Below are 68,890 nucleotides of genomic sequence, written 5' to 3'. Positions count from 1 at the left end.
AGGTAAGTTCGGCAACTCCCCGTACCTGCTGCAGATGCTCCACACGGACGAGAACTGCACCGAGTTCTCCATGGCGTTCGGGTACCCGGCCATGGGCGCGTGTGTCGGCGCGTACAACGAATCGGACGGGCTTTATGCCATCTCGAGTCTCTACACGAACGGCTCAGCTTCACTGGCGCTGTACCTGGAGCGCACGTGCTTCTCCAACCAGAAGTACATGGCGACTTTCGTTGACAAGGAGACGTTGGCGGGTCATACTTGCACCATCGATTGGTTTCGGTGGTACAGCAGCAACGACGCCAAGCTCCCTGACGGTGGAGCCCCGATATCTACCGAGGGTCAGTCAAACTCGCTGAGCTCCAGCACAATCGTCGGCATTGGCTTGGGTGCATTTGGGTTCGCCATTGTATTCGTCGTGGCGATTGTGCTGCGCCGACGTCAGACCAAAGCTCGGGCATTGTTCAAGCACGACCAATTCGCCCGAAGTCTCACGCCTACGAACGTCGACTCACTGGAGGCTGTGCTGCGAGGCCAGACTGGACTTTGGGACGACGATGTCATCACTGCCAAGCGTATTCCGCGTGACAAGGTGGTGACGAAGGAGCGGATAAGTCGCGGCTCCTTTGGTGAGGTGTACGTCGGCGTCTACAACGACAAGAAAGTGGCGGTCAAGATGCTGCTGCCGCCAATGCAAGGCAACATCCGCCACGTCAACGACTTCCTTGCTGAGGCGAAGATGACGGCGAGCATGGACCACCCGCACATCGTGACGTTCCTCGGTGTTGCGTGGGACTCGCTGTCCGACATCTGCGTCGTCCTCGAGTTCATGGAAGGCGGGGAGCTGCGCAGTTTACTGGACAAGTACGAGAAGGAGAAGCACCCCGTTGGCTTCAACCGGCAGAAGGCGACTATGGCACTGGAGATTTGCCATGCGTTGACGTACCTGCACTCGCTGTCGCCCTCGGTGATCCACAGAGACCTCAAGTCCCGGAATATTCTACTGGGTGGCGACATGAAGGCCAAAATATCGGATTTTGGGATCTCCCGCGAACGTCTCGACCGGACCATGACTGCAGGAGTGGGGACGTCTCTGTGGATGGCGCCTGAGGTTCTGCTAGGGGAGCGGTACGATGAGAAGGCCGACGTGTACTCGTTCGGCGTCGTGTTGTCCGAGCTAGACGTCCACACCATGCCGTACTCGAAAGCGAAGAAGGAGAACTTGGACTCGACCGGCAACGAGATCCCGGACTCACTGTTGCTGTCGCGCGTGGCGCTGGGAATCGTCAAGGTCGAGTTCTCAGACGCCACTCCACGCGCAATGAAGAAGCTGGGACGCGCGTGTACTTCGGTGTATCCGACGGAGCGACCGACGGCGGCGCAGGCGCTGTACAAGCTGCAGAAGATTCTGGCGAGCAAGAAGCTGGACTGATGATGAGAAGAATAAGTTATAATCGATTGGAATGTACATGTACTACACGCGCGCCACTGTTTCTAAAGTTATGATTTCTATTCAAGGGTATGTGGTCACCTCAAGAGAACTCATCAACTTGAAGGCAAGTTGGCCAAGGTCACGTACATTTTGCAAGTTTGAATTTGATTGTACAAGGGATCTTTATCAAAAGGGGCCACAAATCCATCAGCACTTCATCATTTGGGGCCAAAGAGCTGGACTTAGCGCAGTACCGTAAGAAGTACCGTCGATAGCCGATTGCTGTCCAGGCGACCGGTACAGCGTTGCAGTGATCTTCCGCTTATGAGCTTTATGAAGCTCCTCCATGTAACAAAATATTCCTCGGATCCATTTCTACTTGCAGTATTATAATAAGTTTAGTTTATAGCTCAAACGCGCAATAAGTGACGCAAAGGCATCGAAGAGAGGAAGCTATTGAGCAGAATAAATGTCGTAGCGGAATTTGACACTTACATCAACTCTTTAGTGGGAGAGCTCTAAAAGGTCCTCTATTGTTTCCAAGAAGCACGTAACTAGAACTATAAAGTCCTGGTGTCGCTGTAGGCTGTTCCTAATTGAATGTCATTCCAGGAGTTCTCGTTCGCTGCCAAGTCTTCCCTTTCAGCTTCCTGAAAAGGGCCCTCTACCTAAGCAGCACTGAATTTTAGCTATACAACATTTTCTGTTGAGCACCTCTGGACACCGCTAGTGAAATACCTTGCACAAAATTTACGCCGGAACCTGTAGATATCTGTCAACCGGGTCTGCTTATTTGAGATGACTCGAACGCCAGACCGGTCTTAATTTTATTTCCTGAATCGATGGTGCCTTGCTCTGAGTACCAGCACAACACGGCTGAAGCTACACCCTTTGACAATGCTTGTCACTGGCAACTCGATCTACACTTGCGTGTATAGGGTGCATTTAGATTAATTACACAACGCTCGTAAGTGTTATCTACCGCGGAACTTTTACCGTAGACGAGTGCCTGGACGAGCACACCATCGACATGTTGGTTGAGCTGCGGGGGTACATAACGTTCTAAATCGCGACAAATTCTAACTTAGATTAACTACCGCGTCTAGAACTTGGCAGCGCCTTTTAATCTTGAAAAACAATTAGGACGGCACACAAGCAGCGCTAGTTTATTTTTTTCTGATCGCGAAGGCATGAGTATGCAACCAACTGGGTGTTGTCTTGTGGCGAACGTTTCACACCGGTAATTCAAGCCATTCTTCGGAGGCTGCACAAGTTTTGGCACGCTTAAGTCGTTTCGGATGCATTGCTGGTTTGCCATAGCTTATTTTTAATAATTAATTTACAATATGCATGCTCAACGTACCCCATATGCTGACTAAAGCCTCGAATCTAGCAAACTCGATGGCGAGCCTACCAGATATACATTAACGGGCTGTCATACCTGCAGCAGATATGACAGGGTTTAAAAAGATATATGTTGACATAGCGCTCAAAATCTCCACCGCAATTGTCGTACATGCGTCACTTGTGTCTGCTTGATATCGCCCTGAATCAGGCGGCTTGATAGACGTTTGCTGGGCTAGAAGAATGTACCCGTCATTTCGTTCCGGACACCGCCGACGCTGCATCCCTTCTCAATTTCACCAGTTTCGAATTTGGCGCGCGTCGGACACAAGCGCCGGAGCGATGGCCGCAGAGGACGTCGATGCGATGCTGGTGCTGGCTAGCGCCTTCGTCGAGCAGGAGGAGACGCTGCACGAGGTGCGCAGGGAGGTGTACGACAAGCTCGTGGAAGAGGCATGGAGGATCGCCATGCGGACCAGGCACTACCTGACCACCCAGTGCCTGGACACGCCCTGCGACTCCGCGTGGATGATGTTGTACACGCGCGGAAGCGACATCAACTTCCTAAACGCGACGAGCTTGACCAGGTGCGATCCTACTTACTATCTGAAGTTGCTGCGCTATATCTAATTCATGCATGCTTTCAGGTCGGCTTTCCACCAACTACTGCGGCGCTTCAGCCGCTTTTACTACATCCCACGCAGCACGGCACGCGGGCGGCCCCCGAAGCTCCGACACTACCACCAGATCCTGGGCCTGGTGCTGTGCTTCTACGTCGGGTCGATGGAGCAGAGCTCCCTGTGTATGATGTTTGGTGCTCCGCCGAGCACCATATCGAGGACGCTACGCCGCGCCGAGGAAGCGCTGTCGCTGGCGCTAAAAGGCTACGCTCCTGCCAGAATCTCTTGGCCCTCGCCTGCTCGCCAAGCCGAACTGGCAAAGCTTGTGGAAGCCCGCGAGCCGCTTCTCAAACACACATTCGGCTTCATTGATGGGAAGAACTTAAGGGTGAGTTGTAGTTTGCAAAATGTTACTTGCTATGATAGAATGCTAACATCAATGAAATTGTAGGTTCAGCAGCCGTCGAATGCGGACTTGCAGAACGCCATGTATAACGGGTGGTTGCACACCGTTTTCGTGACTGGCACAATCTGCTTCGCAGCCGACGGCTGCATCATTTGGTGTAAGCACAATTGCCCGGGTCGTGGAACGACTCCGACACCTCCTTGGGCTTCCGTTCCAAGTTCATCGACCCTACCCTCTGCCCGGACACACGTATGAACGTGGTGTCGGACTCAGCCTTCCCGTGTTCGACCAGCATGGTCGGTCGCATCCTGACTCCTCTCAAAGATGGCGATCTCGAGAGGATTCTCCAGTCGCTGAGAAGCTCCGCGCGGACGCTTCATAACGCCATCACGTCCGTGAGGCAGGCGGCGGAGTGGGGCATGGGGAGCATGCAAAAGGTGTACAGCCGCCTGAACCTCCCCCTGCCGTACGACCCCGAGCTTCGTGGGCACCGAAACAACAACATCTTCAGAATGGCTAACTATCGCGTCCGCACGGTCGGCATCTCGCAGATACGCACGACGTTTTCAGGCGAGATGGAGCTATGCAGCGAGTAGGGTGTCGAACTAGCCGTGTTTGTACTGCATGCAACAATACATTTTTCTTTGCCGTTGAATTGAGCTGCTTCATTATCTCGATGTTGCTGGCAGCAGCGTGCTGCAAACGTTTTGCGACGGAGAGCCGAACTCGATGCTCGTGCGTCTTGCACTTGACTTCACAGAGATGTGTACGCAGCACCAGAAGTACATGTGATGATGAAGGCGCTAGAAGATCACGTAATCCATGACGGACACGCTAGCGGATCATGAACAACATGTTTGATTTGAGGCTTAGTGGTAAGTGACAAGTATATAGTAACTAGAACGTGCATGATAGCCTCACTTCGACGAGCATGCGCGCCTTCCGCTCACGCCTTCTTAGTCAGTGCGCCGATCAATATGAGCAGCTCTTGAGTGCGGGCGCGCGCATCTTCGCGCTCACGGCGCGCACGGTCCTCTCTCTCCAGCTTCTCCTCACGGCGGCGCGCCTCAGCTTCAGCCTTGGCTTCCAGAAGGCGGGCCTCGTTGGCCGCCTTTTCGTCGCGGCGGCGCTGATCTTCCTCGGCGCGACGGGCGTCAGCCTTCCGCTCGCTCTCTTAGCGGAGCAGCCGAAGCGTCTCGAGGATGCCTCCTCGCTTGTTGCTGGCGTTGTTTTCAAGGCCATCCAGCTTTGTCTTGAGAGCTGTTGTTGCCTTCATGGCACGGATGCGCTTAGCTTCGGCGTAGCTAGCTTCCGCCGTGTCTTTGTCTTCTTCATGAGCGGCTGGAAGCCGTCGACTCGTCCTCGGCCGACTCGTCGGAGCCCGGCGACTCGCCGCAGTCGGACCTGCCCACAGTGGCGGCAGTGGGCACCCCCAAACCTTCGCCCTCGCCGTCGCCGCCCTCGTAGAAGCTGTCGTCCGGGTCGACTTCAAAGCAGAAGTCGGACTGGTCGTTGTCAGCCTCGTCGTCCATCTCCACGACGTTGGCCTTGTCGTCGATGGCACGCTTGACCTCCTTGACTTTCTTGATGAGCGGGGGAATCTCCTGCACGCCGGTCGGCTTCCGGGTGCTGTGAAGCACCTTGCACTTACGCCGTAAGCTCTCGAAGTCTCGCTCGGGCGAGCCTCGAGGCCTGTTGGCGTTGTACATCATAGCGAGGCGTTCCCACTCGTCCCTGCCGAGCGGCAGCATCTTCTCGACGGGCGAGGAGGCGGTCGACATCGGCCGTCGAGTAGTTGGTGGTTCCAGAGTGCTTGGGCATCTACACACACAGACGAATCTATAAAAAGTCAGCCACGCTGCTCATTGCCACGTTGGACCGTGTTGGCGCGGCGTACCGGGAGTGGTGGGCGGCGGCGAGGCGGCGGAGACGCGCTTGGGGGGGGGGGGAGAACTGCTTGGAACGTGGTAAAACCAGAAGTGAGAGACGACGATAGCTTCGCCGCGGCGGCAGCTTGCCAGGGCGATGCCTTCGCCGCCACCAGTTCGCATCGATCTTAAAAGGATGCTAGTAGCTCACAACTTTAACGCTGCGCGCGCAGATTTCGCGCGCAAATAGCAAGTCAGTGTACGTGAAAACTTCGAACGAAGATGAGCCCATCAACCCGTCGTTTGGCGCGAACCTTGGCGCCAGTTTTTCATGCTTCCCTGCTTGTTGCTAGCCTGCAGCTACTTTGCACTCACTGCAACCACCATCAACAACCGCACATCAATAGTTTATCTCAATGCAATTCATTTGTTCACAACACGCTTACCTACACAACTACACCTCCTTCACTTCGCTCCCTCCCCCTTCTCGCTGGGGTCTCTCTTCACGTTGCTTGCTCTCTCGTCCTGCTCATTCTTTGGCCCTCTCACGGGTCTTGGGCGTCTTGAATGTTGTGGTGGCGACAGCCATCCAGCCCACAGCGGTAAGCAAACCACAAGTCGTCGCCATAGTCGACTGTCACCTCCTCGCCGCGGTGGATGTCTTGCGTCGACGCCACGACCACGGTGGTACGGCGGCCGTTGGCCACTTCCACGAACTTCGCCACCGGTTGGCACGGGTGGTGTACGAAGCGCATCAGCCCTCCTATGTTCTCGGCGTTGATCGCCACGCAGACTGGGAACGCCGGTCGCTCTGGCCGCTGCCTCATCACCAAGCGGTAGCCGCTATTGCGCGGTCGGGTCGTGCGCGAAACACTCAAGTGCTCCATCTCGACGAGGTATTGCCCCAGCACTTCGCCCCCTTCGATGTCCTCGCTAGCGACCACGCCCAACGACCTCGTGCGCACGTTCCTCCCTAGATACACCTTGCTCGACTCGGCCAGCGCGTTGCCACAGAGCCCCCCGTACGGGCAGCAGTTGATATTGCAGTAAAGATGCATTAGCGAATTGCGGCAGGAGTCCACACGGCACGGCGATGGGTAGTCGCACCACCCAAAGTGATGCACCGACGGAAATACCGTCGCGAGCGGGTTGAACTGCTCGCGAAGCTGAATCACGCGGTGCGGCCACTGCGCTGGAATGAACCGATCCCGTGACCGCGGCCCCCGTAGTTGCGTCCGAGGCGATCTGTCCGCAGTGACTCGCATCGCCCCGCGTGGGTTGATGACGGGTCGGGCATCGCGCTGAGGCGCCGACCGCCGGCGAGCGTAAGGCGCGGCAGCTTCACGACGCGCACGACGGCCCTCGTGGAGAGGCTGAAGCGCACGCTGGGGATCTCGGCGGCGTCTCCAGGAGCACCGGTGACGACGTGGTGGGGCTGGGTACGGGCGGCTGGACACCGGCGGCGACACGGGCGCAGACATCGACTCCTGGCTTGGCGGCGGGTTCGTTGCCAACTTGGACTTGAGGCGGCTTCTCTCTGGCGGCAGCCACGGAGGCGTTGCTGTGCCCGTAGCGCTGGCGGACTCGCTGGCGTCTTCGATGCGGCGCTTGCTGTCGCGGTCGTACTGATGGCTGGGCTGGATGTTCGGCGGCGTGTTCTCTTCGTCCTCGCTGGACGTGTCATTGATGCACCGACGCCGCCAGTGAACGGCGGAGTGGATTAAGCGCACCATTGTCCCTGCAATCAAACACGAGGTGAGTCCTCTCATAGATAAGTGCATTCAAAGCCATCAACCACGCTCACCTTTCGAAGTGTTGGCTGCTGTCGACTTCGCGCCGCCGGCGGCAAATTCGCAACTGAGCGTCTTTTCGATTTGGCGGAAGATATATGATCATCGATATGCCCGTAGAGTGAAGGATGTATATTTTAGAATGATGGTCAGCAAAAAGTATACTAACAACAAGACAATACTTTATGATGGCTACACGGCATATATCTAGGGGTAGGGCAGTTTATCGAGACGATATCTGCGTCCCGCGAGATCTATGCGCGTATATGACGCGGCATATCAGCTGCAGGTATGACAGCCCGTTAATGTATATCTGGTAGGCGTCCAAAGGGTCGTGATATTTCTTTGAGGTCGTACGAAGTCCTGTAAGTACGTAATGGACTACTAGCCAATTGGTTTGATACATGTACGTATCTGCAGCAGCTCTGTAATGAAACCGCAAAACGTGCCTAGCTTAGACTTCGTTGCGACGCGTTCCGCTACTTGAGTTGCGTTGCAGTTTGACACTTGTGCTGCAACGTCCCGGTCGCTTGGCCAGCAATTGGCTATCGACGGTACTGCGCTAAGTCCAACTCTTTGACAGGTTTGTGGTCCCAAATGATAAAGTGCTGATGGATTTGTGGCCCCTTTTGATAAAGATCCTTGTACAAGTTTCGCTGCTGCGACTGAATTCCTGGCAAGTGGCAATTACATGGGCTCATTTAACGCTAGTGAAACGCAGAGCATATCTCCAGATCCGAGTCACTTCTCGAATTTAGCGTGCTCATCGGATTCGTAGTACACGTGGTAAGCTGACCGCCACTTTGGAGAATTCCCGCGTTGCTGCGTTTATTTTAATATTAAAATGTCACTGGGAATTCACTTTTCCGATTCATGTGTGGTGCTGGAATTCATGGAAGGTGGCGGAGACTTTTTTGCGTTGGTGGACAAGTATTTTGACGTTAATCGGCACTGGAAGTCATGTTACGACAAAAGCTCGGCGTGTTTTCCTTTGCGGTGCTACTGACGGAGTTGCAGAATACATGTATTGCAGCGGAGATTTTCTCAATCGGAGGGTCATACAGTACAGTGTACTCGTTGGCAGAGTTGGGCTTTGCTTGTGTATCGATCGACCTTCCGACTCGGAATCCGAGTCCACCTGAAGCTCTGTTGCAACCCAAGTCTGCTTTAACAACGATCTACTTTGTGGCACGCGAGTAAGCTTTTCTACTGATGGACGGGTGACTTGAAATGGTCGGCGGCGGCCGACGGAAGCGGCGCTGCTGCAGAGAAATAACACGGGGGAGGCGCGTGTGGAGTTTTCGGAAGCGAGCTTGGCAGTGCGTGTGTGTCGCTCGACCCGCATCAACGGCCTAGTGCTGCGGATGCTTTGTACAAGCTCCATGCATTTCTGGCGCAAATGTAGCGAGGGAGGACTTCAAGTCTCGAGACTTCTCCTTAGAGTTTTCATTGTGCTGGACGATCGCAAAACTACAACCGGTCCCGCGTCATGTTAACAGCCAGGATCAGAGCTTGCCAGTACTTTGACTGTATTAATACTAGTAGTGGAGCATCTCAATCGCGTTGCTCCGTTGAGTTGCTTAGGGGGCCGACGTCCCCGATCTCCCAATGGATCTAATGAATCTGTTTATTAGTCGGGTCTATACCATCACGTGTAGATCAGTGCAGCTCCCGTTCCGACAACACATCTTCAATAAGGAATACTATTATCATAGAACTGCATGAAGACGTCGCCATTGCATGTAAGAAGTGCATTGCGATCTTTACATGCTGGGGGTTGCACCCCCAGCAATAGAAAACTTACTCCGAGTTGGGGCAACGGGTCCGTTCGCTGGAATGCTCGTCGCTGGGCCCCCTGCTTCGCGGGCACCCCGCGCGGGTTTGCTGCGGCTACGCTCCTCGCAACCGCTCACTACCGCATCTAGTGCTGACTGCACTCGAGCAGGCCTGGTTGGTAGGCACGAACTTGAAGCGAGAGTCTGTCCAATCTTATTTTCTTAAATAAACTGTAGGAGACTGAGTCTGACGCTCCCGTATATAAGCTTGCTGACCGTGTTCCCTCCGCTCTAAATCAGGGTACGAACGTATGCGACGAGGCATTCAGTCACATCATCACAGCCGATAAACTGTAGTATTTTAGCTAAAGCTGCACCTGTCGTCCTGTTGCTGAGCCAAATTAGCATTTCTCTGTTTGGAAAGTGCCCTCTAAATCGTGTACCTCCGTTTTAATGACATACGGTCACAAAATCCACATCTTGATGCAGTGAAGTCTCAAATTCTATCCATGTCAGAATTCTGGAAATGTCAGTAAACACAGGATGTTTTGGTCAAAAATGGCAATCAGAATGTCAGCCCAACCCCGTTCCTCCTAAACTGATATCAGGTAAGTAAATGCGGGTATGGACCCTTGAAAAAGCTAAGTAAAAGTGAGTGCATCAATGTAAGGGGGGACTTCGTCCCCAATAACAGCATTACTATAGTACTAATTCTACACCCAGTACTTAGTAATTTTTGAATATCACTGAAATAAAATACTGATTAATATAGTAAGCTTGTCGATTTCAAAATATTACTTCTACTTATACTACAGTAAACTTTATGAAATTAGAGGTGAACAACCATAAGACAACTAAGAAGTGTCATTACAGTGTTTCCCTGCATATTCCAAGCGTGAGCCACCGAAAATGTGGCCATACGGTGCCATTTCCCACAATAAATAAACTAACAATTTGCATATCATTTGAGCATATGGTGTGCTGATAAAAATATTTGTGGTGATGTTTTTTTTTACTGGCGCGAAGGCTGTGGAGGTGGGCTTCGATTGTCTACCCGACGCACATCAGGCAAGGCATGTGTCGAAGATGGCCGTGCCATGATTAAGTTCTACGGCCGCAGCGAAAAGTGATATTTAGTATACCTGTACTGCGTTGACGATGATAGGCGAGCCTCACGGCATCCGTGCACAGTGGTCCCATTTGCATACTCAGGGGCAACCTTGCAGAGGATCCAAGAAGTAGGAGCGCGAAACTCCAACCAAGCACATGTCATATGAGGCTTTGGAGAAATAATTTGCAACTGGAGGTTAAATACGATTCTCATCAATTTTGGAAGACCGTCGCACCAGTGGAAGAAGTTCTTCTTTTCCCGTAAATATGAAACAAACCCTCAGTTTTAGTAACTTACGCTCTAATACTAGTTTATCACAGCGACACTCTCACTGAAGAATAGCAAAAAAAGAATAGCAACACTCTCCGAAAGGTATCCACATGCGTTGTGGAACTTGTTAGCGATGTTAATTTCAATATGAATATAATATATTATTCTTATGAATCAGGCAGCACTTAATAATCAAGGGACATCCACTGCATCGCAAAATAGGGAAAATGACTAAACCGGTATGAAATCGCATTTTTAAATGCTGAAGCGGTATGACCCCCCAATCACGCATACGGTCGGGTCACTGGGTGGTCGACACCCGAACTAAACACCTAGTTGTGAGCTTGTCTATTGTGGACTACTTGCTTGTTTTCATCATATCCTTACCTAATAGCAAGTACATATTCTCCGATGCTTCAGTTTTTCTTAGTATATGGTCATCCAATCTGCCAACCCGTTAAGAACGATCACATGACAGCGACGCCATATATCCTGAAGTGCCTAAGACGTTTAAAACCCTAGCAAACTTCTTAAAGCTGTGTCCAGCGTTCCTCCGCCCGACAGAACATCAATTTGGTGGCGGCATGCCAGGTTATATTGATTGTTGTGTTGCACTAGATAAGCACGAAAAGTAGTTCGTACTTATACCACAAGTACAGCAACCATGGCAGGAATGTTATGACACTTGTCTGGGAGTCTGCAAGAAGCGAGGGCGTCCGTGGCGTGGTAGTTCGCACCTAAATATTTAAAATTAACGCATACCGATTCAGTCACGAAATATACCGATTTGGCGTTTAAAATTGGTTTCATACCGATTTGGTCATTTTCCCTCACAAAATAAGCCTCTACGATACTGTGTTCTGGTTTATAATTGCACGGTATTATTTTTCAGCCCCTGTCTTCTCATTAATAGAATACCTAGCACACCACACAGCCGCTTTCATTCATGTCACGTACACTGGAGAAGGAAGCTGAAGGGTTGGAGTTCGCGCCGCCGGTCTGATCTTTCAATCCAACGACACAGTAGTACTGTGACAGTACTATTCGAAGTACTATATAAATATACTGATCAATTTGCATACGTGGATCAGAAGTTACTAAGTACTAATGTATAGTAGGCCCTCAAGCACAGTTCCCAGGGGGTATAGGGGAACTTCCCCCTATAGGTACATGTACTGTCAGCAACTAAGGAAAGTGCCAGTACAGGCAAGCTCTGGCCCGAGTGAGGGTTAGTAATTTGTGATTTGAGTGGTACAGTTTCCCCCTCGGTCGCGGGGTGCATCAATCAAGGTGACGTGATTCACGTCACGTGAACCGCCCCTCGAAGATACGGCAACTTGGTGCTTTATCCTGCAGCAATCACCGAATAGTACTCGCCGCACGACTCGCGTTAGCGTGCATGTATTTCGCGTTCCAGGATAAGTCCGCGTAGAGCTGCCCTCGACTCCGCCCGGGATCTCTTGCCTGGTTCTGAGGGGAGGCAAGTTCCTGCACGTATCGCCTCTGCGTTAGCTCGTCGAGGGCGGTGTGGCACCTGCAGTCTCCTCTGCAGAGCAACTGATCCATTGCCTGTTCTGCGTACACACGACCGTCCGCGAGGGCATTCTCCAATCTTGCCGGCCACCCACGCACTTTGTCTCCTTCTTGCCCGCCAGAATCATGCTCCGCCTGCAGCTAGCGTTAGTCTGTGTGCTCATGCTGTGGCGCGCTGCAGCGGCGACGACCTATTTTAATCGACATACTACTCGGGGACGTCCTGCGCAGGGACCCCGTACCTTGTCATCGCCTATGAAGACGCCGACTGCACCGCTGCAGCCTGCGCAACGAATTCGACCGTGGGGATGGTGTCCGTCGACTGCTCATCCGACTATTTGACCGCTCTACGGGACAAGTTCGGCAGCTTTCCGTACCTCATCCAAGTGAACTCTGTTGAGGATGACTGCTCTACTTTTGCCAAGGCGTGGGGCTTCCCCGCGTCGGGCAACTGCGAGGGCTCCTTCAACACGAACGACTCGATCGGCGTCCACCTTGTTGTTTCGTTTCGTTTCGCATTGAGGTACATTGATGTCACTTAACTTCTTTGGCTAACGACAGCTACGACCTTGTCGGCGGTTGTCTCTATCCTACCACCCTATGAAACTGCTCTAGCCGTAAACCAGAGCCACCTGCACACACTAATGCGTGAAGGTCGCGAACCCCGAGGAGTTCTCATCGCTGTTTTGCTTTATCCAGGGACTAACTTCGCCGGAAGCGTAGTTGTACACGTCGTCCCAAGTCGAGTCGGAGCCACATACTCGGTTGGGTTTTCCTTGAAAGCTGCGGCGTGAGTCCATCGTCATGTTTGCGAGGGCATCTGCCATGCTGTTGTGCGCACGGGGGTGGTGCTGCCAGGAGATGACCGCCAATTTGTCGGCCAACCTGCGACTTTGCCAATACAGCGGTCGTAAATGCTTGGCGCGTGGCGGTGTCCGCGTCTTCTGCTGATGAATGATGAGGTTACTGTCTCCTACCACATGAAGTGGGGTCCAGCCAAAACGAAGGCACGCCTTGAGCCCCGTCAGTAGCCCCATGTTCTCCACCACGTTATTGGTCGTGCTGGCGGCCGCGTAGGACATGCTAATGGCCCAACAGATTTCATGGCCACCCCGTCCGTTTCCCAATAAGTAATGGCCCAACAGATTTCATGGCCACCCCGCCAGGGCCTGGATTACCACGCGAGCCGCCATCGAAAAACAAAAGATAGCGGCTCCGTCCTAGAGGGGCCGCTTCGATCGTCGGCTCCCACGGTGATTTGAGCACACGACGCATCGTCCGTGCCGCCATCTCGAGAACGTCACGATGAATACCCCGGCCGAGATGTAGATGAACGGGTCATACCCGTGACGCAGTCTTGACGCCAACAGGGCCCGATGATAGTCCTCAGTCACGTTGTTGAGTGGATCAAAGTACGCCACACGCCACCGCCATACTGCATGAAAATAGAGCGCTACACCGACTCGCCAGCAACTTTCCACGACATTGGTTACCGCCACCGTTAAACGTTCAGCCACACCCAATTCCAGGTGAGGAAAGAGCTACTCGACCGCCTTCCACACGCCCGCCGGCACTTGAGAGAGAACCAAGCTAAAGAATGATTCTTCGAGGGGAGCCCGCGGTAGACCCAATGCCAACCACCGATGCACGAAGACTTTTCGGAGCGACGCTGCCGCTGGACAAGCCCAGAAAACATTATATGGATCCACGCGAGCAATCCGTACACAGGCTGCATGAGGACAGCCGAGTTGGTGGTGGCTACAGTCATAAAGAGAGAAAGCATGGTTCTTGAGTCGGTACAAGATCTGCTCCCCCCAGGGTCCGAGTCCAACAATGCGCCGGAGTCGTGACCATTCAAGCCGAGATAGTCCCTTCGCCGCCGTAGCACTTGCTTGCTCCCATCTACCCCGCCTGCGAACGACACTAACCTGAGCTTTTCGCCGTGACGCTGCAGCAATAAACTCACGATAATGACTCTGGGCTGTGTCCACCTCCGATTGCCCACCCAGAGACAGACCATCCGACTAACTCGCGGGTGAGGATGCACATCATGGACACGCACATCAGGCTGGAGGGAATCCAGTACAAACTTGGTCAATCGGGCCCGACTGGTTATCGCCGTCGCACCTGCCTCCGGCTGAGTCAACAGCCGGGCTGATGGAGGCAGCGCGGGGGACACCTCAACAATAGCCGGATGGTCCGAAGGCGTGGCGACGATGCGAAGCTCAGAGCTGCGGGGCCCGGGGTAGAGTAGCCGCGGAAAATTCGTGATTAGGATCAAAACAAGGATCTCGAGTTGGGATTTCGCAGCAGTAGTCCGTAGTTTCCGCGGGAGTAAAAGAGTGAAAGTAATCTCTCCTGCACCGTGGCACCGCCAATGTACAAAGTCCTTGAATCGTCTACCAGACCTGGTGAGTTTGCGAAAATCCTTCCGATGGGCGAGGCCTCCGGTGCGATCATCGTAAAGGGTAAGGTCATCCAAGCTGGCGTATGGTAGCCACTCCAAGCACTGCTGTCCGAGCTGTGCAGCATCATTGTGTAGAAACCTTCTGCAGGTAGCCGCACGCAGCGCCAGCCCTGCGACCTCAAGCTTTGGGCCGGCCCAGGTAAGGTCCACCAAATTAAAATGACACGCTAACTGGTAGAGAGATGACACCATGTTTGCCCGTCCCTCTGCGTCCGGAGTCCTCCCGACCGCAGTGATGAGCATCTTGCCCGTGGCCCACATGGCTGTACAGCGTCGAAAACCGGAAGCCGGTGCCGTACCCGCGTTAGGAGTCACGTAGACGGCAGGTGCGATGGCGCCTGGAGCAACCCATCGTGCAAGCAATATATCGCCCACAATATGAGCCGTGTGTGACCCAGATATCGCCCATTTTGAAACAGTGATCGCTGCCATGGTCATCAGCTCAACCCGTAGATCCGGCACAGCCAGCCCCCCGAGAGTTCGAGGTAATCCCGCGAGATCAGCATCGAGCCAAGCCCTTGTCCCTTGACGTTCACTCGTGCTCGTGGTCGGCCAGGCGTGTTGTCCGATGTACGTGAGTTTAGGAACGATAATAGACGACGCTATCAAGCTTCGCTGGTCAACCGTTGTGGTTTTTTGACTCGCCATGACGAGGCGTGTTGCGAGTTGTCTTTCCGCTACCGCCCACGTTTTTTCGGGATCACGAACGCTGCCAACGTAAATACCAAGATAGCGACCCTGCTGCTCCATGTCTTCGAACTTTAAACTTGATGGGAGCTGTGTGTCCGATGTCGACCCGGTCTTGCTTAACGCGACCACCATAGTCTTGTCATGGTTGAGACATAACCCTGAGACGGCCCCAAACGTATTGGTGACCTGCAGCAGTGACTCGACTCGATCCGCAGAGGCCAAGTATACCGCCGAGTCGTCTGCGTAGCCAGCCACCCTGACCTCCACTTCCCCGCCTTTGAGCGCAAAATTACGCCTTTGAGCTCCGGGTGTCGATCAAGCTCCTGGTACAGAGCGTCTAACGCCAAAAATGAAGAGGAGAGGCGCGAGCGGGTAGCCTTGCCTGATACCGCTGGACACCTCAACTTGACGAGACCGAAACCCGTTGGCGAGGAAACTAGCCTTGGTGCCGTCGTGGAGTAGTCTCACCGTCTCAATAAACTGCTCCGGGTACCCGTGTTGACGAAAGGCCTTGATCAAAAACATCCGTGAAAGCGAGTCATACGCCTTGATGAAGTCGAGAAATAGGACGATTGCCCCATCCTGTGCAGGATCATCGGAGATTGCTTGCTGCGCTGCTTCGAAGATGTGCAACGTCTCATGGATGGTCCTGCCAGGGACGAAACCATTTTGGTTGTCATGGATACGTTCGTCCAGCATGGCCCTCACCCTTGTCGCCAGGATACGCGAGAACACCTTGTAATCTGTGTTCAGAAGTGCGATCGGTCTGTAGTTCAGGACATTGTGCAGATCACCAGATTTTTTGAGGCAAAAAATGTTGGCCTCCAGGAAGGAACGAGGAAAACCCCCAGCTGGTTGAGCAGCACTTCAAAGATCGGCACTAGCTGAGTTGCGTAGGTACGGTACCAACTGTTGCCCAGTCGGTCGGGGCCCGCAGCTTTCCCGTCCTTGCACTCTGCAATGGGCTTCTCAATGTCCGCCGCGGTGATCGGCGCCACAGTTGCGTCTTGTTCTTTGCTGGGAGTCATTACTTTCTCGATCCACCCCGCCACCGTGTCCTGTAACTGTGGGTCTGCCGCAGACTGTTGCAGGATTGGCTGCCAGGCGTCCGCTAAAGTGTCCGCCTTGTCGTGTATGCCGCGGACGGGACCGTTAACAGCTGGATCAAGACGGTGGATCGTGTTGTCCGTAAATTTGCTGGACACACGCCGAAAGAACTCGCGTGTGGTCTTCCCCTCCCAGTATGTACTCGCCGAGTAATGACGGTGCTGGTGTAGCGAGGAGCGCGCCCTTTGGCACTCAGCAATCGCTCTTCTCAGTCGAAGTGCGGGCGATGATCCATGCATATCCTCCAGCGTAAGCACATCAAGCCCGTCCGTAATGGTGTCTACGGTAGCCTCTTGACCTCGCATTGTCTCCTGTAACTGAACTTGTTGCTGGCGAAGTCTGCGCAGTTTTTGGCTGAACGTATTACGGCATTTACGCCGCTGCGTCCTAGTAATGGCGAGCGTATCTCTGACAACACGAAGTTTCAATTCATCCCACCACTGTGCCGTATCGTGCACAGTTACTCCGTCCTCCCCAATACACCCCAAAAACACCTGCAGCAGGTGCCGCGTATGCTCCTGAACAGCGGCTTCTGCAAAAGTTGGAGCAGGGTGCACTGCTGGTGGTTTACGTACCCGGATCGGGTCATTCGGCCGCTGGAGATGCAGCTTAAGGCGTCCACCTTGTTGGCACGTTGGAAGATAACGGGTCCGCCACGATGGAGTATTACTCTGGGTCTCCTTGTCTGGCAAACCAGTGGGTGCTGACCGAGAGCGTCGACAAGGAGACGCTCGAGAGCCCCTCGTGTGATGCCGGCGGGTACACTTGGTACAGCAGCGACGGCGAGATCTCGACGGGGAGCAGCAGTCTCAGCACAGGAGCCATCATCGGAATCGCCATTGGCTGCCTCGTTGTGGTTGTTATTGCTGGCTTCGTCATCTTCCGCAGACAACAGGACAAGAAGCTTCAGAGTCAGAGGAGCCTCCCTTTAACCACAGCCATCCTCCAGTCCGACGAGACTGCGACTCCGGAATCCGACCGCGGCGGACCCTGGAACGACGAGGTCATAATTGCAAGGCGAGTTCCTCGAGATAAAGTCAAGGTCAAGACGCTTATCAATCGAGGGGCTTTTGGTGAGGTCTACGCGGGTGTTTACAACCGGAAACAAGTCACAGTCAAGATGTTGGTCCACACGACTCGAGGCAGTCTCCAACAATTAAACGACTTCCTCGCTGAAGCCAAGCTGACTGCTACGATGGACCACCCGCATATTATATCGTTCATTGGCGTTGCGTGGGATTCTCTGTCGGACTTGTGCGTACTGTTGGAGTTCATGGACGGCGGAGATTACTGGATAAGTACCTGGCTGCAAAGCACCCGGTTGGCATCGACCAACAGAAGGCCACGATAGCTCTCCACGTATGCCACGCGCTTACTTACCTCCACTCGCTGTCGCCGCCAGTGATCCACCGGGACCTCAAGTCGAGGAATATTCTTCTGAATCGAGCTATGAAGGCAAAGCTGACGGACTTTGGGGCCTCACGGGAGCGAATTGACCGAACCATGACGGCGGGAGTGGGCACGTCGCTCTGGATGGCGCCTGAAGTGATGTTGGGGGAAAAGTACGATGACAAGGCGGACATGTTCTCGTTTGGAGTGGTCTTGTCCGAATTGGACTTGCACTCGCTACCCTACGCAACCAGGGGCGGCTATCAGTCGATAGACGCAACGCTCCTGCAGAGAATCTCAACGGGAGAAGCGGGTGTTGAGTTCTCAGAGTCGACTCCGCAATTGATTCAGGAGCTTGGACGCTCGTGTGTGTCGCTCGACCCAAGACAGCGACCAAGTGCGGCTGAAGCTTTGTACAAGTTGCACATCTTTCTGGTGGAGACGCTGCCTTGACCAGCACCTAGAGATATACTGAAGCACTACAACTAATAAATGAATGCAGGTGCTGAATGTGTACTGATTGGAAGTTTTTTGGCATTTGCAGCTCTCTCGATCTCACGAAAAGCTTTTACCTCGCAATTGGTAGCTTTGGTCTCAAGCCAACTCCACTTTTCTTTTGCTCATGCATGCGGCCGTCAATTACAAGCTGTACAAACATACTACTACTAGTATTTGGTTCACGGAGAGCAGATACATAGCATGCTAGTGCCAAATACATGTAACGTATAATACCGAATAGTATGCCCTAAGGTATTAGAGTCCCCTGCGAATAGAGTGCCCTATGGTGAGGGTATACTATAACAATAGAGTGCCGTCAAATAGAGCGCCATTTATTATCCTCCGTGAACACGTTTGGGGCAAAAGGCAACGTCCTTAGATCACCGAAGGCATGCCTCGCAGCGGGTTCGCAGTGAATCCGTGCGAGGCAGCCCCGGGAGTGGTGTGGTGGGTCTTAAAGTCGGCCAACTAGTTGGCCTGCACGCAAGCTAGCTGAGGAACGCCGCCCCCTAAAACTAAAACTAAGCTGCCTACTGCTGGCCAGGCAGGCCTAGTGCAAAGCCGTGGACTGTCGTGGTGTCGAGTTCGGGCTTGAAAACGTGGCTCACTTCATCTCTCGAAAAATGGGTTTTCCACCGCTGCGCTTGTACAAAACACCTAGTGCCGTTCCGAATAGACTGCCGTCGAACTGACAGACTATACATGCACGTTAATATTATACATGTTGAATGCGTTTGGAAACTACTTACCGCGCTGTACTGCGATTCCATTCTGGCATGGATCGCGCTGCAAGACGACATCGTGCCATTTTTTTTGGAACACAGACAATCGTACGACTCGACATCAAATGCAATCTTTTGAGTGGATTGCCAGCGCGAAACTGGTTAATACTTACAGACTAGAGCGTGAGAACGAGACGGGTAACAGCTAATACCCGTTTTTACCGATCAGATCAGGTATTAGAGTCAATGTACAATACATAACGTGGTGTCTGCCACATATGATTCCCTTTTAAATCCAGATATATCAGGCGTCTCGTTCTCACGCTCTAGTCTGTAATCGGAAGTGTAGAGTATGTAGTTGGAGAGCTTGCATCCCGAGTGCATGTCCGAATTCGATGGGTTTGCGTTTCGGCCACCATCATTCGACAGCCATGACCACGTCGTGGTGGGGCGCTGTCAGCTTTTACGGGTTAGTGTGAGGATGTGGTCGTGAATAATGAATTGTATCCTGAAGTAGAAGATTGCATGTGAAAGCGAGACAATATGACCCCCCCCCCCCAAAATTACTTCTCAGCTTTTTCGATACGCGCGCGACACATCAGCTAGTGCAAGGTGTGTGTTGAATTCACCCTCGTATACATGTACCGAGTAGGAGCTCGTCGAGACCACTACCGTGCTTTGAACTTGTTGACGAGGTTTGGGTCAAAGAATACATGTAGGTGCTCTGCTAGAAGTACATGAAACATGCAACCACAACGTACCGTTTGCACGCTTTGACAATAATATAGACAGCATATTATGCTGTCTACACAGCTGTAGCAATATCGAATAGAGTACCCTAACAAATAGTATGCCATCAAATACAGTGCCCTACTCGGCTCCAGAGGGCACTACAAGAATAGTATGCCGCATACTAATTGATATTATACGTTAGTGGTGCAGACTTGGATGCAAGCCCTGGATGCAAGTAGGAGCATTAGCCAATGACAGGATGCGAACTTTGACTACGTTTCCAAGCTCGCTGGATCCAATCAGACAAAGGGTTAGGCGACCTTTCGCCTAACCAATCAAGTGACCCTCGCCTCATTCAAAAAGATGCCAACTCGTACTCGCTGGAGGCCCGTGCTTTAGCGCAGTTCGCACTGCAGCACTAGATGGTCGCTGCCCCGCCACTTGCTGTAATCTGCCTCCGTGGATAGCCAATCCAGGACGACCTGCAGAGATGACTTGCCGTCGGTGACCGCATCGTGGTCTTAGAAGACCGGCTTCTTCTTGGTCTTCGCGCTTAGTTCGCTTGCCGCGACGAGATCTTCGTGCTGTTATTTTGTGTGTCGCACACTCCTTGGACTCCAAGTTATCTCCTGGAAAGAAAAAGCTGGGGCAAGATCTCTTGTAATGCAGGGGAATTTTGTCCAATAAGATGATGAAATTCTTCTTGGAAAGCGGCTTGCATCCAACCCTGACAACCACTGTTATTAATAATCGCATCCTACAAACGGCACTTCCAGCAATCTGAAAATACAGATTCCCTTATTTAGGATCTGTTACACTACAGATTCATTCGGGTGATCTCATTGGCTAACGTTTGAAACATTCTGATTCTAGCCACCAGTACGACAAGCCAACCAGCGGCAATCAAACGGCGGCGACGATGGATTGCCGACGTTCCTCGTGGCGCTCGCCACCGCAAGTCACACGACCACGTATTATAATACTACACAGTGCACACATCTCGGTGAAGCCCAACAGTCCAAGATAGCACTGGAGCCATAGAGTATCGGATCATTGCTTCGACATTCGCGTCGAAGGCATCGTATGAAGCCACTTCGACTCAAATATGAGTTCGTGGTGGGCCTCAATCAGACCCCAACAACCCCGACACCTCGACACCTCGACGTCTTCACTTCCGCATTGCCACCGCTCTACTCAGATGCTCATGCGTCTATCGCTGCTGCTACTTGCCAACTTTTGGTCGCCTATAGCTGCGACCACGTACGCTATCGACAAGTTCTACCCGTCCACCGACGTCTGCGATGGCATCCCCAATGCAGTCAAGGTCGTCGAGAGCGCCGACTGCCCCAGTCCCACCTGCTCTATCGACCCCAACAACGACACGGTGACCACCGAGTGCCAGTCGGACTTCCTCCAGGCCATGAAGGACAGCTTTGGCTCGTCCCAGTACATTATCCAGGTGATCTACAAGGACGTAGACTGCTCTACCTTCCGCTACGCTGTCGGGTATCGCGTGACGGGCTCCTGTGAGCGCGGGTACAACGCGACGTATTACGTATCCCGACGTCGGACGGTTTAACGAGCTCGGAGTCGTCAAGCTCAATCAATATCGGAGGAGTCGTCGCACCTGAGAACGTCCTGGAGGATGCTACGTGCATCCCCCTCGACTACAATTCGGACATGTACGTGAACACGGGCTACTGCCGATGGTACAGCAGTAACACCTACGACGACGGGGGACTAAGCACTGAAGTTATCATTGGAATAGTCTCTGGCTATGTAGTATTCGTGTTGGTTGTAGCTAGCGGTGTCTTCTTCTACGTCCGACGCCGGTCGAACGGCAAGCGTGCGGGTCAATGGACGGTGACGATGGCGTCAGGTGACCTGACTTCACTTGAGACTGCTATGAACGGACAAGCTGGACTCTGGAACGACGACGTCATCACGGCCAAGAGGGTCCCGCGAGACAAGGTCAAGCTCAAGAAGCTCATCAGTCGAGGAGCTTACGGGGAGGTCTACAACGGCGTCTTCAATGGGCAACAAGTGGCGGTCAAGATGCTGCTGCCTTCCACGCGTGGGAATCTGCTGCACGTGACGGATTTCTTGACTGAAGCCAAGATGACGGCGTCCCTGGATCATCCGCACATCGTCACGTTCGTCGGAGTTGCCTGGGACTCGCTGTCGGATCTCTGTGTAATGCTGGAGTTCATGGACGGAGGGGACCTCAGGACGCTGCTGAGCAAGTACGAGGCAATCAAGTACCCAGTCGGAGTGGACAGAGAGAAGGCCATTATCGCTCTGCACGTCTGCCACGCTCTCACTTATCTCCACTCCCTGATGCCCCCAGTCATTCATCGAGATCTGAAGTCGCCCAATATTTTGTTGAATCAGTCGAGGGAGGCGACATTGACAGACTTTGGCGTCTCGAGAGAGCGGCTGGACCAGACCATGACGGCGGGGGTGGGGACGTCGCTGTGGATGGCATCCGAGGTGATGCTAGGCGAGAAATACGACGTGAAAGCCGATATCTTCTCCTTCGGAGTGGTGTTGTCGGAGTTGGATGTGCACACACTTCCGTATGCTCATGCGAAGCAGCGCAGTCTTGACACCAACGGTCGGAAGTTGGCGGACGCTACGCTGCTACAGAAGATCACTGCGGGCGAGGTTCGAGTGGAGTTTTCCGAGGCGAGTCCGCGCTCGCTGGTCGAGTTGATGTGCGCGTGTGTGGCGGTGGAGCCCGGAGACCGCCCTACCGCTGCTGAGGCACTGTACATGATCCAGGTTATTTTATCGCAGGAACTTGCGGTGTGACGCGGCTCGGGGCGTGAAGCAGAGTATGCAAAGTTTCCATACATGTTTGTATTGCAAACGTTTGTTGAATAAACAGGTATGTGCTGTGCACTGTCGTACATTATTTTGCCGTATCCACCTTCTGATCTCATAGATATGATATGCCGTATCCTAAGCCCAAGCTCTATCTCTGTCAAGTAGGGTCGCTCGTCCACCTGTCCGGTGTGTTGAAGCGCTCTATGTCTGGGATCGTGTGCTAGTATCTCAGGCGGGCACATGCCCAGAAAACTCTTGAATTATTTTGACCGAAGATCATCGACCACCGAGCACCGCAGGATTGGCGTCACTTTCGCTTTCGCTTCTTCTCCGCCATATTCGACCACGAAGGACGACTCCTCTAAGTCGCCTGGCGTTGCTGGTGCTGGCGGTCGTCCAGGTGTTTTGGGCTGCTGTTCAGGCGACGACGTACTCGATCATGGCCAGCTACGCCGGGACCGACTGCAGCGGCACTCCGTACTCTGTGAGCGCCAACGAAGAGGACACGGACGAGGATTGTACGGAACTGTCATGCTACGACTATGGAGTCGAGTCGGGCTCGGGCTCTGTGAGCGCTGACATGGTGACTTTTACCTGCACGTCGGACTACCTGTCGGCAATGCGGGATGTGTTGGCGAGTCTCCGTACATTATCCAAGTGCAGTACCTGGAAGAAGGCTGCGAGACCTTCGACTCCGCAGACGGCTATCCGGCATGGGGGAACTGTGCGGGCTCGTACTACAAGAACCAGAGCAACTACGTCATCGGCAAGTTGAACACGACCGACGGGTCGGCTTCGCTCCAAATATTCAACGAGACCAAGTGTCTTTTGACCTCGTTGTTCGACACCTTTACCGCCACCAAGGAGACGCTTGATAGCCACTCGTGTGGCGCGAATGACTTGAAATGGTATAGCAGCTTCGACGACCAGACCAGCTCCAACGGGTCCACTTCGGACGATGCTGGTAGCAGTGGAATCAGTACCGGGGCTATCGTTGGGATCATTTGCGGCTGTGTGGTGGTTCTGCTGGTACTTGTCGGCATCTTTATCTGCCCCACAGACGACGATCGAAGGGGAAGCGCGGGGGACAGTTGACGACCACGCTGTTGTCAGGAGATGGCACTACACTGGAAGCAGCTCTAAGCGGTCAAAAGGGGCTTTGGAATGACGACGTGATCACGGCCAAGCGAGTTCCTCGAGACAAGGTCAAGATCAAGAAGTTGATCAGTCGCGGAGCTTATGGTGAGGTTTACACGGGAGTCTTCAACGGGCAACAGGTTGCGGTGAAGATGCTGATTCCCGCCACGCGTTCCAGTATCCAGCACGTCAACGATTTCCTAGCGGAGGCCAGATGACAGCGACCATGGAGCACCCACACATCGTGAGCTTCGTTGCCGTCGCGTGGGACTCACTATCGGATCTTTGTGTTGTGCTTGAGTTCATGGATGGCGGAGACCTACGCGCTGTGCTGGACAAGTATCTTGCCTCGAAACAACAGGTTGGATTCGACAAGGAGAAGGCCACTATTGCCCTGCATGTGTGCCACGCGCTCACTTACCTGCACTCTCTTGCCCCGCCTGTGATTCACCGCGACCTCAAATCGCGCAACATTCTGTTGAATGAGGCCATGGAAGCTAAGGTGACCGACTTCGGTATCTCTAAAGAGCGTCTGGACCAAACTATGACTGCTGGAGTGGGGACGTCTCTTCGGATGGCGCCTGAGGTCATGGTGGGGGAGAAGTACGATGATAAGGCGGACATGTTCTCGTTCGGGGTGGTGCTGTCAGAGCTGGATGTGCACACGCTTCCTTACGCGCAGGCAAAGCAACGAAAGTTGGACACGACTGGGCGTCAGCTGACGGATGCAGAGTTGCTGCAAAAGATCACGACGGGTGTCGCGCGAGTGGAGTTTTCAGAGTTGAGTCCGTCTTCGATCGTGGAGCTGGGGCTTGCTTGTGTGGCGGTGGAGGCTAGTACACGCCCGAGTGCAGCTGAAGCGTTGTACAGGCTTCAAGTAACCATAGCGCAGGAACTGGTGTGAGTACATGTGTAGTGGCAATTCAATTTATCCCATATACTTCAGAAATAATAGCAAAGTATCGTGCATTGATCGTTATAAATTTTGAGCGTACAACATGTGCATGCGACTATGTTCGCGGCTGCGAGTGGCGCCTAAGCACCCCCACCGTTGTAAATCTTGGTAAACGCGCTGAGGATGGCATCCTTTGGACCGCGCTTCGTCGTCAAGGCCGTACTTTGTGGGGCGCCTAGCAGTCTTCGGATACTGGCTGGGCTTTCTTTCCTGTCGATCCACCGCTTGAACTGATACTTCTGCATGGTCTCGGCCAGGCTTTTCAGGTCCGGAATCTGCTTTAGCGATTCGAAAGTGATGGCCAGCTTGTCTTCAGGGACTTTGCTGCGTAACAGCGCGTAAATCTCATAGTCGGTGAAGCGACCGACCCCCCATTTCTCTCTGAACGCCTCGGTAAATCTGAACCACTGGATCGTGCGCTTGCTGTTGTCGATTTTCGACCAGGTGTTGTACAGGTTGAGATACTTGAACAGGTACTCCGGGTCCTTGCCGTAGTGGAGCCAGATTTTCTGAGAAAGTTTCATGTCAAACTTGCGCAGCCTCGACGTAATTCCGCAAGTCTCGACACCCACGCTCCATTGCCTCCCCGCCCTTCATCTTCGGCAGGGAAAGCATTGCCGACGTTTCCCACGTCCGCAGATTCTTGCGCTCGTAACAGCCTCGTCGGGATGCGCACACTATCGGCCGAGTCGAGAGTGGTCTGCAAACCAGTAGCGACATCGACGGCAGCGAAGTAGAGAGCGACAAACAACAGTACAATGTTTTGCCTACTCATTGTTGCTTTTTCTTGGGTTTCCTTCTAACTTCAGCGCGCTCTTGTTTGTCGACAGAAAATTGAGAAGTGGAGAGATGCCGGAGTATGTTTTATTCAAGGCTGGCTGGCTTCACGCATCTGTGAGCGAAGTTCAATGCCAACGTTATCGCTGGAATCCCATCCTACATGGAATCATCCCCCACGTTTTTGATACAAAGTCCGGACTGTAGGGACACGAATGCAGTTGATTCAGGTTTGTATTTAGAAAACCTGAATCAATTGTAGGAGTATATACAGTGTACGAACTGGTACCTGGGACCTTCCCTGAGTTGACGCGATTGAAACGTACACATTGTACGGCAGTTTACATTACATTACCATTGCGTGACAGCCCTACAGCTATGCAAAGAATATTCATCACTCTAGGAGCCAATTAAAAGTCTGGCGGATGATATGCCAGACTGGATTTAGCCTTAAAAAATGAGAGGAGCCCAAGTAACAGTTACTCGAGTTCAGGTAATAGCAGCAACAACCACATGTAAACAATTATGAGGTCAGCTCTCCAGGTGCGTGTGGACTATAAAGTCTGCCAAGCTTGCCCGATTCTAAGGTAATTTAAGGGACCTAGCTTGGGAATGCACCAACCTACAAACTGAGGTTCCGTTGGTGCTGGGAGCTCACAGCCTGGTCCGAGAGAGTGGTGGTCATTTTATTCACGTCCTATCCCAGATGGTATGCCTAAGTATAGGCGTTTCTGCTGCCCATCACCCTCTCATTACCTTTTTGACAAAGTTTTTTTTCAAGACTGTATGTATGCGTATCCACTTCTAACTGCAAGTGAGATGCAGCCCGAGTCCCTGCACGCTGGCGAGATGATAGAGTACTTCACCATGGCCCTCGTAAGTGGCGACCCGCGCGGTCATAGAGAAGCGAAAGTGCTCCGCGTGTCGGACGATGCTGACTTCCCTATCGACTTGGACACGGGCGAGAAGATCCCGCTCACGATGAAGATTCGACGGATCAAGACACGGGAAGGGCCGCGAATTGACAAGAACTGAGGTAAGGCCGACTAGCTCTACTGTTATTGTGTTGGAATGTGACGAGCGCCCGTGCTTTTTTGAAGGCTCAGGTTGCTAGACAGCTCGACCTTGGTCTTCGCTCAGCCGTCTCACTGATTAGCTCAGCCCCGCCGAGCGCTACAAGAGTTCCGCTCAGCTCCTCCCACTGAGCGAAAACTCCCACTCCACTTCGTTAGGATTAGCCGCTTGAACGCTTGGCTCAGCGCCGACTTGGGTCGGGCGAGGCGTGTATTCATCACTACGCCATCCCCGTGGCGGTTCTCTTGATCACGACTACGCGCGGGGGGGGGGGGGGGGGGGGCAGACTCGCGTCGGCCACACCAACTGCTGTCGCGCTTCTGGGATTCCGCTTCAGGTATACAAGCAGGGAACACAGTGTTTTCCCTTCCAGAACTTCACCATGCCGTCGCAACGAAGTCGGCGTCGGACCCATAGTCCAAGCACTCATGTCCTTCACGACGTCACCGAGAACTGGAATCACCGAGTCACACCCGGGATTGGCACTCGACACCACGTGGTCTCCATGTGACACACGCTACCACCGTGCAACCATACCACCACAAAGCCACTACGGGTCCATCAGGCAGGACCCACTCTTCGCAACCCACACTGGAACCAGGAAGCAACACTGGAGTCTTGAGCGACAGGTATAGACTTGACGTCCGGCCGCGAACCAGTTTGGCACCGCACCGATTGTGCTCTTGAACTTCGGTTTTGGACCGGGGTGTGAAGTCACTGGCAGTCGAGGGATGGGTTGGGACACAATTGTTTGGGCAACCTTATCGCAGTCTGTACGCATCGATTTGAGCCCAACATACCCTAGGTGTTCTTGAATATATGAACGTCAGTCTTCATGCACACTCTTGCCAACGTGGGTGGCGATTGCGCGTGAGGAACGGCCTCAGTAGCGTGAGTCGGTGTGTGTGAGGAACGGCCTCAGTGACGCGGTCGGAACGTACGAGGAACGGCCTCAGTGACGAAGGTTTCGACCGTATGAGGAACGGCCTCAGTGACGCGGACCGTAGCGTGTGAAGAGCGGCTTCAGTGACGCGGGTCGTACCGTGTGAAGAGCGGCTTCAGTGACGCGGGTCGTAGCTTATGAGGGACGGCCTCAGTGACGCGAGTCGTAGCGTGTGAGGAACGGCCTCAGTGATGCGGACCGTAGCGTGTGAAGAGCGGCTTCAATGACGCGAGTCGTAGCGTGTGAGGAACGGCCTCAGTGACGCAGGCGGGGCGCGTGAAGAACGGCTTCAGGGACGCAGGTTGAAACGTATGAGGAGCGGCCTCAGTGACGCAGATCTCGTCGTGTAGCGCAGTCTTCGCGATCCTTTTGACAGCGTAGCAGGATGTATCCTGGCTGGGGTAGCATTAGCCGTACATATCACGAGGACCGCAGCTCACGTCTTGAGCGGCCCAGCTTGGCCATGCACGACGTCGTCGCACGGGTGGTGTACGTGCCGCATGGAGAACGGCTCCAGAGGCAGCACGGCGAGGATCACGTGGAGCGGCCAGAGTGATAGCACGGCGCTGTATGAGGAACGGCCCCAGTGACAACGCAGCGCCCCTCCTGGCATCGGGCTCATCTTCTGAGGAGGCTCCAGTGGAGGCACTTCGAACGGGAGCAGGTCCACGCTGTCGTCTCGGGTCGCGTCGAACCTTGTGTAGACCGTCGCCTTGAACGTCGCGCCCTTGCCCGTCTTGAGCTTGCGCCCCACGGCTGGAACGTCGTGCCCATTATTAAAGAATTCTTTATACTGTTTTCCGGAATATTGGGTGATGAAATGAAGAACACTCAGGTGGCGAGCCTGCTGGAAGTTTTGAGCCGAGTGTATTGTTGTTGGTGCCGTACGAGGCAAGATGGAGAGTTGGTCTGTGCCCTACGAGGCAAATCGAAGACTGACTGGAATGTCTAGGCTAGGAGCTCCACGGCGGCGCTCCTTGTGCTGTGCATAGCGTAATACAACCCACGTTGAAGAAAGCTTCAAATCGAGCTGGCTTGAACCAATCACCATTTCCGACATCTTCTATCTCAACAACTACAGTGGTAACAGCAATAACTCTCCCTGCAGAATTACTAGTCGTATTATCCCCAAGTTAGTTGGTAACAGCAATAACTCACCCTGCAGAATTTCTAGTCGTATCATCCCCAAGTTCGTTCTGTCCGTTGTATAAGCCAGTTTATTCAACTTCGAATTCCTACAATAATAATCTACCTGTGGGTTAGAGCAAGGTTGGACGCGTGACGCTTGACTTACGCAAGAAAGTGGGGATTGGCTTGAGTAAATGTACCAGTCCAACAACAACCAAAGGCCAAAGCAACTCTTGAAATTACAGGCGTGACCCCACAGCGAGCACTCCAGCCATAATAAGTATTGCACGCATTAAGAGTGTGAACTGGGCTTTAGCACAACATGAACACGTTAAACTGAATTGGTGGATTGATAATATCCAAACAAAATCAAGTTAGATAAATACAAACGGAATATACTAGTTCAATTCACCGTGACGAGCGCCAGGATGATGAGCAGCCGCCACGAGGCCCGACTGCCAGCCGAAGAAGTCGCCGCTCACGACGGCGCCCACGCCCAGCGCCCACAGGTGCGGCGCCTTGGCGTAGCGCGCAGAGTCCGATGCGTCGGCCATCAGAACTGTTCGGGGGTTCTGTTGTGGAGGCGCTGTTCGAACTTCGGGCTCGTAGCCACGAGGAGAGACGATGCCTGATGGTCACAACTTGTGACCTTGTGACACAAGGTCATGGCGTTGCAGAGCTGTTTGTTCACAAAGTGCGTGGCATCCAGTTATTGGCACGAAGTGGCAACACAGCTGCAACTTAAGCCTTTTTGTGTGGACTATTTCGGTGGGGTTGTGAGCAGGCACCAGATTAAAGTGCTGTAAAGTTGCACGTCACAAAAAGTTTTGCAACATATGATTTATGCAACAGAGCAATCGAACTGTTGATGACAGCCTGCGGATGCACTAGGCGCCTTCCAAAACCCATATAAAACCGTTTGATCAGTTTAACCCGTAATTTATTTTACTGGGATAGGAAGCAACGTTAGTGCTGCTAAGACCAAATAGGATTATATCCGTGGCACATCAAGTCAAACGATGACTCCTCTTGACATCTAACTGGTACATTTTCTTGAAACCGGTACGTCTCCGGTGCCGCACTGGAGATCGCACCGGTAGGATACTCATTACACTGGTATGACCCCGGTGCCACACTGGGCACTCCAAAAGGTTTATATGCGTGGGCAGATCGAACCGGTGCACTACCGACAACACTGGTATGAATCAGTATATGTCTGGGTACGTATGAACGAAATGAAGGTAAGACTAAGGTCAGCGTTTGGATTTTTCTACAAGTTCTACTCTCCTAAGTAAACAGATATCAACCAAGGTTCGCATTTTTAATATTGTAAAGCATTGCCGGTAGATAGTTTGAACTGGCAAATTTCCGGGCAGATGCTGCGGCTGCGAAGCAGGCGCAGGAGATGACCGTTGCTAATAAGAAAATATAATAAAAAATAAATAGAAGGGGTTTATACCAAAATTCTCGTATCCCAGCCTTCGCGGAGCCCTAGTATTGTCCGACCCCTGGCTAGTAGGAATACGAACTCATAAGTACAATTAGATCGAGTTTAGACCGCATTGTGATCTTGTCGAGTGCTGTATCCCGATCTCGAATGCTAAACAGACGGAAGGGACTTCAGGTAAAAAAATGAATACTAGCGTAGTGTCAGTAATCGAAATACACTTTATTCACCCAAAATTCGTAATTAAATATTACAGATTTTAAATCTCATTAAATGAGTATATTACCTTAGAGCATCCAAACCCCGGTGCCTTATTCACTCGATGATCAGTGAGTTCCAATACTTACTATCGTGCGAACCAGACTGAGAAAATAAAACTTCAAAGCATACCAACTGTGTTTACTTTTTAAAGATAAATATGATCATTCTGTACGTTTGCTTGGGGATCGGACCGTTCGCACGACAGAACCGTCGAGTCAGATGGAGTAAAGGAAGATTTTTAAATGGCCTTATGCAGAACAGGTCTTGGATTTGATCAGAGCGTACTTTTTCTTTGAATTTGTGATCGGATCACATGTGCCACGCTTTGACGACGCAAGTCGTAAAACGCGAAAGACCCAGTCTCACTTTGCCGAGCACCTGCCACAAGCCAAGCATCATAACGCTGCCCGCGCCCCAGTGATGCCCGAGCCGCATCACCACGGACCGAGCCATTGCAGGACCCTGGGTCGCCGCCCCGGCAACATCGCAACGGATGCGTCGGAGGAAGACGAGCAAGATCCTCGCGATTAGGACCTCCAGCGCAAGCGAGCACAACCACCACCAGCAGAGCAGCAAGGAGGCCATGAGAGAGGCCGAGAAGATGCAGCAGCAGCATCACAGGGGGTAGCAAGTGGACAAGACGAGTCAGGAGCAGCACAAGCAGCAGGTGGACAAGATGCCTCAGGGGCAGCACAAGCAGCAGCGGCCAGGAAGTGGCTTATAGCATCGACGGGTCAAGTCCGCCTCGCGCCACGTGCAGCACGACATACCAGTATGTCCATCTTGCACGACGCAGCGCCGTGCAACCTGTACAATTTGGTGGTCGAGGACACGGAAAGTGACGTGGTGCTGCGGCAGACTCACATCCGTCGCGTTAGCTACCGGTGCAACATGCATGTACTCGTGCAGGTCTACCTCCCCTGTAGTCCACGGAGGTATCAGGGTGGAGCGCTGCTGTTTCTGCTGTCCAAGTCCGCGTAGCCGTCCACTGCGCCGCGCGCCGTGCGCCACTCCTGCCACGCTCGCAGGCTGCCGCCGCCGTTGGGCTCCGAGTCGAGTGTGAACGCGCGCACTTTTGGCCGTTACCGTGAGCGAGCCTGGCGCCCGCTTCTAGATGCCCACGACATCTTCGTGGTGTGCGTCAAGCGGTGTGTGAGATCCACGCGTGTGGACGCGAGATGTGCGCGTAGTCGGAGAGGCCGCGTCGGACGTCACGAAGACGCGCTAGCGCTGCTGGTGGTGGTCGGTTGGTCGCAGTGCAACGTCTTAGCTTTGGAGAGGATGTTACCCTGCTGCGGCGTGGCACCTCCCTACGAGTTGAAGCGCTTTATTTTTTCCCAGCCAAGCAGGAGTGAAACATGCCAATCATGTCGTTGTGGCTTGGCTACACAATTCTCAAATGTATGTATTTGATAGTAAACTAGTTAAACGAGCTATATGCCGATTAACACCAGTGGAGTGTTGATGTTGAGAGTGTGAACGGAAACCAACCCAGGTGTGCCCTGCTTTGACTAAAAGGCACTTACAGTGCTCAGTGTACAGTCGTCGCGAATGGGATACTGTAGTGTATCCCGGGTGAAAGACCAAAGTTGAACACCGGCGATGCGGGGGCTGAACCCGCACGGAATAGTAGTCGAATGTATTGATCTAACCAAACAACCACTTGCGTCGTTGCTTAGCAAATTGTGAAGTGAGGTCGAGTGGCGGATGCCGACTCTCTCTCAAATGCAGAGGGCATCTCTTGCTGGCGTGTCCAGCTGAGAGGCAGTTAGCTCGAAGTGGCTTCAAGCTGAGAGACGGACTGAAGTGGTCAGTTCCCAGGAACTGCTCCGATCCACAACAGTCGAGCCCAAGAGAACATGTAGCCTCGTACACTAATTCCTTATGCAAGCTGGGTCAGGCACTGGCAGCCTGACCAGCGATATAACAGATAGCCGACGTCTGGCAGCGTTGGACATCTTGGTCACCTGTGATTTTCCTCTGGCGTGTACGACGAACACTCGTGGTGGAATCAAGCTTGTCACGCCTGCATCCACTACACAGCCTCCGAAGCTTGGATCCATTACTACTAAACCATAGCATGGCAGGCATGGTTGCGTGACCCAATCGCACAGATACCAAATGCCCGTCACCAGACTTGTCGGGCGGACTCCGCTCAGCTCCGCTACGTGCGAAGACGAGTCGAGCGGTCAGTCAGACGTCTGCTTCTTGCCGACGTTGGTGAAGGCGTCGCGCCCTCCGAGATTGAGACTTGCCTGGCCGTCTGTGACCTGGTTCGTCCACGAGCTGTTTGGGGCTCACCATCCCCAACACTTACTTGTCTGCGACCTCGTCCACGTCGTGGCCGAGAATTAGGCTGGGCGTCCGCTGGCACGATTCCGTTTGCTGCAGCTTCAAGGCTGCCATCATCTTGACGATCGCGGGACGTGACACGAGACCGACGCCGCCGCTTCTTGCCGGAAAGTCGACGTCCAGTCGATTGTCCAGTCTCTACAGGTACTTGAGTGGCCGGCGGCTCCTCGACGCTTGCCGCACCTTGGTCACCGCCGCCACTTGCACGTAACTGTGGAGAAGTGCTGAATAAGAATTGTTCTCTGAGAAAGGCGGCAGGGCCGATCGACTGGAGGCGTGGGAGATCGGCGATCGAGAGACAGGCAGCAAGGATCTTCGGGTCAGAAGGAGTTCTTCGGGAGATCTCAGGTGGTCCGATGACGCCGGCGCGTAAGGCAGGACATGTGGCAAGCCGGATTGTGGGTGATCGTGCCCGAACCGCGGCGTGATTCGTGGCCGACCCAAGTCCGGATCGACGACAGAAGCCGCGGATCTGAGATGACCGAGGACAGAAGGTGATAGATCGGCGGCGCATGGCAACCGGCATAAGTCATCGATCGGGAGTGGATCGCCGATCGAGATCGACCGCGGATCGCCGATCGGGGTCGATCGTGGATCGACCAGGATGGGACGCACATGGAGGACGAAGTCGGGGCAAGAATCCAGTAATCGTGTCGTTGTAGGAGGGTAAGCAAGATGGTAGCATTAGGGAGAGACCAGCTAAACATAAATCAGAAGAAAATTTGCACCAAAGACCACAAGTCCCCTCAAGTCACCAAGTCCCAGGAACTACATTGGCCTCGGCAGTGTCGACACTTTGGGTAGTGAACTAGCGGTACGGTTAAGACTGGATTAATACATTGACCAGCTTGACCTACTCTAGTGATCTATCTCTTGTGGGCAAGTCCCCGATCGACCGGATATTAGTGCTTGGCCGGCGATCGTTTCTCCTCTCGATCAACCTCGATCCCGCTAGAGGAAGCAGCAAGCAGCTCAGGAAAGGAAGGAACACACCCGGAAAGGCAACTACAGGCCTTGGATCAACTCCAGGCCGATCGGTCGCAGCGAACAACCCTCGATCGGAGCGTATACTCGGACGCAGAGCGAAGACTACCGCGCTGCTCCACAAACTATCCCCGCGTTACGCCAAGACACTCGATCTTCACCAAGTGCTGCATCTTCGGAGCCCCGAGAGAGCCGATCCAGCCCGCCGACGGGTACACAAGGTGAGAACAAGTTCAGCCGATCACGGATCGTTGGGGAACCCCCTCCGTTAGTCGGTGTCTGGGCGCTGGTGGGAAGCTCGATCAGGCCTTAACCAGATTTTGGCCGATCCCGCTACACCACAATGGTGCGCGTGCCCGGATCTCTTGGGGACTCCGGGTTTCACCGTGAGTCCGTAGAAGATGCGCAAGTGAAGAAAGAACCAGGGGAAGAGGCGTCGTCGGATATCGGATCGACGAAGACGCTGCTGAACAAAACGAGATCCGCGGATCGACAGAGTGCTCGGAGGAATTCTGTCGACGGAATCGAGGGCGATCTGGAGACAGATCTAGAAGACAAATCTCAACATCCTCCCCAGTCCCTTCGGGGACCCCGGTGGATCTTGGTGGGAACCGAGATTCACTAACAAAACAAACTAAGGCGGGGTCAGATCGATACGCGTTCGCTGACTCGCCGATCAGGCTCGATCCGGGCTACCTGGACGCGATCGTGGACAAGACCCAGATCGTGAGGAAGAAGCTGAGAGCGCCAGGCTTGGACGACGAAGATCCCAGACCGTCGGCGCTCGACTGGTCTGAGGCTGACCTGGATCGTCAGTATTACTTGAAGGAACTGAGAGATTTCTTGCGCCAAGCTCCTGTCGTGGTGATCGTGCGGCCAGAGCAGATCGACGACCCGAAGGGCCCGATTTCGGCCCCCCGAGTGACGGATAACAAGCTGATGGCGGTGAAGAACCTGCTCGGGCTGTTGAAGGAAGCCGGCTTCGTGGCTGGCGCCTTTGAAGCGAACGATCTTTGCGATCAAGATCTCGATGTGATCCAGACAGCGATCCAGACATTGGTCGACAAGTTGAGACCTTTGGTCGACATGATCGCGGACAGTCCGGACCCCAAAGTGCCAGATCCAGTGTCGCCAGCTCCAGTGTCATCGCCGCGAGTGGAGTCCACGGGGTACCGATCGTCGTCACCTTATGTCTCCGCAGCGGAACAAGTATCGGATACGTCGTCTGAACCCCAACGGATGTCCCTCGGCCCTTCAGGATCTGCGATGTTGGACGCGCGATCACGGAGTCAACATCAGGAACGCATGCGATCAGGACCTCGGAAGCAGAAACCCAAGTCGACCGATCGGACCACCAGTGCCACCGGATCCGATAAGTCGAATGGCAGACTGGAGTCTTACTTTCAGGCTGCGATGACTCGATTTCTGAAGGAACAACAGGGCACGGTGGTAACACCTACTCCAGTGGTCGACGACAACGTTGGATCGCGGGACGTGGAGATGGAATCAGCCGGATCACCGGACCAAGGTCCCTACCAGTGGGAATACGATCCGGACGATATTGATGTACCTAGTTCGGCCCCTGCTGTGGTGGCCACCGCTGCCTCGGGATCCACTGGGTCCTCCTTGATCCAGCGCGTGCAAATCTCCGCGATGTCCGATCTCAAGGAGTTCAGTGGCAAGGATCAGGACGAAGATCGCGCCCGGTCGTGGGTCAGCAAGGTGAAATCGGCGTTCCTGCGAGATCAGGCTACGGACGAAGAGAAGTGCTTGACCTTCGCTGATCTACTGACGGGCCCGGCGAAGAACTGGTACCGCCAGCTGGGCCGATCGACGCGGAACAAGTGGAGCGATCTACTCCGGAGTTTCCAGATCCAGTATTGTGGCCTGGGAGTATCGGTCGCTTGGCAGTATTATCATTCTCGCAAGAGATCGGATGAATCGCCGTTGGAGTACCTCTATCGACTGAATGTGGCGGCTCTACGTGCAAGATTGAAGATCAAGGACTGGGATTCCAAGGCCCGCCGAGAACATGTCGAACACTTTATCGAGACACTGGGCGATCCGGAACTGGCCGATCAGCTCACTTTACTCCGGCTTGCGGACGCGGAAGATCTGGAGGAAGTCCTGCGCGCTCGAGAGCGCGCGAAGAGTAGACAGAAGCGATCCGCCTTTGGATCGAAGTATCGTCAGAAAGTTCCGACATCAGCACCAGCTGCTGCAACCAAGCGTGCAGTGCGTGCAGTACAGATCGCGAGCCAGGGGTCTGGATCGGACACGGGATCAGACGGATCGGACTCGGAGGGTGATCTACGCCGCGTTTACCTAGCGTCGGCCGAGGACAAGTCCCGCAACGCTGGGGGCGACGCAACGAAGCCGGATCGGAGCAACCAGGCGCAGATCAACCATGACTCACTCGATCGGATCCACGACCGCGATCTTCACCTGACGGATCGGAGCGATCAAACCGCTGCTGACATTGTGGATCGCAGAAACACACCGATCTAGATTGTTGGAGACGTTTGACGTGCGAGAAGTGTGGCAAGAGAGGTCATCCGGCGGATCGCTGCCTGTTTGTGTGTCGTGGATGTGGTGAACTACACGAGATGAGCAAGTGTCCGATGGAGGAATTCTACAACCAAATCCGTCAATGGTTCAACCCGGCGAAGCACGCTGGCATGTTGCCCACGATCGCCAAGAAGATGTTAAACAAGGACGCTCGCCGGGTTGGAATCCGGTTCGAGCCGAGCGTTCTAGGTACTGCATCTATGCATTCGTGAACAAGAACACGGTAGATCGAGTAACTGGACGGACTGATCTACGCGGTAATACATGTGACCTGCATGCGAAATTTGCCGCCAAGGTCTTAAGTCTACATCGGTCGGACGACTTCAGCCGTTCTGACGCCGAAGTGCCCTTGGATCTCCAGTCTGGAGAAACGCGGGGCTATTGGAAGCAACGCAGACCGGAGGAATGGTTCAAGCCAGCTGATGGAGAAGTGACGACCGAGATCCCGTAGCATGATAGCGATCGAAGTCGGCCTCGCGTCAGCGAACACCGCAGATCTGGCGATGTGGTGCCCGATCTCCTCCCTGGGGAGTCCAGAAGGTACTGGAAACATCATTCGCCAGGTAAGTGGTTCCGTCAGGCCAAGATCACTGGCAAGATCAACAATGAGAAGTCGATCTTACTCTTAGACACCGGCGCCGAGGTGTCCATCGACGTGGACACCGCCTTTGCTCGTAAGGTGGGGTGCGATGTCGTCACTTGTCAGAACCAGAAATGTGTGGGAATTGGCGAAAGCGTGTACATGACGGAAGGAAGGACCAGGATCAAGGTTACGCTGGCGGGATCGCTGGTGTATTTCTTCGATATCTGGGTTGGCGATCTATCAGGACAAGAGGCGATCCTGGGTATGGACTTTATGGTTCCAGCGGGGATCCGCCTCGATCTTGTGGACGGCTCTATCTGTCTCCCCGACGAAGTCAAGATCCAGCTTAGCGGACGGCGTCAGCTATACAACGACAATGTCAGACACGTGTGTATAGATCAGGGAATGCAGATCGCGATCGGGGATTCGATCGAGCTTCCGCTACGAATGAAGGTGACGGATCGAGAAAAGCTATGGGTCACCCGTGGAGATCGTTGGGTGCCAACCGTGGTCCGAGGACCCGGCAGGATCAGATATCTCCAGGTTACCAACATCAGTGACAAAGATCTTGTCTTGCATCGGAATGAACGGTCGGGATGTGGCTGGCCGGAGATCGAATACCCCGGATCCCAGGATATGTGTCGATTCGATCTCGTCGATACATGGAATGGCAGAATCTAGCCTTTCAAGCCACGATAGATGACCGGCCGACGGGCCAGGGGGCACCAGCGGAACCTCCAGTACCTGCCGTCGAGCGACCGATTTATCCAACGTCCCGAGCCATTCTCCAGAGACGCAAGGTATCCCCGATTGCCGATCAATCGACGGGTCCACCCGATCCACCAAGCGAACCGGAGGCAATGAGCCCTGATCCGGGGGTGGCCGTCGTTGATACTCCTAGATCAGGAGGCAGACCGTTGCAGGACGGTGATCGCGTGACAGAGGAGTCGGGGTCGTCAGCTTCAACCGTCCTCGTCGGAGATCCACCAGACCCACGGTCGGATCATGTTGAGTCGGTGTGTGAACCTTCCGGATCAGAGGAGGAATGCCCTCCAAAGCGGAAACAGGTGGGGCTGGACTCCCAGCCTTCGCCGACCACGGATCAAGCGTATGCACCGATAGATGACGCGAAGCCGCAAGATGATCGTGCTGGCGATCCAGAGGGGAAGCCAGATCATGTGGACGCCGGTGGTAAAGCAGCTGAGAAAGGCGAAATCGTGTCCCCTCACTTGCCATCGGCCGATCAGGTCGACGGTTGTGCCGTCGAACCAGATCTTGGGGGCGGGAGTACCGATCGGACACACCCTTTTGCGGTCTTAGCTGTGGAACAGTCGAGATCAAGTGACGATACAGCAGTCGACGGTGTTCCTGCATCTGAACGACTGCCGCAACTGGCTGAAGACTCGTCGATCGTTGGAGGGGATCAGTCGGACAAGGAGGCCAAACCCACTTCAAATCGGGACGACCTCATTGCATCCGAACCAGATCGAGATGTTGGCGCTGATGATCAGGTCCATTATCACGAGGGCAGGAATCTGTCAGCAGAAGATGTCGAAGGTGAATTAGCTGTGCTCCTGAAATTGTGATCTCGACGACGGATGAGGTGACGATCGATGATATCAAGATGGGAGATCTGGAGTTCAACACCCCGGAGGAGATCGATCGGCTGCGAAAGAAGATCTGGCACAGGAATCACCTGCTGATCGGCAAGGGCAATCCACTTCCCCCAGCAGCCCGGGGCGTCACCTGCGACATCGACGTGGGCGACGCGAAGCCGATCGCTCAACGCGTCCGGAAAGTTGCCCCTCAGTTCGTGGAGAAGGTGTCCGAGCTGATCAAGGGATTATTGTCAGCCAAGATGATTCGGAAATCTCGATCACCGTGGGCCTCGCCGATTGTCGTGATCATCAAGAAGAACGGCGTGGATATCCGACTCTGCATCGATTATCGGCTCGTCAACAGTCTAACCAGGCTGATGGTATATCCGATGCCCTTGATCAACGATTTGCTGGAGGATCTGGATAAGGTACTCTGGTATTGCTCTTTGGACATGGCTAGTGGATTCTGGGTGGTGACAATGACCGATCGAGCTCATGCGATCTCGGCCTTTATCACCCACATGGGTCTGTTCGAGTGGAACCGGATGCCGTTCGGCTTGAAGAACGCTCCTCAGATCTACCAGCGACTTCTGGACGACGCGTTGTATGGGTTCACCAGGATCCCGCGATCGTCGGGCTGTGAAGTCACTACGGACTTGATCGAGTCAGGAGAACCAGAAGATCCGGGGCGTCCATCAGTGCTAGGTCGCAGATCGTATATTGACGACATTTGGTGACGGCCGGGTCATGGGACGAGCTGTGTGATCGCGTGGATCACCTGCTGGACGCTTGTGATAAGTGGAACCTCTCGATCAGTGTGGAGAAGAGCTCTTGGGGGATGCGTAAGGTGGACTATCTGGGACATCGGGTGTCGAACGACGGGCTAGAGGCCAATCCGAAGGATCTCACGGCTCTGACTGATCTGCCGTTCCCCGGATCACTCCGATCGATGCAGTCGTTCTTGGGCAGTCTCAATTATTACAGCCGTTTCTTGGAAGATTACGCGATCTACGCAGCGATCCTGTACGAACTGCGCGAGGTGGACTTCGCCGAGCTGAAGAAACGCCCCGATCTGCACCAGATCCTGGATCGTCAAGTACTGAACTTAGTGGATACGGACCCAGTGAACCCCGATCGGACTCCATCAGTTCCTGAAGTCGGTGTAGCCGATGAACGCTGGATCCGTGCTCATCGTGCCCTTTCGACCCTGAAGATGAAGATCGCGACGACACCGATCCTGCGGCACTTCGATCGCAATCGGACTCCGGTCGTGATTGTGTATGCCAGTGACTGGGCGATCTCGGCCGCATTGATGCAGGAGCACGACCAGATCTATCATCCCGTTACTTTCGCCAGTCGAACGCTGAAGTCGAATGAACTGAATTACAATGTGGTGGAGAAAGAAGTACTGGCGCTGTTACGGATCCTGGACCTGAACTATAACATGCTGGTTGGACGATCCATCCGGGTCTTGACCCGACACTCGACGTTGGCGTGGCTGTTCCGATCATCTGGTCTTCGAGGCCGATTGGGCCAGTGGGCTGCACTCCTATCGTCCTGGACACTGGAGATCACGAAGTGCACCAAGGGAGAGGACGAGATATTGGGGGCGATCGCCGCTAGTATTACGCCTCGATCGGATCTGTACGACGCGTTGATCGCGATCGCGCCGAAGAAAGAACCCCGGCGGAAGATTCAAGCCCCGATCCCGACGGTGCGTGCGGACGAAGAGCTGCTGGTGATGAGTTTCGATGGATCCGCCCGCGTCAAGCGAGGCGGGGCGCGTACACTGCAATCTTGTGGAAGTTACCCGAATGGAGTGTGGTGAAGGCTTGATCGGGCTATGCCGAAGGGCTGACTGTTAACGAGGCGGAGTATGATGGTCTGTTGTTGGGTTTCGACCTCCTGGACGGCATAGGTCGAGGCAGGTTAGTGGTCTGCGGTGACTCCAACCTGGTGATCCGACAAGTACGGGGCGAGATTGACGGCAAAGCACCTAAGCTGACATTGTTGAAGCAGAAGGTGCTGGATCAGCTACGGAACTGGCCAGATCACGAGCTGTTACATGTGAAACGAGACTGGAACGGAAGTGCGGACAGCCTGGCCAGTGCAGCACTCCAACGTGAAGGGGGCGTCATCGTCGAGGAGGATGCCGATCATGGGGATCTAGTGACACTGAACCGACTTGATGAGATCCTGGTCGTCCGGTCGGATGAGTCGATCGCCCGACTATCTCCGACGACAACCCGATCGGGCACCAGATCACGGCCGAACCCGACCGTCATGCAGGAGGAGTTCGTGCGAGGGTTGCGGATCGATCGGATTCGTCGAGCACAGGATGAAGAAACGTGGATCGCGGGTATGAAGAAATATCTGATGGGAGATGTGGCTGATGTGACACAGGATGAGGCCCGATCCTATGGCAACCTCGCAGCGGACTACGGGATCGACGGTGATAATCTGCTGTTCTATTGCCCACCCTCCAAGCGATCGGATGCAGATCGAGATGGACTGATGAGACTGGTGGCACCGGAGACGCTGCATCAAGACATCCTGCATCACTATCACTCCACTCTGGAAGGTGGACACCAAGGGATCGGGCGTACATACCAGCGGATCCACGATCACTTTCACTGGAGAGGTCTCTTCAGAAGTGTGCAGAAGTACGTCGGCGAATGTGTCGACTGCGAGACCGGCAAAGGACGACCCACGATCAGGGGCGAGTCGCCGGGAAACATCCAGGCGACATACCCGTTCCAGATCATAGCGATGGATCACATACCTTCGCTACCCAAGTCGTACAAGGGTACTACGGAATATTGCTACACCAATTAGAAAATGGTATTTTCATAAAATTTAATATTGATTTATAATTTCATAATAAATTTATCAAAATACCATTTTCGAATTGGTGTGGCAATTTTACATTTTCATGGTATTCTTACGGTGATACCGATTCATATTCGTTATTTTTTGTTTCTAATGCCAGCGTTTTCTTTTCTGATATCTTCAACATATTTCACAATATATCTTTATTAACATACAGAATGTTCCGCTACCTGGATTTTATTTTTGGATTGGCAAAATTTCAGGATGTAGATATCCAGAAATATTAGGTCAAATTCATTTTTGTTCATATATTCCGAAATTTGTATATGTTATTATTGTAGTTTAAAATTCTGATTTGTTAAAAAATGTTCATAAATTATATTTGAAATTCCTAATTTATATAAACTTTTAACAGTTTGATTAGTATTTACTAATGAAATAGTTGGTATTTTTAATGATTATTAGTATTTTTTTTAAATGAGGTTCTCTTTGATTAATTATTGTATCGATTGCGATAGAAGGAGAATCATTAGCTTATACTAATAAAGAAATATTACCGTTTATATATGGTAGTAGATATAATAATTTAAAAACAGGAAAAATGGGACTTGAACCATGGCCCTTATGAGTTGGGCTACACACGTGCTACTGGGTCGATCTGTTCACGGGATACGTGATCGCGAAGGCCAGTTCCTCCCGAACGGCGTAGACGATCGCCGAATCTTACGAAGAGTGTGTGTTCCGGCGATTTGGTGCTAGCGAGGTGATCAGGCACGATCGAGAGCCGGGATTTATGGCTGACTTCTTCCGCGCCTTTAACAAGATCCTGGGTATCCGCCAGCGAGCGACGATGGCAACTGCAGAGCGAATGGTACAGACGGCGACGAGGGCCCTGAAGATGTTCGTGGAGGATCTGGATTAGAGGGATTGGGATGAGTACGCAGAGCGATTGACCTTCGCGATCAACACGGCTCAGGATCGGGTCCGTGGGGACTCCCCATTTTATCTGATGCATGGATGGGATCCTCGATCGACGCTCGAGGCAACGATACCTTTGGGTAGTACCCGGACTCGGGATCGGGATCCTCGACAGTGGCGTTATCGGATCCAGAAGCACTACGATCAGGCTCAAGTCAGGTGAATGCTCGACTACGCGAGGCGATCGCGGATCGGGCCGATCGACACAATGAAGAAGTTCGACCGCACTCGATCGAAGCTGGATCTTAGGTGTGGCTGTACCTAGATCGAGTGAAAGAGGGGTATGCCCGGAAGTTGGCCCACCTGTGGCACGGCCCGTTCCGTGTTGCGGAGAAGATGAACGAATATACGATGAAGCTTCAGATCGCTGGTACGGACTATCACCTGTTCCCGATCGTGCATGTTTCGAAGCTGAAGCTGGTCAGGGACTTCCCCGATCGACCGCAGATCGCGCTCACGGTGGACGCAGCGGATCGACTCGATTTCGACGAAGTCTTACTTCCGGAGGACAGCTGGGCCCCAGATCGAGACGCGAATGAGTACGAAGTAGAGGAGATCACGGATATGCGGACGGGTCGAAGGACGCGGTACGACCGGACTTATCGAGAATTTCTGGTGCACTGGAAGGGTGACGACGAGCCTGACTGGGTCGACGAAGCTGATCTCAACTGTGGAGCTTTATTGCACGAGTTCCTTCGAGATCGCGTGAACCGGAACCGATTCAGCGCGATGCAGTCTCGCGAGGAGGAGTGAGATCGGGTCAGCTTGGTGAGAGAGAGGGATGACGGATCGACGGGGAGGCCGTTGATCGGAGGAAGGGGTTGTATATGAACGAATGAGTGTACGTGAGTGCAGATCGGACGGTTATGGAGTGAGTACAGGAAGACATGAGGACAGATCTTGGCCGATCGAATTAACAACGAATGGATTGACGGGGAACAGTGGAAGATCAAGGAAGAATGTGGGTTATTACGATGGAATGGATCAATCTGAGTACTTCGCGCTACGTGTATGGAAGATCGGCCTCCGCGTCACTCCTATTCTTGGGGTGTGATGGTCGACTGGCTCGGTATTCGCGGAAGTCGATCGTGGAGACGGCAATCATGTCACGGCTGGTGTTGGGCGCCGACGTTGGGGTTGAACTTGTTGCGGAGACGCGGGATCCGCTGGGCTGGATGGTCCTGGGGGTGGGCGCGGTACTGGTTCCGCCAGGGATCATGGGTGTCGGCCTCGATCAGCGCCGTACGGAGGTCAGTCGGTTCGCCTTGGTGTTGGGTGGGGTTGACGACGTTCGCAGCGCGAGATACCACGCCAGGATACCAGGTCACAGCGTCCCGCTGTCGCACCGGGATCTGCAGGAAGAATGGGTCCAGCAACAGATCGACGTCCGCCCACATCTCTCGCATCATCGGCAGCATATCGACGAGGAGTCGGCGCCACCGATCATCGAGGCGGATCCGTCGGGCACGACGATCGCGATGGTATCGCTCGACGATCTGATCCCGACGCTGGGCGGCCGTGATCGGGAGATAATAAGTTGTTTCCCAGAAGGCCTGGCGATTCTGCTCATCGAACTGAAGATAGGCAGTGGCGATCCGACCCAATCGGGTTCCGGCGCCTCGATGGAGTGCCAGATCGAACGTCAACGGATCGGCCGAGTTCTGCAGCGCCTGCCAAGGGCGATCGGCCATCAGCGCGGTGATGTTAGGTCCGGTGATCAGGTCGTCTCGATAGCCAACCCCGGCCGCAGGCTGTGCAATGCCCCGAACGACGAGCGGGAAGAGCCAGCCCCCGGGTAGGATGAGATAATGGGTCAGCGTCGACAGGATCATGCCGGTGATCTGTAGCTGTCCCAGCAGGATCGAAGGCCAGGGGTCTGTATCAGTCTGAGCAAGCGCCCTGGGGGCGTTGAAACCCGGGATCATGGTACCGATCGGGAACAACGGCGGGACCAGACGACGACGCCCCGGCGATCCAGGCGGAGAACCGGGCGGCGGCGATCCAGGTGGGGAACCAGGCGGGGATTCCGGAGACGTCGGTCCAGGTGAGCCATGACGGGACTGATGCGTTCCGTGGGACGATTGGGAGCGAGCCGATCCAGATTGGGAGTGAATTGACACGACGGAGGGCGATCGCGATTGCGAGCGAGCCGGCGAAGTGTGGGTACGGGCCGGCGAGGCAGATTGACGGCGGCGAGCCTCCGATCGGGATCGAGCTAAGGCTGCGAGAGCATCCTGATCAAACCCCTCCGACTCGTCTTCTTATTCGTCGGCTCTTGATCGGGCCACTCCGATTCGAAATTTTCCTCGTCGGTCGCGGATCGGGCCGGAGACGACTCGTCCTCTTCCGACCGGTCTTCCTGCGTAAATCGAGGGGGCGAACCTGACTCTTCTTGGTCCGATCCCTCTTGATCGTTCAGATCGGAAGGCGGTTGATCCGCAGTAGGCACCTTCTTTGCGGGTTGATCTTCGGCGGGCTGGCCCCCAGCGGGGAGTTCATCGTCATGGCCGGGTAACGAAAAGGAAGGCGAGGGAGACCGAGCGGGCGATCGACTCGTAGACCGACTGCGTGGTGGAGGCGCCGATCGGGCACGTTTGTGGATGTGCCCGACGGAGTCCGGAGATCCAGAGCGACTGCGGCTGCGACGGACAGGCATGGTCGGCGCGCACTGGCGAAGTCCAATCCACCGAACCACGCGAGATAAGGCGTCGTCGACATTCTCGAGATCCTCGTTGGATCGATCGCTGGCGCGCCGCAACATAGCGTAGGCGTCCTGGACGTCGATGAATTGGGCGTCTTGGGCACGGATCGCTTGTTGCGCGTTTTCGAGACACGATCCTGTAACACAGCGACGGCATGAGCAGCGATCGACAACGGAATATGCGACACGGAAAGTTTACGTACGGAGATCGGCGTTCTCTCGGAGCGCAACGTCGCGGTCCTGATGAGCTTGATCGACGTCTTCCACGGCAGCGGTGGCTTGGTCTCTCGCGGTATCTTGGGCGGTACGCATCCGATCCAGCTCCTCATTCACCTGGCGGAGGGCAACCTTTCAGTCGATCGACGTCGGGCGTGGGTCCAGTGGGGGGCGTCGGGGTTGGAGCGGCCGGAGCGGCCGGAGTGGCCGGAGTGGCCGCGGCTGTTTCGGCCATCCGAAGGGCAGTCTGGACCCGATCGAGGCTACCGCGTGTAAGGTCCAGCTCGTGGATCACCTCGTCCAGCTCGCGCTCTTGCTCGGAAACTTGCGATCGGAGGTCCGAAATGTCCGCCGTGGCGATATCGAGCTGGTAGTCCAGTCGATCACGATCGGCACTAGCAGTCGCGAGGTGGGCCTGAGCGCGTCAGCCGACGATCCAGAACCTGGATCTCGGCGGCTTGCTGGGCTATCTGATTCCGGAGGCCTTGGATCAGCTGCAGACCTTGACCCTGGGCACTCTGCTGAAGGTCCCTGGCTTCGGCCTGCAGACGGCGGATCTCTGCCTCTTGCGCCCAGCGGTGGCGCTCCAAGTCGTGTAGGTTCGCGGTCAGCTCGCGCACGGTGTCGTCCGGGCGCGCCCGGTCGCGGATCATAGTCGATCGGGAAGCGTAAGCGCATGCCAGCTCATCTTCTAGGCGGGCGATTCGGCGGGCAGCGTCGGAAGAAGCCGCGGCATGACGGGAGGCCGTCGATCGCGTCGATCGAGGGGTCGAATGAGTCGACCGGGGCGAGCCGCGTGTCGAACCGCCGTCGCCCGACGGACTGGGGGAATGTGCCGGAGGGTTGGTCGGCGGTGCGTCTATCTGGAGTAATCTGCGCTTGGGGCGGCGAATTGGAGAATGACCAAGGTCGAACTGTCCGAAGTGAGCCGCCGTGCGACACAACTTGCGGCCCGGGGGCGGATGTGGAGAAGTGCTGAATAAGAATTGTTCTCCGAGAAAGGCGGCAGGGCCGATCGACTGGAGGCGTGGGAGATCGGCGATCGAGAGACAGGCAGCAAGGATCTTCGGATCAGAAGGAGTTCTTCGGGAGATCTCAGGTGGTCCGATGACGCCGGCGCGTAAGGCAGGACATGTGGCAAGCCGGATTGTGGGTGATCGTGCCCGAACCGCGGCGTGATTCGTGGCCGACCCAAGTCCGGATCGACGACAGAAGCCGCGGATCTGAGATGGCCGAGGACAGAAGGTGATAGATCGGCGGCGCATGGCAACCGGCATAAGTCATCGATCGGGAGTGGATCGCCGATCGAGATCGACCGCGGATCGCCGATCGGGGTCGATCGTGGATCGGGAGCCGATCGTGGGTCGCCGATCGGGGTCGATCGCCGATCATGGCCGATCGGAGTCGATCACCGATCGGGTCCGTCGTGGATCGACCAGGATGGGACGCACATGGAGGACGAAGTCGGGGCAAGAATCCAGTAATCGTGTCGTTGTAGGAGGGTAAGCAAGATGGTAGCATTAGGGAGAGACCAGCTAAACATAAATCAGAAGAAAATTTGCACCAAAGACCACAAGTCCCCTCAAGTCACCAAGTCCCAGGAACTACATTGGCCTCGGCAGTGTCGACACTTTGGGTAGTGAACTAGCGGTACGGTAAAGACTGGATTAATACATTGACCAGCTTGACCTACTCTAGTGATCTATCTCTTGTGGGCAAGTCCCCGATCGACCGGATATTAGTGCTTGGCCGGCGATCGTTTCTCCTCTCGATCAACCTCGATCCCGCTAGAGGAAGCGGTAAGCAGCTCAAGAAAGGAAGGAACACACCCGGAAAGGCAACTACAGGCCTTGGATCAACTCCAGGCCGACCGATCGCAGCGAACAACCCTCGATCGGAGCGTATACTCGGACGCAGAGCAAAGACTACCGCGCTGCTCCACAAACTATCCCCGCGTCACGCCAAGACACTCGATCTTCACCAAGTGCTGCATCTTTGGAGCCCCGAGAGAGCAGATCCAGCCCGCTGACGGGTACACAAGGTGAGAACAAGTTCAGCCGATCACGGATCGTTGGGGAACCCCCTCCGTTAGTCGGTGTCTGGGCGCTGGTAGGAAGCTCGATCAGCCCTTAACCAGATTTTGGCCGATCCCGCTACACCACATAACCAGTAGTTGCTCGGATCCTGGTCGCCTGTCATGTCCACATACTTGCCCACCAATACCTTGATCTCCTTGGCGAGGTCCAGCATGGGCTCGTAGAAGTCCTCGATTGGCTGTAAGCCCTTCCAGGTGACGAGTAACTCGTAGTCACTGGTGGCTTCGTTCCAACGGTGCTCCTTGAGACTATCCACAGCAAGCAGGATACCTTGAGATGCAACATGATCCAGCAGTTCCTCTGTCACTTCGAGGCTGTCATCCGCGTACATCTTCAAGCGTGAGACATGAACGTCCTGTTCGTCACCTGTAACCAAGTGCTGTACGCGAAACGAGTGTGCATCAGCTCGCACCACTCTGTAGGGGCCAATCCAAGTCACCTGAAGCTTGTTCCCGTGCTTCTCGTCGACGCGAGACCTTAAAACAAAGTCACCCACTGCAAAATTCACGAGGTTTCACCGCGCTGGCGCTTCTTGTTCAGCAGGCGTTGCTTCTCCCTCTGGTCTCCGACGTCCTTGTGCATCTCGTGTATACTGCCACGCAGCTTATCGAGGAACGCGTCGATCGCATCACTGTTAGGAACAGTTTGTAGCTCATCCGTCTCCGGCAGGTAGAACTCCTTGAGTGGCGTGGGGCACTGCAGGCCCGTGAACAGCTCCACCGGCGCACGGTTCCCCAGCGATGGGACAGCCGTGTGGTTGAGACTTGATTGGGCCATGGGGATCAGGTACACTCAATCCTTGTAGCTTATCTTGTACTCCAGGATCATCGCTCGCATGACCTGCAGTATGTCTCGGTTGGCCCGTTCGACTGAGCCATTTATCCAGGGACAGTAAGCTAGCGTGAACGATTGCTTGGATTTCAAGCGACGACACAACTCCGCAACCACTTCATTCTTGGAGTGCGTGCCATTATCTGATACCCATTCAGGCAGGATACCAAATCGAGAGTGCCAGTCCAGCAGGGCTTCAGTCACCACGCTACTGTCGGCTATGTCGGCCACAACCAGCTCGCAGTAATGGGTCGCGTGATCCTTGAGAACTAACAGGTACTTGCTCTGGCCATAAGACTCGCCCATGTAGAGGAAGTCAAAGTGGAGGACTTCATTACGAGAGCTGCACTTGATCGTCTTGCCCCACGGCCTGGGGATAATCTTTCCCCCTCGCGAATGCTGACACAGCAGACACTGGCCAACAAACGAAGAAACCACCGCAGAGAGGTGCTCGAAAGCAAACAGACGGCGCAAGTGTGCGGCCATGGTGTGTTGCTCACGATGTCCTTGGGCGCCACAGTGTGTCACGATACACAGCCGCTGAATGAGATCCTTGGCCTCGGAAGGTACCCAAATCTTGTCATTAATCATGAGTAGTCCGTCGGCGTTCCGTTCGGCGTCCACGGGCGCTTCAAACTCGGACTGGGTGTCAAACAGCTCCACTAGAGTAGGTCAGACAAAATCCTCAGCATCAAGGGGGCGCAGAGGTGCCGGGCTTCGTGTCTCCGATGCCGCCGGCTCCGAGTGACTGCGCACAGCTTTCAAACGCTTGACACGAAGCGTAGGAGTGTGATTTCCAGCCCAGCGTGAGATCATATCCGCCCATACATTGGACGGACCAGGAACGTGCTCCACTACATAGCGGAAATTGACCAGCTTCATCGACCAGCGCAGCAACTTGCCCTTTATGTGCTTTTTGATACTCTGATGCGGGGCAAACACATGGATCAGGTTCCTGTGATCTCAATACATGCGAAATGGCTTGGGCCTCAGCAACAAGTAGTCCAGTTTGTCACAGGCCGTGACGATCGGGAACACCTCCTTCTCGATCACGGTCCAGTTCAATTGGCTGCCACTGAAAGTGCCGCTCATGCAGTACAGGGGACGATGCTGCTAGTCCGTAGCAGGCACCCTTGGGTCAAAGTTCACGACTTGAGTTACAATGAGCGACCAGCCGACGTCGGACGCGTCCGTGAATAAACACGTCGTGGCTGTGTCATCAGGAAAATCTATAGAGTAGCCGCCGTCGCTAACATCTCCTTCATATTGTCGAATGCTTGGCGCTCCTCCACAGTCAGCTCCAGCTCGATACTAGCAGCTGCACGTTGAGTTCGCCTCGTGGTGGCGAGCGCTGCGTCGAGGCGTTTCTGCAGGGGCGCTATCTGTCTGGCGAAGTCAACAATCGACTCCCGTATCCAGTTGATAGCACACACGAACTGCTGAAGTTCACCAGCCGTCTTGGGGTACGGCATCGCTCGCAGCGTGTCGATACGGGTTGGATCATGCCGCACGCCCTGGTGATTGATCAACCTGCCGCACCACTTCACCTCAGACTGGTACAGGCTGCACTTCTTGGCGCTGAGCTTGAGCCCAAATTGGTTCGGCAGCGAAAAAACCTCGGCCAGATAGGTGTCAATACCGTCGGCGTAAAGCAACAAATCGTCGATCCAGATCAGGAGGTGCTCGTACAGCAGACTCGTGAAACAAGTCTTCATAGTTTTCTGGAAAAAGATGGCTGCGTCGCTGCAGCCTTGTGGAACTCGCCTCGGCGTGAAAAGTTTCTCGTCCGTCATGTAGGAGAGGAACTCCTGGCACATCTCAGCGAGGTCCAATTGCCAGAAGCCCTTAAGAAAGTCAAAGAGCCCAAAGTGTTTTTTACCACGTGCATTCTCCAAGACTACCGAAAGTATCGGCATGACAGCGGCCATCACTTCAGGCTCAGCTTTAGCCAGTCGATAGTCCGTCGTTTAGCACAAGTCCATGAGATCAGCTGACTTCTTGACGGGCAAGACGGGACTCGCCCAGCGACTTTGGGGGTTCTCATACACCATTCCTAGATACACAAGTCGAGCGTTAAACTCACGCAGGAAAGTGCGGATGTGCGGCGGGTACTTCCGGGGCTTACACTTCGTCGGGCGAGCCCCGTCACGGAGTCGCACTTCCAGCGGCGGCACATTTGCCGGCGGAACAGCGCGCAACTCCAAGCGCCAAACATCGTAGGCGTGCACGATTGTGGGTAGCTGCTCCACTCGGTCGGCTGGGAAACCATTCTCCACAGCGCGACTAATCAATCTCTCCACTGCGGCGAAAATGTCGTCATCGCTTGATTCTGGTTGGCCAGTGCTAAAAGACAGGTCGTCTGCCTCCAAGTCAATTGAGTCGTCGCTGGTTTCATCATCACCACGGCCAGCCAGCTGCTCCAACTGCTGGTCAACATTAATGCCGAGTGTAGTTAGCAGGTCATTGCCCACTATGAACTCCCCGTCGTCCACGTCTGCGATGAGGACGTCCACAGCATCCATCGGCTCCACCGGACCCGCTGCGGTGTGGATCAAGACGTGAAGCTTGACCTTCCATTCGGCCGTCACCCACGTCGATCTAAAAGCCTGGCTGCGCACGGAGGTGTCCAGCCTCTCGGCTTCCAGGGTGGCATCGATGGCACAGAGCTGCTGCCAGTGAGACCGACCAATGATGGTAATGTCGGACCCACTATCCGGGCAGTACGGAACCTCAAGCACTCCGTTCAGCGTCACCTTGCGGTCCGTGGGCGGAAGCATCTCACCGAGGCGCTTGACGCGCGCCTTCTTCGACTTCTTGGCATCGCGCAGGCGTCGGAACAACTCCTCCTTCTCCTCGGTGGTCGCTTGAGTGCACTCACGGAGACAGTGCAGCTCATTGCACTTGGGGCAAGGTCCAGGTGGAGGCCGCGAACTCTTGCCTCTTGATGGCTTCGAAGATTGAGCACTGGTGCGGGGAGCCACCGGGGTTGTAGCTGCAGACGTCACCTCTGCCAACGCCTACTTGTCGTTGCCTTCCCAGCGCTTCTTCTGATTACCCGTCGCAGGCTTCGGGGCTCGTGGCGTATTTTGAATGCACCCGGCTGTGGCCTTCTGCAGCTGCTCGTTCAGACGCTGGTATTGGCGCTCATGCTCAGTGGCCTTCTCCACAATCAGGTCAAAGAGGCACCGAGGGTCAGTGGCCGCAGCCTTGTGCGTGAAACGCACGCACTGCTTCACCTCCTTCTTGAGGGCCGCCGGCTGCAAAGATGCCACCAGGTGTTTGCACTTCGCACGGCTCCCATCAGCGTCTTGGAAGCACTCTTTCAGGCCGTTGTCCATCATGATTATGTTGAATGCTCTGAAATAGTCGAGGACACGGGCGGCGACGTCGCTCTCGCAGCTCCTTCTTGAACAGAGCCTTGATGTCGGGTAACGTGGAGGTCTTCACGCTGTCCACGATGCTCTTGATCTCCGCGAGCAGCGCGCCCTCCGCTACGTCGTCCACAGGCAGGTGCAGCTTGAGGTCGCAGAACACGTCGAGCAAGTCGGACTCGAACGCATCGACGACGGATTCGACGACAGCGTCGTAGTCCTCGCCGGAGACAAGACAGCAAGCACGCAGCTTGGCTTCGTACTCGCGGCGGTCGCGCATCCACTTCACGAGGGCCTCGTGAGAGATGGAGTCGATTCTTGGGGGGGGATCGGAGTGAAGAGTGGGACTGTTCCCGTCGATCCAGCGGTCGAAGCGTGGTTGCCATGTCTAGGGCTCGTCATGGCGTAGTAGTAGCTTGAGGTTGGTCCTTAGCGTTCCACTCAGGTGGCGAGGCACGCGAAGAGTGGAATGTACTACTAAAGAATTCTTTGTAGTGTATCCCGGGTGAAAGACCAAAGTTGAACACCGGCGATGCGGGGGCTGAACCCGCACGGAATAGTAGTCGAATGTATTGATCTAACCAAACAACCACTTGCGTCGTTGCTTAGCAAATTGTGAAGTGAGGTCGAGTGGCGGATGCCGACTCTCTCTCAAATGCAGAGGGCATCTCTTGCTGGCGTGTCCAGTCAGCTTGAAGTGGCTTCAAGCTGAGAGACGGACTGAAGTGGTCAGTTCCCAGGAACTGCTCCGATCCACAACAGTCGAGCCCAAGAGAACATGTTGCCTCGTTCACTTATTCCTTATGCAAGCTGGGTCAGGCACTGGCAGCCTGACCGGCGATATAACAGATAGCCGACGTCTGGCAGCGTTGGACATCTTGGTCACCTGTGATCTTCCTCTGGCGTGCACGACGAACACTCATGGTGGAATCAAGCTCGTCACGCCTGCATCCACTACAGATACAATTGAGCACCACCCATTGAAACATGAACAGCGCGTGCAATTACAGCTAATGAATTTTGCTGTCAAGTGAAGTAGGGAAGGGAGGCATGTTCGATTGCGGCGGCTACTCGTTCTAGCTATCCGATAGTAGGTGATGGTACATTGTCTGCAATGATTTCGAACACGACCCACTGTCAAATACCTTTTGAACCAAGGTTATCTGCCAAAATGCACACCCTTTCACATAGAGACAGCACCACAAACTGTTGCTAGAGCAGGGAGCCGAACAGAGCACGGGGTAAGGAACCAAGTCATGTCATGATCCAGAGCTGTGAATGTTTGGTTCAGGTCTTTCGATTCGGTCTCACAATCAACATGTTCAAATCCTGGACCTGATCTGCATAAGAACCAAAATAAAGGCAACCGGAGTAAACGCACACGGCGTAAACGTTTACCTGACGTGCCAATTGTAGGAACCGATTTGCAAACGCACTGGCTCAGTCATGTTGAGACCGATATCCTATACACGCGCCATTCCTACCTATATACTTAAATATACAATTTTCTTGGGTCGGGTTTGTACTCGTAGGCACAGTAGTTAGTGGTCGAAGGGATTCCTCCAACTAACACCAGCGTCTTTGCCATGACAACCAACACGCACTCAACTTTAGTCCCTCTTGATATGCGTGATGGTACGAAAGCAGCTAACTTAAAGGAAATAAGAGCTAGGTGTGAATATTCTCGTTTTTTTGCAAACCGTGCAGAAAATATTACATCGGCCGTACAGAAAGATATAGGGGCACATATTGAGGGGGACGCCTGTACGGTATATCCAAAAGCAATACTGTTCCCGTACGGTTTTGGCAGCCACCAGTAAGAATGGCAAGCTGACGTACAACAAGTACTGTGCCTTTCACTTCTTTTGGCAAATCGGACTTCGGAAAGGGCTCGCTTAGAGAGGGGGCTAGGTTATTACGTCTGTTTTGACGGTGATTGGCACCACGAATTACCTTCGTACTTAAAATAACATCAAATTTTACCCAGTCACAGTAGCGGAATTCTCAAATTTCCTCCAATTATATAGCTTCATGCTACACTCTTGTGAAGACCTACGGAGCTAGTCACAAGCTCGGGAAAAGCTTGAATGGCCGACACTCGCCGGGCCATTTTAGGTTTTCGTCGCTACAGAAGAGTCAAAGATGACCTACTCAATTGACATGCGTTGGAGAGGGATCGTGCTCATGTACGTATATTCCATAGACACAGCGACAGTAGCTAGTGTTCTAGGTCTATCGGTGCGTAGTTTAGGCCGCTGGTACCGTCGCTTTCGTACGACAGGAAACGTACTGAAGAATGAACCAAGGGCCAAGACGTCAAGATGGCCAAGTGAGGTGTGTGCATTTGTACGATCGTATGTACAAAACCACCCTTGCTTCTACTTCGAGGAGCTGCGCCTCGAGCTGCGAGCTAACTTCCGAGACACGATCAGTCTGTCGGACTCAACTATCTGCCGAGCACTTCGCTTCGACCTCAACCTAACCAGGAAGGTGCTCACAAAGCGGGCACGAGAATGTGTGCCTAGTGAGCGCCGTGAGTATGTCGCTCGGCTTCTGCCCTTCTATAGTGGCCCCGACCAGCTCGTCTTCATTGACGAAACGTCCAAGGACGGAAGGTATATTTCATACTTGAAGTTTTATTACTGGGAATTACTGACCTAACCAAATTGATGCCTATCTTAATGCTCGCTAGATCTCTTCTTCGTCGGTATGGCTGGTCAACCCGGAATACCCCTGACCATGTGACCCTACCGTTCAGTAGGGGAAAACGAGCGTCCATTTTGGCCGCAATGGACGTGCAGGGCTTCTTTGGGTGGGGCAATGTGGAGGGTACGTTCACGCGTGTTAATTTCCATAACGTGTTTAAGGAAAAAAATCATCCCATTCCTCAACCCATGGCCTTTGCCATGCTCAATTGTGATCATGGACAATGCCAAGATCCACATGTACAAGGAACTACAAGAGCTCATCTACGCAACAGGGGCTTTATTATTCTTTTTGCCCCCGTATCTGCCAGACCTGAACCCGATTGAAGTAGGGTTTTCCCTCCTAAAGCGCTGGATTCAGCGGCACGCCAACATGGCATTTCGCGAAGACCCACTTGCCGTGCTGAATGTAGCGATGTACAAGTGTACTAGACAGAAAGAAGAAGTGGGGCAAAACTTATGTAGTCATTGCGGATACAAACCAAATGACTTAGCGATAACAAGCTAATCTAGTACACACGCTCGTTCGAATGTGTGTGGTTTTCCTCTTATTGCTCCATCGATTCGACATTCGGGTCTCTGTGCTCCTTAGAAACTCCTGCTTGCCTCACCGTAATAGCTTCGCTCTGCATTGGAGTCGCGTCACGAGGCTAGCATCCTGACTCAGCCGTAGAGATCTAGAATCGGAAGGGCGCCTCCTATGTCTGAGCAAAGCGCACAATCGAGAAGCACACACACACCATCAAGCCAAAGGCGCATACACTGACTCCCAACGGTCGCTGCCTCGCATTACCAGCTGTGCTTACCCTTGTCGCCTCTGTGGACACGTGTACGCAAGTCACATGCGCACCGACATGCCTTTTAATCGCGCTCACCCTCACCCTCACTGCACCTGCGGATTGGCACACACAGCCCACAACCACGCGCACATTGCCTCTCAGCGCAGACCGCTTCTCGTCACCAGCTGCGCTCGTCCTCGCCTCCTTTGTATCTGAGCACACACAGGCCACAATCACACGAATACACTATCGAGCATATCACCCCTCAACCGCAAGCTGATTTGCATTTGTAGTTACCCGCTGCTGAGTCACTTGCCGCTTGTATACGGCTGTTGCTCAGTTCGAACCAGACGCCACATGCGCGCACGTAGTAATACCCACGGGAGGAATCGAACATCCGCCCCCCCCCCCAAGCGGGACTCTGCCGTTGAGCTACGTTGGTGCTGGAGTGTACGCTCGCGATTGGGTCTGGTCGCGAGAGCGGGCGGTTGCGGTTGCACTTGAGCCGGCGAGAGTTGGAGTGTGGGCCACGTGTGTTTGTCGGCTGTCCAGTCACATGTTTTATCCAATCAGGACAGCCTTTAATTAAGCCAATTTTTACTGGTCCATCTTTCAGATTAGGAAGACCAATCTATGCTCAGAACCCCTCCGGAGCTATCTCTGAAGGGTGGCAAAACGACAGAAAGGCACAATACATCTAAACTAATGCGTCATCAGGGAAGGATGTATCACCTACCTCAAGTTTTACGGTACGGTCCGTACTTTGTATCAAAAGCGTGGGGGATGGTTCCGTATAGGATGGGGTTCCAGCGATAACTATGGCATTGAACTTCGCTCACAGATGCGTGAAACCAGCCAGTCTTGAATAAAACATACTCCGGCATCTCTCCACTTCTCAATTTTCTGTCGACAAACAAGAGCACGCTGAAGTTAGAAGGAAACCCAAAAAAAAGCAGCAATGCGTAGGCAAAACATTCTACTGTTGTTTGTCGCTCTCTACTTCGCTGCCGTCGATGTCGCTACAGATTTGCAGATCACTTTCGACTCGACTGATAGTGTGCGCATCCCGACGAGGCTGTTACGAGCGCAAGAATCTGCGGACGTGGGAAACGTCAACAATGCTTTCCCTGCCGAAGGTGAAGAGCGGGGAGGCAATGGAGCGTGGGTGTCGGGACTTGCGGAATTGGACAAGAAGGCGTCGAGGCTGCGCAAGTTTGGCATGCGATTTACGCGCTATTATGCAGCAAAGTCCCTGAAGACAAGCTGGCCGTCACCTTCGAATCCCTAATGCAAATTCCTGCCCTGAAAAGCCCGGCCGAGACCATGCAGAAGTATAAGTTCAAGCAGAAGGAAACCCCAGTCAGCATTGGAAAACTGCTGGGCATCCCTCACAATTCGTCTCTGACGACCGAGCGTGGTCCAAAGGACGCAATTCTCAACGCGTTTACCAAGATGTACAACCGTGAAGGTACACCGTTGACGAGAAGCGCAACAATGCGCTAGACGCCACTCTCAGCAGCAACCATAGTCGCATCCACGCGTGCTACGCACAACATGGCTAACGATCAATGCACAATATTTGCTACATGTACATGTACCTATGGAGACTATAGGATGAACTGAATTGTCACCACACAAATCGACTCACAGCGCTCTGACAATTTGACGTAAATACAACGCTTCAGCAGCACTTGGACGTGCACTAGGCTCGACTGGGACGCACGCATCGCCCAATTCTGCGAAAATAGAGAACTGTAGTTTCTGGATCGGTTTTGGACTTGGAGCTACATAAAATCCGGATTATCTCAGATAATCCGGAAATATATTACGGATAAAATACCGGCGGATACTCCAATACTTAACTCCAGTGGAGCTATCGGGTACCCCTGTAACTCGAAGGAGTCTATTTTTGGAGCAACGCCAAAAGTTGAAGTATGGGTATTTTGAGAGGAGACGAAGGCGAGGCTGAAAATGGGTTTCTCGGCGAGGAGAGGTCATGGCTTTTGTTACTGGACACAATACGACCGACACCAAGGAAAATCGAGCTCTCCAAACCAGTTGTGTGTGCGTAGCTGTCTGGTTTTCCCCGCCGAACGGCTCCGTATGGATGCGGCATCCGGTGGCGGGGGTTTTCCCACGCTAAGTAGGATAGTTAGTGGTGTGGTGTAGCGGGATCAGCAAAATCTGCGAGATTGCCAATCCAACTTACCAACTGCGCCCCAACACCGACTTACGGAGGGGGTCCCCCGATGATCCATGATCTGTGTGCTGAACTGGTCACCTTGTGTACCCGTCGGTAGGGCTGGATCTGCTCCTCTGGTGTCTGTTGAAGCGTCCGAGCCTTGAAGACAGAACAGTCCGGGCGAGACGCGGGGATGTGGGTGGAGCAGCGCGGAAATCCTCACTCTGCTCGCAGTAGTTATTCCTAATCCAGTGGTAGTCGACTTGGATCGGGCGGCCTGGATCTGGATCCGGCCGTGGGGTTGCCTTTGGGTTGTTCCTTTCCTTTGCCTTCGTAGGTCTTCCTTTGCTGTACTTGCCGCTTCCTATAGCGGGATCCGTAGATGTTGAGAGTGGAGGATGCACCCGGCCAAGTAGTAACTCCGGGTGGATCGGGGATCTGCACTTGCAAGTAGGTCACTAGGAAGGTTGCAGAACTAGCCAATGTATTATCCAGTCTTAACCAACGCTAGATCCACTACCAGAACCTTGCTAAGCCGTGGGGCCAATGTACTTCCCGTTTCCAGGCGAAGGCGATGGCGAAGGCACTTGCGATGTATAAGGCAAATTCAACACTGATTTATGCTTAAGTTCAATCCCATCCCAAAGTCCTATCTTCCTATGGATCCTGTCATCCCATCTGTACCTACTGACTCTATGGAGCTTGCTCACATTCCTTGCGTGTCGCTTGATTACCTACGCTGTGCCATGACCTTAGATCCACCGCTCACTTCCATCTGAGTCCGAATCAGAATCAGATCTGGATTGGATCGGATCGCCGATCCACTTGACAGCTGCATCTGTTGGATCTTGGGATCTCGAGGCATGGCGTTGCTTGGGCACACATTCGTGACGTCCGGTCGTATTCGTAGTGTCTTCCGTTGCAATCTCTAACATCTGGTACGGGGCCCGATCCGCCAGTCTGGTGGATCCGTCGCGGAGTCTGGATCCATCATTCTGCCGATCACCCTTTGTCCCAATTTCTTGGATCCTGCTTCTCCACAATGGAGCAGCGCAATTCGTGTTCTTGAGGCGTGACCATCAAGTGCAGGCTCCGTCAACGACATCATCGCTGCGCTGACGCGCTCGACCCAACTCACCGCTCCCTGGGCTGGCCTCTCCAGCCCCAGACTCGGACCGACACCGCGACCGAAGCTTCGCGCTGCGACGATCCTCGACTCGGCTCTCCGAGGCCGAGTCTTTAATGCGAATGGACTGCTCCTCTTTGCCCCATGATCTTGACGAGCGGAGAAGGTCCAGAAACTACAGTTCTCTGATAGGGGGCTCAACTCTGAGAACTACACTTGGGCGAGACCCATCATGACACGGGGGCCTGATAGGACCCCTCCCAACAACACGCTACTTTTCATCTTGGTCCTGGACTTGTAGGAAGATCGTCTGAAGTGTGCCTGAGTATCTACAAACATTTACAGCTGTGGTCTGTGTGGTGTAGTGATTTGGCGGTAAACGACATTCGAGCTGACGACCAAGCTTCGGTGGCGACCCGAGTCGTTGGGACATGTTCAGCAACGTTCGGCGGATGCTGATTGGCCATTCTGGACAGGTGCCGAAGACTCGTCGACACCCAAGTTCGAGACCCAGGACTTCAAGTACGATCCGAACTTACAGCGAACTTTGACCCGAGATCCGCACTTAAGACGACCGTTCGAGCACCGGCAACTGCTCCAAGTCTTCATCGTCCAATAGAGTCATCGAGAGGCCTCTTGGGGCGTCGAGGAGGCTCTGAAGGGTCTGTGGTTACTTGGGAAGATTCAAAACGGACGCGTTTATACTAGATATTTGTATTGAGCCATAGGAAAGAGAAGATAGAACAGATAAGTCCTTTGGGCAACAAGAACAGAACAGCTTTTCCTCCCAACCACTCAAGGAAGACGTCCGGGCTATCGGTGAGTTCCCGTAGCAATTGGATAAACCTGTTGGTAGGATTATGACTGTCGGTGGACGCGCCTGCTAGTATCGTAGCGTGCGTTTACCCGTGGTCAGGCCAAGAAGTGGCCGTGTATACGAAGGGCGAGTCATCGCCGAGTAGTGGAGGAGCGAGAGCGCACTCCATTTATCCTTCCCGTCGGAGTATAGCTCCGGCACCCTCGTATCAAGCCGTGACTGGCTGGGACCCTTCCTTCCTGAGGGCCTGCGAGGTTTATATTGTGTGTGAGAGCGTGTCAGCATTTGCTCGTGGCTGGTGACGCTGGGTTCCCGTCAGTTGACTAAGCGGAAACACGGTGCACAGAGGAAACATCAACCCGGTGCAATGGAAAGTTCCTGGGCCTTCAGGTTCTAACCCTAACAAGCCCATTGAGTCATCGGGACTTGGTGGGTGTTGTTGGTGGGGAAAGTGTGCTATTATATAATTTAGTGCGTGTTCTACACGACATCTGGAAGCAAAATTTGCGTTGGTGTAATGGTGAACGGCAGTTTCACTTGTTTCGATTCAATTGCGCAAAAGTTTAGTTTTTACTAAATATTTTAGGGTGTGTTCCTCAGTTCCGCTGTTTGATTCCGTCGGATTGAGCAATCCGCCAATTGAGAAGCATTCAGCGGATTCCGCTATCCGCTAAACCGGATGAGGAACACGTCCACCGGCATCCGCTACCCTCCAAACCGCACTCTGAGATTAAATAAAAACACGTGTATTATGGGATACAGTGTATGCAATTAGAGGTTCAGTTGGTTGCCTTACTCTGATCTAAGGTTACGTCAAGTCCTGCGCCAAGCCCTTGGTTGCCAAAAGGCTTCGAGCACTCGGATCGGTGCGGGACTGTAATACTTACAGCCAGCGTCATATCCATAGCGTGTTGTGCGCTGTCTTTGCCCTTCACCCTCGTTTGCCGGGGCACTTGCCTTCATCTTATCCTCCTCGTTGTACTTACTGAGTGACTAGGCTCCCTGTAGTAGTCTCCTTTCTTGCTTGCTTTGCCCGCGCGTTTACTGAACGCAGCCAGCCTTCCCAGTACGGTAAACTATAAGGGGCTATGGAATCGAAGTGCCAGATCAGCAGTGCATTTTTACAGCATAAAAGCTCAGAACATATTCTTATCGCTAAGCTGATACCGTTGCGTGCGGAAAGCGAAATCGTTGACTGCACTTCCTAACGACGAGCAGTCGTCAAGACACCACGTAAGCAGGTCTGTTGGCCTCTGCTTTGGCGTAGGAGTCTCGATCTTGCTCGTGACTCGTGAGCAGGACTCGCCAATACTCTGAATACAGTTGCTACTTCCAGTGGCGTTACAAAATAACTTACTGATATTGCGATTCAAACAAAGGCATGTCGGTGTGTCCATCGGAGTAGGATGTTGTGTTATCTCACAACAAACTAACGACTAACTGTCTTTCAGCAGCAGCACAAATTGTGATTCACAATGGGCGAACGCTCCCAAATTTATTGAGGACGATCCTGTGCGAGCCAACTACTCACTATCCAGCTCCACCGTGTCCGTCAACTTTAAACCGTCTGTGGCTACGTCTACTGGTGTCTACGGTGCACGACGCGGGATCTGGAAACAGCGAGATGCCTCCGATGCGAGGACAAGCCTCAACAACTAAAGATAACGCAGATCCCTTCACGCTACATTTGCGGTTGGTGCCTAAACGCATCTAAACGTAAAAGGCTGTATTTAATAGTGTAGGAGCTGCATGTAGAAGTTTAGTAGTTGGTCGCTTGTTAAGAGGCCTGTCGTACTTGAGATCTCCGTCATCCTACCTGCTGTCGGCGTAGTCCATGTCCGCCGTGTGCTCGTCGTTGTTGTTTCTCGGCGTGCTCCCCTTGGTCTCGTCGTTCTCGTCGTCCTCGATGAACTTGCTTTGTCATTTGGCATTCGTGGCTGTATATCGTATCAACAATTAACTTGTAGTTGGTACCTAGGAAAATATTATTTAGGGGACGCAGGCTACGCACAATGAAGTACCGCCGTTGGCGTAGAGCGAGTAGGACGGCGAAGTCAAACAGCCTGAAGTGATGGCCATTGATGATTCACAAGAACGATAAATATGCACTTTTACAGATGCTTCTCGTCAATCCGCCAAACGAGAGGGCTATCCGCCCAAATTCGGGAGGAAAAAATCCGCTGAATATCCGCCAAAAAGATGCCTCTTGTGTTCCTCAAACGCAACAGCGGATTGTGTAATCCGCCAAAACGTACATATCCGCCAAAATGGCCCAAATCCGCTGAAATTCCTGTCTGAGGAGCACACCCTTAGTCATTGAGGCCTAAACGTGGCAATGAATCGTGCGTCGATCGATCTAAGGATGACGACGGAATGGTATTGATAAGCGCTGAGGATGCAACGTGTGAACGAGCTCGTTCTTGGGCATTCTTGTAACCGCTTTCGCTGTTTGGCTACGATTTACATATATCCATAGAATATGACCCATGAATATCGTTTGGTTGGGGTGTTGCTAAGCGAAAACGTTCCACAAAACCGTTAGAGTTGTCGGAGCGCCACAGGCTAACTGAGCTGGCCCCAGGCTTACAGCGGACACCATGAGCTCACTCCCGTTTTTCCTTCTTCCTAATCGGCGATTAAAAGAGATTAGGCGCGGGGATGAAGCGGGTCATCGTATTCGCCGCCAGTGCTACCATGGCACTGCACACTTCAGCGGGTGCGACCTCTGCTTCGAGTGACGATGTGTTCGCAGATCTCAAGACGCTCACATATCCGTCGGACGCGTACCACATGCCGCCCGTGCGAGCCGTTCACGCTCGCATTCAGAGCGATACCCCGATCCTTGTGGACGGCGTCTTCGTTTCGATCTTCGGAGACGGCGAACTGGAAGAAGGCTACTTGCAAGCTCTGGACACAGTCAACACCGCTTCAGTCGAGGGTGCGCTGGTGTACGTGCAGGCCGAGGGCATCAACGTCAACGCGCGTACTGACAACGAACGCTGCAAGCGCAAGTCCGGCATGGCCGTCATCGTCTTCTTCGAGATCCTCATCGCCCAAACCAACGAGACGCTGGCCCAGTTCCAGGACTCGTGGGGCGACACGCCCGAGTACGGACCAATGATTCCTATGGACAGCAAACGCTGCACGCCCCTTTCAGGGGACGACGGCTTCCCCGCTGGCTGCTTGCAGTTCAACGGAGACGACCTAACGTCGGTCCGTTTGTCGGTGGCGGCATTATGGATGTTGAGCGTGCCCCGTACCCGAAGAGCTACTGGTTCTCCTTCCCGAGCACGTGTCCGCTTAAAGCCTGGATCGACAAGACGGACGAATGCCGCAGTGGCACGCGCAAGGGGCTCTGCAGCTACGGACAAGGCCTCGACGGCGTGGACTGCACCTTTGCCTACAACATTCTTGGCTGGGTGACCATCGACGACGTTGTGGGCATCACCTCCATCAAGAACGCGAAAACTGGATCGACCTACGCTAACTACACGGAGTGGTGCAGTGCTGACTCGAACCACATTGAGTTTGCTGCGGACACGTCGACCGGCGAGATGGAGAGTGGCCTCCCATTCTGGGAAGACCCACTGAGCTCAACGGCCAATGCTGCGCGTGCGGAGGCTTTGGTGGCCAAGTACGAGGAGACGCTCACTTCGGGATCGACGCAGATTGAGGACACTCTGATCAAGGCCTTCAAGGCGTTGCCCACCCCCGACGAGCTTGCAGTGCTGAACCCTCCGTGCTACAAGACGGTGGAGGCCTGTGGGTCTGGCAACGGCTGCAAGCGTGTTGGCTACTCGCAGTTGTGTGCGGAATGTGATGCTGACGAAGGGTGCGAGACTGGAGGAAGCGGCTTTCAGTACCCGACTCTGGAGAAGGCGTTCACCACGCTGTCGGACAGCGAGACTATGGGTAGCGTCGGAGGTTCTAGCGAGGCCGCAACCAGCAGCTCTGACGCTGGTTCGAGCGGATCGAACTCGGTCGTTCCTGGTCTCGAAGAAGAAAAAGCATCTGAGAGCAGCAGTGAAGTCACCACCGCCACTATCATCGGAATTATATGTGGAGGCATCGTTGCTGTCTTGGTTCTCGTTGGAGCGATTGTGATCTGTCGCTGTCGATCGAAGGGCAAACACGAAGAACAAAGCCATTAAACTGAGACTGTTCCGTCCAGCAATGCAGCGTCACAGAAGCACAGTATTTGCAGTGCTGTCGCTCGCTTCTGTCGTCGCCTTAGTCTAGCGCGATCGGGGAACTCAAACTCCGTTGAAACAGCTCGAGGCGGCCAAGACGGACTTTGGAATGACGATGTGATCACTGCGAAGCGAGTCCCGCGAGGTAAAGTCAAGACCCACAAGCTGCTCAGCAAAGGCGCGTTTGGCGAGGTGTACAGCGGCGTCTACAACGATCAACCAGTCGCCGTCAAGATGCTCTTGCCATCCACGCGTGGAAACCTCCAGCACATCACGCAGTTCCTTGCCGAGGCCAAGATGACTGCGACTATGGAACACCCGCATATCGTCGCCTTTATCGGTGTTGCGTGGGCCTCGCTCTCGATATCTGCGTCGTGTTGGAGTTCATGGACGGGGGAGACCTACGCACCCTCTTGAACAAGAACGAGGCCAACAAACACCCCGTGGGCGTGGATCGAGAGAAAGCCTCCATCGCACTACACATCTGTCAGGCACTCACGTATCTGCACTCGCTCATGCACCCTGTCATCCACCGAGACCTCAAGTCGCGCAACGTGATCCTCAACAGCGCCATGGAAGCCAAGCTAACGGACTTCGGCATCTCGAAGGAGCGTCGGGATCAAACGATGACGGCCGGTGTTGGGACTTCACTGTGGATGGCTCCAGAGGTGATGCTGGGCGAGAAGTACGACGTGAAGGCGGATATCTTCTCGTTTGGCGTCGTATTATCCGAGTTGGACGTCCACAGTCTACCGTACACCAGGGTGAAGCAGCATGCAGTGTTTGGAACAAAGTGGTCGCAAAATGCCAGACGCGACTTTGCTGCAGAAGATCACCATGGGAGCTGTGCAGGTGGAGTTTTCCGACGCAAGCCCTTCGTCTATGGTAGAACTGGGGAATGCTTGCGTGGCAGTAAATCCCAGCGACCGTCCAAGTGCCGCAGAAGCACTGTGTCGACTTCAGGTCATTTTCAAAAACGAAGTGTAGGATCGCTAATCGAAGATCCAAACTTTAGACTATTAGTAAGTTTAGGATAAAGTTACTATGATCGGTTGTGAACTAGAGAATCAGAACTTTAAAACAATTCTCAACCTACTGTTCCGCTCAGTTTATCAGTATACATGTACTTCTCTACAGATACTTCTCGAAGTATCTAAAACTGATTTGCAGGCATCAACAAACTAGGCAATGTGTACATAAACAATCCAAAGTACCTAAATGGGGTTTTCAAAATGTCCTTGTTTAAGAGAATGGCTTCAGGCTCGGTTCTATAGTAAATAGTGGTCCATTGATGGTTATGTCGTTGGTATATGTATTTCTCGGTGCTTTTATCTTATCTAGCGCAGTAGCAACGGGGCTAGAACTACTAGAACCACTCATTCCGTCGCCGGTACAATAACCACTGCCACCACCCTCCTCCCGTTACTTTCGTCACTATGCCTTCAAGCTTCGCGCCAATATAATTCGTGGTAGCTCGACCTCCCTCTGCTCTGTGCATTTGACACGCCAATGAAGCTCTCATACATGACAGCGCATTCCGTGGCAGCCGTACCTGCCAAATTATGAGATGGGGCTGGGTCGACCAGGCATCGTAACAGACCAATATACCACAGTAAGTATTTTAAATAATAAACTAACTACATGTAACCTGGCAATCGACTTATTATCAAATCTTCGTTACCTTACATTGGCTTGTGGATACCACAGAACGAGCAAGGAGCAGCTACACTGTACCTGCGCTCTGTTGCGCATCATGGGATTTATCAGATATTATGGGTAACAACAGCTCTCTAGCTTGCTGGACCTGCACAGACTGAAATTCTTGATCGACGCAGTATCGGGACTACCCGTGAATTAGTCCCGGTGTGAGAACGATTCACACTCGGCCCCATGTATATATCTCTTGCCAGGAACACAAACACTGTTGATAGCGACTTGTAGAGCACATTCTCTAAATCATATGATTCACTTGCCATACTAATATATAGATCTTTGTATGGTGCCTAATTCAAGATTTCCAAAGTACCGATTTCAAGTCCAAATGGGCATTAGGCACAATATCCTAGTTTGTTGATGCCTGCTGATTTGCATCCATCCATAATACGCATATAGAATTGTGCTGCTTGCGGGTGAACACGCGTGAACACGGGATTATCCCGTTTCGTTACAGGTAATTCAACAGCAAACGCCACAAAAGCCGTTGTCGGAATACACAATGACCCGCTGCGGTCCTTACGCGTGCTCGCGTGCTCACTTTTCTTTTACCCTTCACCAAGGCCAGAGACGCCCAGGTACATCCAGTCTCCTGGGACGATGTATTCGATCAGCACGTACTCTCCTGGGGATACGTGCAGTGGCACTCCGAGGCTTGTAAGCGCATCAATTGCTTTGACTTCAAGTGATTCGAGTTCGAGCTCCAGTTGTGCAAATGAGACGTGCACTTCCAGCGATGAATTTGACGACGGCATGATGTCTACGATATGTTCAACAGGATACCTCGAGCAAACACGTGAGGCGTTTGGCAGCTCGGAGTACATCGTGCAGGTGCATTTCCCAGACAGCCAATGCTTCTCCCCTAATTACGTACTTGGATTCCACGCCACCAGTACCTGCGAAGAAGGAGATGGATATTTCTACAAGGCCTATCTCTTCGAGAACGGTTCGGCAGAAGTTGAAACATTCGAGACAGGCGATTGCACTGTCCCAACCTCTTCGGTCTCTTCAGTTCTCAAGCTCTTCAAGCGGATGGAAACCAGTGCCAGCCAGAGCACCCAATACTATTCTCAACACCGGCGGATGTATCCCCACAGACATCAACTCGGATTTCGGATTTGGGGACTACTACGCCTGGTACACCAGCAATGCCAATGCTGAAAGTGAAAGCAGTGGTAGCACTGCCACCACCACCTCCACGCCAGATCTCAGCACTGGGGAAATCGTCGGAATCATCATCGGCTCCATTACTGATCTACTGTTGGTTCTCGCCGCTGTGGTTTCCTTCAAACGTCGAGTCAATCGGAAGTACGACCACTTGGGGCCTTCGACTCTTCCGTCCGACGACGCAGCCTCACTTCAATTGGCCATGAACGGGCAGACTGCACTCTGGAGCGACGACGTCATCACGGCCAAGAGGATTTCGCGCGACCGAGTCACAATCAAGAAGCTCATCAGCCGCGGCGCTTATGGGGAAGTCTACGTGGGGCGCTTCTACCGCCAGGTAGTTGCCGTCAAGATGCTGCTGCCCTCTACACGATCTAGCATCCACCACGTGAATCAGTTCCTTGCTGAAGCCAAGATGACTGCGAGCATGGATCACCCGCATATCGTCACTTTTGTCGGAGTTTCATGGGATTCGCTCTCGGATCTGTGCGTCGTGCTCGAGTTCATGGACGGCGGCGACCTACGAACTTTACTCGACAAATATCAGGCCTCCGCTCGAAAGGCAACAATTGCGCTCCATGTCTGCCATGGGCTCACGTACCTGCACTCTCTAATGCCCCCAGTGATCCACAGAGACCTCAAGTCCCGCAATATTCTCCTCAACCGCGCCATGGAAGCTAAGCTGACGGGCTTTGGCATCTCGAGGGAGAGACTTGACCAAACGATGACTGCTGTTGGCACGTCGCTCTGGATGGCTCCTGAAGTGATGCTGGGGGACAGATACGACGTGAAGGCCGACATGTTTTCATTTGGAGTGGTTGCCTAACAGACTAAACAGTGGCCTGGGCTGAATCGTTTTCTATTTCTGCAAGACGCACACAACGAATATACGTTTACGTTAGCATGTAGCACTTTTGGTCTGGCGTCAATAGGGTTTGCAGTTATGAAATCCAGGGGTGGCTAATGGCTAAACTATGGAACGCTTACCACGGGTACGCTAAACATGGCTACGAGCTGCAGCCACCATTCGCTTCGACGAGCCTCATCATCAAACCTGCGCTCCATGACAAGATAGTGGGGTTCTCACCCAACCAAGGATTCGAGACAACATCTCATGTAGCAAGTGAACCCATGGCGGTGCGATAACGCCTACGGCGCTCCTTGAACTAAATCTGTGTCCGGCATCATCCGCACTCTGCGTTTTGACCTCACATCGGAAGGTTCTAGCATTGGGAATGACTCAGCTGATCCTCCTCCTCCTCTTGATTGAGTCACTATGTAGCCCGGCCCACGCGACGATGCACGCCATCCAGGCGAGTTACCTTGGTAGCGCCTGTGATAGTGCAGCACCCTACGCAGTCTACGCAGCGCAACGCGGCGACTGCGAGGAAGCGACTTGCTCCGACAACGTCAGCACCGAAGGCGAGAGCTTCACAGTCCAGTGCTCCACCGACTACTTGCAGGCCATGCGCGACGCGTTCGGGGACTCGGAGTACATCATCCAGGAGGTCTTCTCGGATGATCCGTGCAATACGTTCGAATACGCCATTGGATTCCTTGTGACGGACACCTGCACGGGAGGATACTTGACCGACAACTACTACTTCACCAGCAACTTGTCAGACATCGGTACGGCCTCGATACAGATTTTCCAGAACTCGGACGGGTCGTCGTCGGCAGACGACAGCTCCTGCGCGTACGGCAGTGTTGAGATTGACGCCGCAAGAGACCAACTGGAACTCCACACTTGCTTGGCCGTTCATTCCGACATCAAGTTGTACGATGTCTACCGCGTCGAGTACTTCATTGCAATGAAGTACAAATGGTACAGCAGCAACGACAGGGACGATGAGGGCGGGCTGAGCACTGGGGAGGTGGTTGGCATCGTATGCGGCAGCGTAGCGGCTGTGGTCATCGGCGTCGGGGTCTGGATATTCTATCGGCGTCGGCTGGAGATGAAGCGTGGGGGCAAACTGCCATCTACGGTCTCATCTGGCGACGCGGCTTCACTTGAGGCAGCATTAGGTGCTAGCACTGGGCTGTGGAACGACGATATCATCGTCGCCAAGCGCGTTCCTCGTGACAAGATCCACGTGAAAAGTCTCATCAGTCGAGGTGCCTACGGCGAGGTGTACTCTGGACGCTTTAATCGCCATCCTGTCGCTATCAAGATGTTGATTCCGTCCACGCGATGCAGTCTTCCTCACGTCTCGGACTTTCTAGCCGAGGCCAAAATGACTGCGTCAATGGACCATCCCCACATTGTGAAACTCATCGGTGTCTCCTGGGACTCACTCTCGGATCTCTGCGTTGTTCTGGAATTCATGGATGGTGGTGATCTGCGCGCGTTGCTGAACAAGCATGAGGTGTCCAAGCATCCCGTCGGGTTCGACCGCAAGAAGGCTACCGTCGCCTTGCAGGTCTGCCATGCGCTTACGTATCTCCACTCACTCATGCCTCCCGTCATCCATCGAGACGTGAAATCGCGGAACATCCTCCTCAACCGAGCCATGGACGCAAAACTGACCGACTTTGGCACCTCCCGAGAACGACTTGACCAAACGATGACGGCTGGAGTTGGTACGTCGTTGTGGATGGCACCGGAAGTCATGCTTGGAGAGCGCTACGACGTCAAAGCAGACATGTTCTCCTTCGGCGTGGTGTTGTCGGAGCTTGACAACCACACATTACCGTACACCCGGGCGAAGCAGCGGAGTCAGGACAATGACGGTCGGCCGATGACGGATGCATCTCTACTGCAGAAAATCACAACAGGCGCTGTACGTGTCGATTTCTCAAGGTCAA

General features: G+C 53.6%; 17 protein-coding genes across 17 annotated transcripts in view; 10 read left to right on the top strand and 7 right to left on the bottom strand.

The window, feature by feature from the left end:
- Positions 1 to 3,115: 3,115 nt before the first annotated feature.
- Positions 3,116 to 3,403, top strand: PHYSODRAFT_477682 (hypothetical protein; the record flags this gene model as incomplete). Its single annotated transcript, XM_009515981.1, has 1 exon — positions 3,116 to 3,403. The coding sequence occupies one exon, from the start codon at positions 3,116 to 3,118 to the stop codon at positions 3,401 to 3,403; it is 288 nt and encodes a 95-aa protein (XP_009514276.1).
- Positions 3,404 to 4,218: 815 nt separating this feature from the next.
- On the top strand, positions 4,219 to 4,395 carry PHYSODRAFT_474601 (hypothetical protein; the record flags this gene model as incomplete). The annotated part of the gene is made up of 1 exon (XM_009515980.1): positions 4,219 to 4,395. The coding sequence occupies one exon, from the start codon at positions 4,219 to 4,221 to the stop codon at positions 4,393 to 4,395; it is 177 nt and encodes a 58-aa protein (XP_009514275.1).
- A 903-nt stretch (positions 4,396 to 5,298) lies between these two features.
- On the bottom strand, positions 5,299 to 5,559 carry PHYSODRAFT_398204 (hypothetical protein; the record flags this gene model as incomplete). Its single annotated transcript, XM_009515979.1, has 1 exon — positions 5,299 to 5,559. A coding segment is annotated over one exon (261 nt), but the record flags the coding sequence as incomplete, so codon positions are not given.
- A 653-nt stretch (positions 5,560 to 6,212) lies between these two features.
- PHYSODRAFT_473675 (hypothetical protein) lies at positions 6,213 to 6,725 on the bottom strand (the record flags this gene model as incomplete). Its single annotated transcript, XM_009515978.1, has 1 exon — positions 6,213 to 6,725. One exon carries the CDS (start codon positions 6,723 to 6,725, stop codon positions 6,213 to 6,215), a length of 513 nt encoding a protein of 170 aa, XP_009514273.1.
- A 5,624-nt stretch (positions 6,726 to 12,349) lies between these two features.
- On the top strand, positions 12,350 to 22,562 carry PHYSODRAFT_470718 (hypothetical protein; the record flags this gene model as incomplete). Its single annotated transcript, XM_009515977.1, has 3 exons — positions 12,350 to 12,656; positions 17,025 to 17,216; positions 21,505 to 22,562. Coding segments are annotated over 3 exons (1,557 nt in total), but the record flags the coding sequence as incomplete, so codon positions are not given.
- Positions 22,563 to 23,016: 454 nt separating this feature from the next.
- Positions 23,017 to 23,672, top strand: PHYSODRAFT_293110 (hypothetical protein; the record flags this gene model as incomplete). The annotated part of the gene is made up of 2 exons (XM_009515976.1): positions 23,017 to 23,145; positions 23,241 to 23,672. The coding sequence occupies 2 exons, from the start codon at positions 23,017 to 23,019 to the stop codon at positions 23,670 to 23,672; spliced, it is 561 nt and encodes a 186-aa protein (XP_009514271.1).
- Positions 23,673 to 25,189: 1,517 nt separating this feature from the next.
- On the bottom strand, positions 25,190 to 25,444 carry PHYSODRAFT_284040 (hypothetical protein; the record flags this gene model as incomplete). Its single annotated transcript, XM_009515975.1, has 1 exon — positions 25,190 to 25,444. The coding sequence occupies one exon, from the start codon at positions 25,442 to 25,444 to the stop codon at positions 25,190 to 25,192; it is 255 nt and encodes an 84-aa protein (XP_009514270.1).
- Positions 25,445 to 26,232: 788 nt separating this feature from the next.
- PHYSODRAFT_477168 (hypothetical protein) lies at positions 26,233 to 26,481 on the top strand (the record flags this gene model as incomplete). The annotated part of the gene is made up of 1 exon (XM_009515974.1): positions 26,233 to 26,481. The coding sequence occupies one exon, from the start codon at positions 26,233 to 26,235 to the stop codon at positions 26,479 to 26,481; it is 249 nt and encodes an 82-aa protein (XP_009514269.1).
- Positions 26,482 to 27,899: 1,418 nt separating this feature from the next.
- PHYSODRAFT_257518 (hypothetical protein) lies at positions 27,900 to 29,145 on the bottom strand (the record flags this gene model as incomplete). Its single annotated transcript, XM_009515973.1, has 4 exons — positions 27,900 to 28,219; positions 28,622 to 28,659; positions 28,758 to 28,776; positions 29,004 to 29,145. The coding sequence occupies 4 exons, from the start codon at positions 29,143 to 29,145 to the stop codon at positions 27,900 to 27,902; spliced, it is 519 nt and encodes a 172-aa protein (XP_009514268.1).
- A 5,225-nt stretch (positions 29,146 to 34,370) lies between these two features.
- Positions 34,371 to 35,111, top strand: PHYSODRAFT_411487 (hypothetical protein; the record flags this gene model as incomplete). Its single annotated transcript, XM_009515972.1, has 1 exon — positions 34,371 to 35,111. A coding segment is annotated over one exon (741 nt), but the record flags the coding sequence as incomplete, so codon positions are not given.
- Positions 35,112 to 43,297: 8,186 nt separating this feature from the next.
- PHYSODRAFT_257355 (hypothetical protein) lies at positions 43,298 to 45,761 on the bottom strand (the record flags this gene model as incomplete). The annotated part of the gene is made up of 5 exons (XM_009515971.1): positions 43,298 to 44,406; positions 44,436 to 45,029; positions 45,096 to 45,188; positions 45,226 to 45,523; positions 45,552 to 45,761. 5 exons carry the CDS (start codon positions 45,759 to 45,761, stop codon positions 43,298 to 43,300), a joined length of 2,304 nt encoding a protein of 767 aa, XP_009514266.1.
- Positions 45,762 to 50,476: 4,715 nt separating this feature from the next.
- PHYSODRAFT_407707 (hypothetical protein) lies at positions 50,477 to 50,965 on the bottom strand (the record flags this gene model as incomplete). The annotated part of the gene is made up of 1 exon (XM_009515970.1): positions 50,477 to 50,965. A coding segment is annotated over one exon (489 nt), but the record flags the coding sequence as incomplete, so codon positions are not given.
- Positions 50,966 to 55,848: 4,883 nt separating this feature from the next.
- Positions 55,849 to 56,178, top strand: PHYSODRAFT_284038 (hypothetical protein; the record flags this gene model as incomplete). The annotated part of the gene is made up of 1 exon (XM_009515969.1): positions 55,849 to 56,178. The coding sequence occupies one exon, from the start codon at positions 55,849 to 55,851 to the stop codon at positions 56,176 to 56,178; it is 330 nt and encodes a 109-aa protein (XP_009514264.1).
- Positions 56,179 to 60,827: 4,649 nt separating this feature from the next.
- Positions 60,828 to 61,094, bottom strand: PHYSODRAFT_320844 (hypothetical protein; the record flags this gene model as incomplete). Its single annotated transcript, XM_009515968.1, has 2 exons — positions 60,828 to 60,930; positions 61,027 to 61,094. The coding sequence occupies 2 exons, from the start codon at positions 61,092 to 61,094 to the stop codon at positions 60,828 to 60,830; spliced, it is 171 nt and encodes a 56-aa protein (XP_009514263.1).
- Positions 61,095 to 61,709: 615 nt separating this feature from the next.
- Positions 61,710 to 64,362, top strand: PHYSODRAFT_257292 (hypothetical protein; the record flags this gene model as incomplete). Its single annotated transcript, XM_009515967.1, has 6 exons — positions 61,710 to 62,228; positions 62,264 to 62,975; positions 63,288 to 63,547; positions 63,589 to 63,969; positions 64,221 to 64,227; positions 64,343 to 64,362. The coding sequence occupies 6 exons, from the start codon at positions 61,710 to 61,712 to the stop codon at positions 64,360 to 64,362; spliced, it is 1,899 nt and encodes a 632-aa protein (XP_009514262.1).
- Positions 64,363 to 67,314: 2,952 nt separating this feature from the next.
- Positions 67,315 to 68,127, top strand: PHYSODRAFT_443955 (hypothetical protein; the record flags this gene model as incomplete). The annotated part of the gene is made up of 1 exon (XM_009515966.1): positions 67,315 to 68,127. A coding segment is annotated over one exon (813 nt), but the record flags the coding sequence as incomplete, so codon positions are not given.
- Positions 68,122 to 68,890, top strand: part of PHYSODRAFT_421999 (hypothetical protein) — a gene marked incomplete at both ends in the record, with an annotated part of 882 nt that continues 113 nt past the window's right edge. Inside the window, one exon of the mRNA XM_009515965.1 lies at positions 68,122 to 68,890. This exon is cut by the window's right edge and continues 113 nt beyond it. Within this exon, the coding sequence (XP_009514260.1) occupies positions 68,122 to 68,890 (769 nt within the window).

The sequence above is a fragment of the Phytophthora sojae genome, assembly GCF_000149755.1.
Source record: "Phytophthora sojae unplaced genomic scaffold PHYSOscaffold_1, whole genome shotgun sequence".
Classification (NCBI taxonomy): Eukaryota; Oomycota; class Peronosporomycetes; order Peronosporales; family Peronosporaceae; genus Phytophthora; species Phytophthora sojae.
Note: the sequence above shows the minus strand (reverse complement) of the source record. Positions and strands in the feature narration are given on the sequence as shown.